The sequence below is a fragment of the Pleurodeles waltl genome, chromosome 6, assembly GCF_031143425.1.
Source record: "Pleurodeles waltl isolate 20211129_DDA chromosome 6, aPleWal1.hap1.20221129, whole genome shotgun sequence".
Taxonomy (NCBI): Eukaryota; Metazoa; Chordata; class Amphibia; order Caudata; family Salamandridae; genus Pleurodeles; species Pleurodeles waltl.
The window spans coordinates 1,551,895,851-1,551,967,939 of record NC_090445.1 but is presented as its reverse complement, the minus strand read 5'-3'; positions in this window follow the sequence as shown (position 1 = coordinate 1,551,967,939).

Sequence of the window (72,089 nt, the reverse complement as noted above, 5' to 3'; positions counted from 1 at the left end):
CTACTCCAGGAGGGAGAGGATCCCAGGCACCCACACTGAAAGGGTGCCTGCACCAAATGCTGCAAGGAAGGGCAGGGAGGCACCCCCAGCTGCTGCAAGGAAGGTCAAGGAGCAATCCCCGGCTGCTGCCAAAAGGAGAAAAGAGCCATCCCCAGCTGCTGGCAGGAAGGGAAAGGGGTCTGCACAAGCAGGCAGAAAGGACAAGAGGCCTGGTGCTGGGATGCAGTCGGAGCCCCCACCACCAACCATGGTGGTGCAGCCGTCCGAGGATGCAGGAGATGGCCTGGAGCCTCCCCCAACCACTGCCAGCACCTCCACCAGCACCACTGCCACCAGCAGCAGCAGCCCCAGTGGCCACCCATCCGAGCCTGTAGGGGAAGGGCTGGAGCATCCCCCCACCACTGCCAGCACCACTGCCAGCAGCAGCCCCAGTGGGCAGCCATCTGAGGCTGCAGGGGAAGAGCTGGAGACTCCCCCCACCACTGCCAGCACTGACACCAGCACCACTGCCAGCTGCAGCCCCAGTGGGCAGCCGTCTGAGGCTGCAGGGGAAGGGCTGGAGCCTCCCCCCACCACTGCAAGCACCTCCACCAGCGCCATTGCCAGCAGCAGCAGCCTCAGTGGGCAGTCATCCGAGGCTGCAGGGGAAGGGCTGGAGCCTCCCCCCACCACTGCCAACTCCACCATTAGCAGCACCACTGTCACCACTGAGCAGCTGTCACCGCTGGCAGACAGTGTGTGGTCCTGCGTCCATGGGCTGTTGTGCGGCCTGGCCCCTGCAAATCCTGTGGGTCTGACATCCAGGTGAGAGACTGTGACCTTGCACTCCCCAAGATCTGTATCACAGGGCACAATGCCCCCTCCAGAACCAGTGGAAAAGCCATCCACTCACCCCATCCTCCGCAGGATGAAGCTCACTGGACAGAATGCCCCCTCCAGAACCAGTGGAGAAGCCATCCACTCACCCCATCCTCCACAGGATGAAGCTCTCTGGGCACAAGGCCCCCTCCAGAACCAGTGGAGAAGCCATACACTCACCCCATCCTCCACAGGATGAAGCTCACTGGGCACAATGCCCCCTCCAGAACCAATGGAAGAAGTCACCCACTTGAGAGACTGTGGCCTTGCACTCCCCACCACCAAGCAGTGGTTAAATAACCCACTTGAAAGACTGTGGCCTTACACTCTCCAGGATCATGCACAGGGCATGTTGCCCCCTCCAGGACCAGTGGCGTTGTACCATCTTCCGGCTGAGGTGCCCCTCAATTCCCCATTCCCCTGAGGTGCCTGGCTATTTTAGACCTAAAGCCCCTGCAGTGTTCTCTCCGTGTTGTTGCAGGAGTAAGGTGGGGCCTTGAACTATGTGATGTGGCCCTGTGGGCCAAGGACATTGAGGACTGGGTGGTGTCCCAACATTTGTAACTATGTATATACTTTTTGATTTGGATGCACGTATTTATACTGTTTTATCTTATTCCACTCACTTTCATCAATTCCTTTTGTCTTTGCATTATTCCTGAGGGGTATGGGGTGAATATGTAATGTTACTGCATCTGTTTGTGTGTATGGTGTTGGGTGTGTGTGTATTGCGTGTGTGTCAGTCTCTTTTTCCTCCCTCCCTCCCTTGTGGGCTAGGCGGCAGTACTCGTCTTCGCCGGCGTTGGTGTTCGTAGTGGAGCAGAAGGTAGAAGAGCATGGGGAACACATGCAACTGGGGCTCTATGGTGGCGTGGTTGTTCCCTGAGTCTCCACAGGTGAGTCCTTTGACTTCTGAAATCTGTTTCCGCCAGGCTTTTGATGTCTTTGGTACCGCCCCGGTAAAGGTGGCGGATTGGTGTCTCACAATACAGTGGGCGGAACATTGTCTTCCGTCTGGCTGTAGGCGGTTACCGCTGTGGTGCCTGTTGGTTTCGCCCTGGCGGTCGGTGTGTTAAAGTGGTTGTCTGTATGAGTGGTTTCCACCGTGGTCATTATTTCATAATTATTACGGCTGGCCTGTTGGCGGTATTACCACCACTTTATCACCGACTGCCAGGGTAGTAATGAGGGCCGAAGTACTAAAAAAAGATAAAACAACAAATCAGAAGGCTGCAACAAACCAGCCTCAAAACAAACAGCAATCAAGACAATCCCTAGCTACCCAACCTAAACAAAATATACAAATTAACAACCAAAAACACTAAAAAAGATATTATTCACATAGAATTCAGAATGCTAAATCTGCAAATGAATAATTTTATAAAATTTGCACTGAATTTGGTAAACCTAAATGCACTGAAGAAACTCATCCCTTTACTCAAGAATTAACTGACAAACTGGCAAATCATTACACAACCAAAGCAGACACATTGGACTCCTATTTAAAACAAAGGAAAACCACCAGCACCAACCCATTTCCAAAAATCCCCTCCAAGAGTAAGCCAACCTAGCCTTTGTATTCCTTCAAACAAATATCACAAAGTAAATTCATGTATCTGGTCAAAGCAGACAGGCCTTACGGCTGCCCTGCTGATTCTTTTCTACTGCACGTTTTCAAAAACATTCTTTTATCTACCTCTGCTGCCACACCAGTACGAAGAATCAACAATAATTCTTATCTACAGGAATCTTTCCAGAACACCTAAAAAAGGCGTACGAATGATCATTATTATAGGAAACAAACTTGGACCCGCATGACCCCAACTACTACAAACCAATTACCAATAGGCCTTTACTGAGCCAACTAGTAGAAAAATCAGAATTCACCCAGATGTCACAATTCATTGAAGATAACTCCATACTTTCAGACTACCAAACTGGATTCCGCCCAGCAAGAGTCACATAATCTGCCCTCATCGCCATCTGGGATGACCTTAGAAACAGAGTAGACCGCATTGGAGTTGCTTCACTACTTCTCTTGGACCTCTCAGCTGCCTTTGACACAGCTGACACTGCCACCTCTATACAAAGACTCTACGAAGCCGGTATAGAGGGGACTGCTCTCGACTGGATCACATCCTACCTTTAAAACAGAACAAATGTCATCCATACTCCCCTTTTCTGATCCAAACCATACTCCACAAAAGCAGGGTCCCCCTCAAGCCTCATTCATCTCACCAATGCTTTTCAACATTTACATGAAGTCATAACCGGCAATGATCAATGAACTTCAGCTTTCATGTCACAACTATGCAGATAATACACAAATACTCTTTAAACTGAAAAGCCCCAAAGACACTGGAAACTCACAAATCTTCAGTTGCATCAGAGCCGTTGATCAGTGGATGACATGGAGCTATCTCAAACTGAATGCTTCCAAAATGGAAATACTCACATATGGCGATTGGAAAAATTATGACCTACTTTGCGCCTGGCTTGATGATCTGGGACCACTTCCTAAAGTATCTAAGGAAGTAAAAAACTTTGGAATTACCATGGACTCCAAGTTAACAATGAACGTTCTAGTGGACAAATTAACAAGATCAAGCTTCATCATCATGAAAACTCTTTGACGGATCCTCCCTCACCTGGGATTTCCACACAAGGTCCAAGCTACTGTCTCTTTTGTAATGTCTAAACTGGATTACGCTTATGACCTCTATGATGTATCATCTCTATCTACTACGTAAAAGCTACAATGGATTCAGAACTCTGCTGCCAGACTAGTCCTACATGCAAAGCCACAAGCCCACATCTCCCCTGCCTTGAGGGCCCTATGGTGGTTACTGGTTGCCAGAAGATCTACCTTCAAGGTGCTTTGTATCACCCTCAATGCATGGAGCAGGACTGCTTTTCATCAGGAATAAAATCACCATTTACGTTCAACAAAGGAACCTCCGCTCAAGATTGGCACCTCGCCTTAAAACCCCACTATACAAAAAAAAAGACAATAGGTGGTACATCCTTTTCTGTTCAGGCAGCCAAACTATGGGATTCATTACCCCCAAATATAACATCCATGGATAACTATCCTATCGTCATAAGATTACTCAAGTGTTGGCTCTTTCATACATAACCACCATGATCAAACCGCAATGTACAACATAACCCTGTGTATGTAAACATTTATAACGTCATTATATGTATATATCTAGATATGTGTATTTCTTTGTACAAATATGTATAATAATAACTATGCCTTTTCTTAAAATATATACATACTCTTGAGGCACACTTAACAAATGTATATATTACTTATGGTTTTATATATATATAAAATTCTATGTTCAACATGTTCATAGGTCATTGCATAGTTTCTATATAAGTCATTTGATTGGATGCTTATGAGTTTGTTTTATTTATCTATCACAATAGGTAAATATTTTCTTAACTATATACAAGCATTTTACTATTGAAATATTGAGGAAAAGATCAAATACAACAACAAAAATATAAATTAAAACAAAAATTGAGTCATTAAAGTACACAAATAAATTACCTTCAAATACTGCAACACTTGAAAGTTTGTGTTTATACAACTTTAAATCTCAATTTATTATCTTCCTTATACATATATTCTCTTTCAATGTCATCATGTATCTATATATTTATTACTTTAGTCCTACTGTACAAGAGAAAAAATCACTCTCCAATGCACTACTTTGTCTCACCCCTTGTTGCTCTGATTCTAGCCTCTGTCTCCACTCTTTGACTCATTCCAAACCTCATTCTACTACTGTGATCTCCAAAATAATGCTTCATAGACAGTTCCCTCCTGGTTCACCCCAAATCTCAGTTTACTACTTTGATCTCACAAACAACCCTACTAACTTCTCCATCATGTATTTCTCCTTTGACTCATCCCAAACCTAATTTTACTACTATGACCTCCCTAATCCATTTCTACAGATCGCCCAGTTAACACTTTCTAGATTCTTCCCTCTCCTCTCCCTCCATTATTCTTTTCAATCCAAGTAACAGATTTACATGTCCACTGTTCAAATTAACTCATATTTCCCTATGCTAATCCTCTATTAATCCTTTTGGGTTCTGGAGTAGTGTGCTACTTACCGAAAAACGCTTCAACACCTCGTCAGGGGTAGTAAGTGCTGTATAAATACAATTATGTTTACAATACTGTGCAGTTGTGGGGAGTTTAATACAGTCTATATGATAGTTTTTTTCCCTGGTGTTCACGGATGATACTTTATACAGTACATCATTTATGCTGTATAAGTATAAAGTCTGAGAACAGTAAGAAAGGGAAAATGAAATGTTGGTTTTTATCATAACGTAGCATTAGAGCTTGGGAAATGTGTAGTGATTTATTGCTTTTAGAAAGTTATACATTGCTAAAATTTCTAAGTTTCATTTATATTTTCATAAATTATAATAATAATACCTGATTGTTTTTTTCTTTTTTTACAGATGAATGGTACCATCTATTGAAGTAATGTGGTTTACAAATTATGGCCCTCATTACAACCCTGGCGGTAAGTGCCGCCTACCGCCAACATACCGTGACCACGGCAGTATACCGCTACAGGTATTATGACCCACACAGAGAAATCCGCCACTATACAGACACCCAAACAAGTCCGCCAGACCAAAGGTCAGTGATAAAATGGCAGTACCAAAATCCACACCGTTATGCCAACAGAAATACGCCCACAGCATCATGACCCACGAATCACCGTGGCGATCATTCACGCCGCCGCACTCAAAATACACACACACTAACAAAACTACACCACATTGGACAATTCAAAATACACACACCTGACACACATACACACATCACACCCACACACCCACACCAATATAAAACACACACCCACAATACCCACAACCCTTTACGACCCAAACATTTTGGCAAGTAAGAGAGAGACAAGCCAGGAGCACCCACTGAATCTGAGCCACAAAACACCATCACCCATGCACCATCCACGCACCTCACATCACACACCCCAACACATCACCCCACACACCCTCACACATACCACTCACACTACACCCAAGGCACCACAAAGATACCCCAGGTTCTCAGAGGAGGAGCTAAGGGGATTGGTGGAGAAATCATCCGGGTAGAGCCACAGCTATTCGGATCACAGGTGCACCAGACGTCCATTGCTAGGAAGCTGGAGCTATGGCGGAGAGTTGTGGACAGGGTCAACGCCGTGGGACAGCACCCAAGAACAAAGGATGACATCAGGAAGAGGTGGAGCGATCTACGGGGGAAGGTGCGTTCTGTGGTAGCAGGACACCGGGTAGCCGTACAGAGGGCTGGTGGTGGATCCCCACCTCCTCCCCCACATCTAACAACATGGGAGAAGCAAGTCCTGGTGATCATGCATCCTGAGGGGCTGGCAGGAGTAGCAGGAGGGCTGGACTCTGGTAAGTCAAATCTTTACTACTTTATCCCCCACCCTACCTGCATGCCATCACAAGCAACAACCCGTACCCTCACCCCCATCACACCACCACCACACATATACCCCACCCATCCTAATACCAAGTCCTGCATGCAACATCAATGCATGGACCCCCATCACAGACCTGCATAGACACCCACCAGAAAAGCATGCACACTAGTGACAATCACTTAGCCAAACCAAGCACAGCTCACACAAGCCAAAGCTGCCTTGTTAATAACAACCATAGAGGGAAACATATCCATGCTCAAGATGGCACATGCAGATATAATAACACTGCATTTACCTACCCACAGGACCCACACCCACCATCACTGGAGAGGAGGTGCCAGCCATATCCAGTCCCCCCCTGAAGAAGCCCACAGTGATGATAGCAGTTCTGCACGCCTGGATCACGATGACCAACCTGGCCCATCAGGGACCTCTGGACAGTCAGTTACCCAGCCACAGTCCCAACCCACCACAGAGCCTCCCCCCTCAGGAAACACCAGCACAGCACCCACCCAGTGGGACCATCCCTCTGTACCCAGGACACGTCAATCAGCAGTGTGTCCACCACTACAGGGACCCCAGGCAACCCCACAACCACAGGACGATCAGGGACCTGGGGTCAGTGGCAGTGGGCACACGGTTCAGAGGACAGAGGCACAGGACAACAGGGAAGCTGGGAGGACTGCTGTGTGACAGGGAGAGGACAGGCCCAGGAACCGATTCTCCACAAAGCACTCACCAGCATCCTGGGAGCATACCACGATTTCCAGGAGACCATGAGCCAGATACTGGCCAAGCTGCAGGAGACCCAGCAGCTGCAGGAGGGACTGTACCTGGGGATCAGGGAGGACCTGAGGGACATCCAGACCACCCTGGTCACCATTTTAGGGGTGCTGGCAGACATGGCCAACACCATGAGGGAGGCAGTGGCACACCAAAGGGTCCCTGACACTAGCCAAACTGAAGAACATCCCTCCGCCGGCGCTAGTGGACAGGAGGCCCTGCCACAGGAACAACAGGCCACCAGCACCCCACCCCCTGCAGAAGGAGAACCACCTTGCAAACGATCCCTGCGATCCAGACAGAAGCCAGAGAACATTGTCAAGTCCCCACCTGGAAATAAGACTCTCCTGATTGTCACCCTCTGTCCCACTCTGTCACCCTGTCCACCTTGAACTGCCATTGCTCCACTACCTATGCCCCCTTGGACAATGCACCTGGCATACAAATAGAATGGACTCTACCCTGGACTTTCCTCCATCAGCAACCCAGCCCATTTCAATACCCCCTACACTTATTAGCACATAAATAAACACCCTTGGAACAAATTCAAGTATTGAGTCTGTGAATTCTATGACAAATGTATTAGTTTCATAAACTGTAAACATTGCAAATCAAATGTACTGTAATATTTACATAGGTATGACCTGCAGTGGGCAGCAGTAAACACAGCAGGAGCCAGAGTAGATTTGAAAATAGAGATGCCAAAGGGTACAGCAAGTGGCCATAGATATAGGGAAATCAAGCTGCCATGTTCAATGTCAAACACAAAACTGCAATGGAAGGTGAAGTTACAGTGTCTTACCTGTGTGTCGCTGGAAGTACTGTTGAATCAGTGTACTTCTGTTGTCCACATCTTCTTCCTCTGCCTCCTCTTCGTCACTGTCCACAGGCTCCACTGCTGCCACAAGACCATCCCCAGGCTCATCCTCCTGCAGAAAAGGCACCTGGTGTCTCAAGGCCAGGTTGTGCAACATGCAACATGCAATGATGATCTGGCACACCTTCTTGGGTTAGTAGTACAGGGATCCACCTGTCAGTTGGAGGCACTGGAATCTGGCCTTCAGGAGGCCAAAGGTTCTCTCAATGATCCTCCTTGTTCGACCATGTGCCTCATTGTAACATTCCCCTGCTCTTGTCCTGGCATTCCTCACTGGGGTCAGTAGCCATGAGAGGTTTGGGTAACCAGAGTCACCTGCAAATATTCGAGGGATACCTGTTAGCCACACACTCACCCTTAGGGCCAAACCCACACCCATATACCTACATCAACTGGGTGGGGACCATGGGCTCACCTATTAGCCACACCCTGTGCCTCTGGAGTTGGGACATCACATATGGAATGCTGCTATTCCTCACAATAAAGGCGTGATGCACAGAGCCAGGGTACTTAGCATTCACATGGGAGATGTACTGATCTGCCAAACAGACCATCTGCACATTCAGAGAGTGAAAGCTTTTCCTATTTCTGAACACTTGTTCATTTCCCTGGGGGGGACAATGGCAATATGTGTACCGTCAAAGACACCAATGATGTTGGGGATATGTCCCAGTGCATAAACGTCAGCCTCCACTGTGGCCAAATCCTCCACCTGGGGGAATACGATGTGGCTGCGCATGTGTTTCAGCAGGGCAGACAACACTCTGGTCAGCACGTTTGAGAACATTGGCAGAGACATCCCTGATGCCACGGCCATTGTCGCTTGGAAGGAACCACTTGCCAGGAAATGGAGCACTGACAGGACCTGCACTAGAGGGGGGATACCTGTGGGGTGGAGGATAGCTGAAATCAGGTCTGGCTCCAATTGGGCACACAGTTCTTGGATTGTGGCCCTATCAAGTCTGTAGGTCAGGATAATGTGCCTGTCCTCCATTGTCGCCATGTCCACCAGGGGTCTGTACACGGGGGATGTCTCCATCTCCTATTCATTCTCAGCGGTTGAACTCTAGAGTGAAAAACGGTGAGCAGAAGGTCATATTCACACATATGTCAATATTAATATGCATTTCTTCATTTACAGAAACAGTATGTGAACTCGAGAGTTAGTGGATGTGCCAATGTCTGCTGTGACGCAGTTAGGTGCCATGGCCTGTGCCCCCCTGAAATGGCGGCTGCCTGACCTGTGAGGAGGGACAAGTGGAAATGAGATAATTCCGCTGGCATTGTGCACCGTTGCTGTCGGCAGTCGACGACCGCCACGCAACATCGCATTGGTTATCATTGGGCCCTATGGGTTCCAGGAGCCAATGGCGATGTACCCCGGCGGTGACGGTACGCACAGTCACAGACATGACTGCCATTTTCTATCTGTTCACTCACTTGCTACCTGACCTTCAACAGGAGAGGACCTACACTGCAAGTGCTTCTGTGACCTGTGTCTGGAAGCGACAATGGCTCGAGTGTCTGGGGTAAGGGCCTCCTGCTTTCACTTCGGAGGAGTTGGAGAGACTAATGGATGGGGTCCTACCCCAGTACACTTTACTCTATGGTCCTCCAGACAAACAGGCTAGTACACTTTGAACATGATGTGTTGTGCAAACATGTATGGATTGCTGTGTGTGTAAGCCTCGTGTAGGGGGGTCTGAGGGGTCCTGGGCAGAGTACTGCATGTATGGCGGGGAATGTATGTGCGTAAGAGGATGGGAGGGATATGGTGGGCCATGAGTATGACAGTCCGGACGGTATGACTGATACCTTTTCTGCTGTATTTTTTCTGCAGGTCAGTGCCCATCAGAAAAAGGGTATTTGGCGTGCCATCGCCAAGGAGGTGTGGACCCTGGGGGTCTTTGACAGGCCCACACCTCCTTGGCGATGGCACGCCAAATACCCTTTTTCTGATGGGCGCTGACCCACTGCTGCAAACGGTGGTAGGAACAGCACTGCTGGGCAAGGAAAACAGCGGAGGCCCAGCTGGGGATGGCCTCCCAACGAGGAAGGGGTGCCTTTCGTACCCTGACCCCCATGATGTTCTGCATCCTGGCGGTGGCCTATCCGAAGTTGGACTGGCGCTTTAAGGCATCACAGCAGCCACAAGGGGGTGAGGACAGAATCAGGATCATGACGTTGCGCGTGTTAAGGTTTTACCTGGGTGGGGGATGTGGGCTGTGGGTGCCCCTAGGCCAGGGCGAGCATGGCAGGGTATGTTCAATGATGGGAAAGGTCAGATGCACTCCAACCCCAATAGTGTTATTGGGCATCTACTACTGGGCAGGTTCCTGTGGGTTTCAGGTGTGCAGCTAATGGTGTTCGGCATTGTACCCCATGGCCTGGTGACTAGCATTGTAACTGGTAGTGCATGGCCTAGTGCATAGGGCTGCTCCCTGTGTGTTGTGTACGCCAATGGTAGTGTTGTTGCTGGCACTGACCAAGTGTATCCTCTGTCTCCCCCTCCCTTTTGGTTTTGTCACCCTGTCCTTGTGAGCATTAGCATCATCTAGCGGAGGAGCAGAGGTACCGGTGACGGAGGGAGCTGCATCCCACATGGGCCTGGGAACTGAGATCTGAAAGGGCTTTCATAGGAGTGGTCTCCCTGGTGGCCATGTGAGATCTTGCCCACAGGTGGAAGTGGCCAGAACCTCCCTCTCTGGCATAGTGGAGGAAGGGAGTGGACTGTATGTGAGCCAGAAGAACCCCATTTTTGAAGCCCGGGTGTGCCCTCAAAAGCATGAGAATGTGTAGGGTAGGAGGTGGGCGTACCATGGACTGTCGATGTGAATATGTCGCTGTTTATTAATGTGAATATTATGAACTATGGTCTGATGTGAATAACAATGTTGTTCCTTGATTGTTAGTGGATGCTGCTGTAAACTGGTAAATATAATAAAATTTGGTTATGAAAAAAAGCAAAGGTAAAGTAATGTTATAGTTAGGTGAATTTACCAGTGACAACATTAAGGTTTTGATCTAAAAAAACACAAATTCACCAGTCATAGTTAGCATAGTTAACTATAACTTGCACCCCCACCATGGCCTGCTTATTACCTCACATATTACATCACTGAATGCGCCTGTTCCATAAAGAATGCCTACTATGGACAGCTTTTATCTGTATCACACCCCTGACAGTCACCGAACCTACATTGAGAAATTAAGTTGATATGAGTAGATGAGTGGGTACTGTAAACAGTATTCACTGTATGGAGAGAGTTTACCCTGTACCAGATGGTTTGAAGATAATGAAACACTCCTGAGGAATACACTTGAGAATAATAAAAAGTTTCTACTAAGAACAGTGCACACTCTATGCAACACTTGGCAAAAAAAACACTATTTGCTTTAATTAAGCAATGGCTGAAAATTCTAAAGATTATACTACCTGCAGCCTTTATACTCTGGTGAAAACACTTGACTGAGCCCATCTCCGGAAGCAAAATAAGCACATGTACATAGCTTAATACCCGTTGGACACAATTTCTATGTTAGGTAGAAATTGTCATACTGAGATGACTCTAATAATTGAAGGATGCTTAAAATACTTAGGCCCATATTTATACTTTTTTAGCACCGCATTTGTGTCATTTTTTTATGTAAAATTGGCGCAAACTTGCAAAATACAATTGTATTTAGCAAGTGTGTGCTGTTTTTGCATCAAAAAGCGGCGCATATACGGCGCTAAAAACGTATAAACATGGGCCTTAGTATTTAGTATGTAAATTCTTTGCCCTGCTGGAAACTTTCTCTGCAGTACCAAAAAAATTGTGTGGGACATAATGAACACAAATAGTTAACTATCATCTGCACACAGTTTTACTCTTCCATAGAAAGCTGTATAACATGTTCAATACATTCAAAGAGAGGTGTATTATAGAACATACTTCTGGCCTCTCGGACTTATCAGGGCCGTTTCCCCGGAAATGTTGTCTCTTTTGGGGTATTTCAAAGCTTTGGCTTGCAGGCAATGCCAGAGCCCCCCCCACCCGCAATAGTTATTCAGTCATTTTGGAGTTTGGGACTAGGATCAAGCAGACACCATACAGGCCATCAGGGACAGCAAACTTCTACCCCCCTTACCCTGTGACATCAGCCTCAAATCTGCTTTAATTTGTTCTTAGTGGCTCACAACCATCCTGTGGGAGACAGGATTAGACGTTACCTCCACAAGTGGCAAAACATAATAGCTGACAGATGGGTCCTTCAGATCATTGAACGGGGCTATTCTGTGCCATTCCTTTTCAACCCGCCACATCTCCACCCCCCAACGTCAGAGTGTCTTCAAGGGGAGCACCTGGCCATTTTGTTCTAAGAAGTGCAGGCTCAGAATAGGAACTTGCTATTTCCTGATGCTGAAAAAGGATGAAGGTCTTTGTCCTACTTTAGATCTCTACCCTTTAAATGCCTTTCTGCAGGAGGAAAAGTTCAAGCTACTCACATTTGCCTGGGTTTTAGCTGCCCTGGATCCAGGTGTTTGGATGGTGGCTCTGTACTTGTAGAATGCCTCTTTTTGTGTGGCCGTCCTACAGTTCCACAGGCGTTATCTGGTGTTCATGGTTGCAAGAAACACTTTGTTTGCCATGCTCCCCTTTGGCATCTCCTCTGGTGATATTGCTTACTTGTGGTATGAAAATTCATAGCTTTGATATCTAGGTTTTTAAACACCTTTAATAGAATCTGTATATCATTGGCATACATAAAACAACGAATGGCCAAATGACTGGATAAAGTATGTCAGACGGGCAATATATGAATTAGAAAGAAGAAATGATGGAATGGATCCCCAGGGGAGAGTGCACTTCATAGGAATAAAGAAAAGGCAATGAGAAGATAGGCCACTTGCAGGTATCTGGAGGATAGGAACTTTTCAAACCAGACCAGTGTCCCCAAGTCTTGCGGTTAAGGCATGGTGATTAATGGTGTTGCATGCTACTGAGAGATTGCAGATATTTACTGCAGCATAGACGTCTGTTCACACCTTCACCAAACAATATTTCATTGATTTGGAAACTAAAACAGATTCATAAGGGGAAAGGTTGTCTCTAAGAACATGTTCCGTTTAATCATAATTTGACGTTATCCTTAGTGTCTCTTCATTTGTAGGGTAACTGTGTTGTGTTCTGTATAATATGAGAGGGATAACAGGACAGAGATGGCTAGGTTGCTCACATTTACCTGAGGTCCTTCATGAAAGCAAGCCTCATTTTGGTAACCAGATCTTTCAGCCTCTGCTAGATCAGAAAAGTCTAAGACTTTTCAAATGGGATAAGACTAAGAGTATCAAATATAACCTGGTCATCTGGTTGGAGTAGATTCCATATGTACTGTGTATCGCTGCTTGTTAAACAACAATTGTGAATGCTCTGTATTTTGTTAGTTTCCTTTTAAAATACAATTGAATAACATTTCTATTTTATAGATAATAATTAAGTCTTCTGTTGGATTATCAGGGAGGTCTGCAGTAATTAGGATTCCCATGATGAAGAGCAGTTAGAATCATTTTATTCTACATCTTAGGATCTCCATTGTTAGTTAGAAACACTAGAATCACTCCCTATTGCTTGCGTGGCCCCCAGCTCACTTCTGATAGATATATTGTCCATTAACACATCACACAAGGTGTCACTTTCCATCTGTCATCCTGATGAGCAGCACCCTGTAATAGCCTATCAGAGGTTAAGTTATTATTTTGCATTCCGTGAAAAACTTCTAATCATCCTAAAATAAATGTCAAGCCAGCAATGCAGCATCTAATATGCAGGAAGGTCTGACAATGTATGAAAGAGAAGTAAAAAAATTGCAGCATCTCTAGCTTTCATCGTAAGATGACAAAAAGCTTCCTGTCTCTTGAAGAGAGCAGGAACTTCCCCTACTCATGAAGCATGCTACTGACAGCTACCCTATAGAGCTTGTATGTTTTGTTCCAGCTTCTATGAGTAAGAGCTACAGAACACATGGGAGATTTCTTATTTATATTTTGAATAACATTTGACACCGTCCTGTTTGTACAGCTTGACTAGTACCTTTAACTTCTCTCTGCATATTGAAGTCATTTTTGCTGATTTCTGATAGAATTTCTCAACACAAATGTCCTTCTCTTTATAAGAAGTGCCCCTCATGGGATTAAAAAAAAAGGCAGTTTATGATCCCACAAGGTCTATGTAGCATGTCTGCTAACTCTTACTTGGTAAAGGGCTGTGACATCTGTAAATAGATGTCTGTAGGAAGTTGGCTCTGTATGCACTATTTCAAAGTAAGGAATAGTATGCACAGAGTCCAAGGGTTCCCCTTAGAGGTAAGATAGTGGCAAAAAGAGATAATTCTAATGCTCTATTTTGTGGTAGTGTGGTCCAGCAGTAGGCTTATCAGAGGAGTAGTGTTAAGCATTTGTTGTACACACACAGGCAATAAATGAGGAACGCACGCTCAGAGACAATTCCAGGCCAATAGGCTTTTGTATAGAAAAATATATTTTCTTAGTTTATTTTAAGAACCACAGGTTCAAGATTTACAAGTAATACTTCAAATGAAAGGTAATTCAGGTAGGTACTTTAGGAGCTTTGAATTAGCAAAATAGCATATACAGTTTTCACATAAATGACATATAGCTATATTAAAACTAGACACTGCAATTTTCAACAGTTCCTGGGGGAGGTAAGTGTTTGTTAGTTTTTGCAGGTAAGTAAACCACCTACGGGGTTCAAGTTTGGGTCCAGGGTAGCCCACCGTTGGGGGTTCAGAGAAACCCCAAAGTTACCACATCAGCAGCTCAGGGCCGGTCAGGTGCAGAGGTCAAGGTGGTGCCCAAAACGCATAGGCTTCAATGGAGAAGGGGGTGCCCCGGTTCCAGTCTGCCAGCAGGTAAGTACCCACATCTTCGAAGGGCAGACCAGGGGGGTTTTGTAGGGCACCGGGGGGACACCAGTCAGCACAGAAAGCACACCCTCAGCAGCACGGGGGTGGCCGGGTACAGTGTGCAAACAAGCGTTGGATTCGCAATAGGAATCAATGGGAGACCAAGGGGTCTCTTCAGCGATGCAAACAGGCAAGGGGGGGGGGGGGCTCCTCGGGGTATCCACCACCTGGGCAAGGGAGAGGGCCACCTGGGGGTCGCTCCTGCACTGGAGGTCGGATCCTTCAGGTCCTGGGGGCTGCGGGTGCAGAGTCTTTATCAGGCGTCGGGTCTTTGAAGCAGGCAGTCGCAGTCAGGGGGAGCCTCGGGATTCCCTCTGCAGGCGTCGCTGTGGGGGCTCAGGGGGGTCAACTCTGGCTACTCACGGTCTCGTAGTCGCCGGGGAGTCCTCCCTGTGGTGTTTGTTCTCCACAAGTCGAGCCGGGGGCGTCGGGTGCAGAGTGCAAAGTCTCACGCTTCCTGCGGGAAACGTGTGTTGTTTCAAAGTTGCTTCTTTGTTGCAAAGTTGCAGTCTTTGGTGAACAGAGCCGCTGTCCTCGGGAGTTCTTGGTCCTTCTAGATGCAGGGTAGTCCTCTGAGGCTTCAGAGGTTGCTGGACCCTGGGAACGCGTCGCTGGAGCAGTGTCTTTAGAAGTGGGGAGAGAGGCCGGTAGAGCTGGGGCCAAAGCAGTTGGTGTCTCCGTCTTCTCTGCAGGTTTTTCAGTTCAGCAGTCCTCTTCTTCTTAGGTTGCAGGAATCTGAGTTCCTAGGTTCTGGGGAGCCCCTAAATACTGAATTTAGGGGTGTGTTTAGGTCTGGGGGTTAGTAGCCAATGGCTACTAGCCCTGAGAGTGGCTACACCCTCTTTGTGCCTCCTCCCTGAGGGGAGGGGGGCACATTCCTATCCCTATTGGGGGAATCCTCCATCTGCAAGATGGAGGATTTCTAAAAGTCAGAGTCACCTCAGCTCAGGACACCTTAGGGGCTGTCTTGACTGGCCAGTGACTCCTCCTTGTTTTTCTCATTATCTCCTCCGGCCTTGCTGCCAAAAGTGGGGCCGTGGCCGGAGGGGGCGGGCAATTCCACTAGCTGGAGTGCCCTGGGGTGCTGTAACAAAGGGGGTGAGCCTTTCGTCAGGTGTTACAGTTCCTGCAGGGGGAGGTGTGAAGCACCTCCACCCAGTACAGGCTTTGTTACTAGCCACAGAGTGACAAAGGCACTCTCCCCATGTGGCCAGCAACATGTCTGGTGTGTGGCAGGCTGCTAAAACTAGTCAACCTACACGGATAGTCGGTTAAGGTTTCAGGGGGCAGCTCTAAGGTGCCCTCTGGGGTGTATGTTACAATAAAATGTACACTGGCATCAGTGTGCCTTTATTGTGCTGAGAAGTTTGATACCAAACTTCACAGTTTTCAGTATAGCCATTATGGTGCTGTGGAGTTCGTGCATGACAGACTCCCAGACTATATACTCTTATGGCTACCCTGCACTTACAATGTCTAAGGTTTTGCTTAGACACTGTAGGGGCATAGTGCTCATGCACTTATGCCCTCACCTATGGTATAGTGCACCCTGCCTTAGGGCTCTAAGGCCTGCTAGAGGGGTGACTTATTTATACTTCATAGGCAGTGTGAGGCTGGCATGGCACCCTGAGGGGAGTGCCATGTCGACTTAGTCTTTTTATCCCCACTAGCACACACAAGCTGGCAAGCAGTGTGTCTGTGCTGAGTGAGGGGTCCCCAGGGTGGCATAAGACATGCTGCAGCCCTTAGAGACCTTCCCTGGCATCAGGGCCCTTGGTACCAGGGGTACCAGTTACAAGGGACTTACCTGGATGTCAGGGTGTGCCAATTGTGGAAACAAAAGTACAGGTTAGGGAAAGAACACTGGTGCTAGGGCCTGGTTAGCAGGCCTCAGCATACTTTCAAATCAAAACTTAGCATCAGCAAAGGCAAAAAGTCAGGGGGTAACCATGCCAAGGAGGCATTTCCTTACACACCCCCCCCCCCAAACGAAAGAGGATGAGACTAACCTTTCCCAAGAGAGTCTTCATTTTCTAAGTGGAAGAACCTGGAAAGGCCATCTGCATTGGCATGGGCAGCCCCAGGTCTGTGTTCCACTATAAAGTCCATTCCCTGTAGGGAGATGGACCACCTCAACAGTTTTGGATTTTCACCTTTCATTTGCATCAGCCACCTGAGAGGTCTGTGGTCAGTTTGAACTACAAAGTGAGTACCAAAGAGGTATGGTCTCAGCTTCTTGAGGGACCAAACCACAGCAAAGGCCTCCCTCTCAATGGCACTCCAACGCTGCTCCCTGGGGAGTAACCTCCTGCTAATGAAAGCAACAGGCTGGTCAAGGCCATCATCATTTGTTTGGGACAAAACTGCCCCTATCCCATGTTCAGAGGCATCAGTCTGCACAATGAACTGCTTGGAGTAATCTGGAGCTTTAAGAACTGGTGCTGTGCACATTGCTTGTTTCAGGGTGTCAAAGGCCTGTTGGCATTCTACAGTCCAGTTTACCTTCTTGGGCATTTTCTTGGAGGTAAGTTCTGTGAGGGCTGTCACTATGGATCCATATCCCTTCACAAACCTCCTGTAGTACCCAGTCAAGCCAAGGAATGCCCTGACTTGAGTCTGGGTTTTTGGAGCTGCCCAGTCCAGAATAGTCTGGATCTTAGGCTGGAGTGGCTGAACTTGACCTCCACCTACAAGGTGTCCCAAGTAAACCACAGTTCCCTGCCCTATCTGGCATTTGGATGCCTTGATAGAGAGGCCTGCTGATTGCAGAGCCTTCAAAACCTTCTTCAGGTGGACCAGGTGATCCTGCCAGCTGGAGCTAAAGACAGCAATATCGTCAAGATAAGCTGCACTAAAGGACTCCAAGCCAGCAAGGACTTGATTCACCAACCTTTGGAAGGTGGCAGGGGCATTCTTTAAACCAAAGGGCATAACAGTAAACTGATAATGCCCATCAGGTGTGGAGAATGCTGTCTTTTCTTTTGCTTCTGGTGCCATTTTGATTTGCCAGTACCCTGCTGTCAAGTCAAAGGTACTTAAGTATTTGGCAGCACCTAATTTATCAATCAATTCATCTGCCCTTGGAATGGGATGGGCATCTGTCTTGGTGACAGAATTAAGTCCTCTGTAATCCAGACAAAACCTCATCTCTCTCTTTCCATCTTTGGTGTGAGGTTTGGGGACTAAGACCACTGGGCTAGCCCAGGGGCTGTCAGAGTGTTCAATGACTCCCAATTCCAGCATCTTGTGGACTTCCACCTTGATGCTTTCCTTAACTTGGTCAGACTGTCTGAATATTTTGTTTTTGACAGGCATGCTGTCTCCTGTGTCCACACCATGGGTACACAGGTGTGTCTGACCAGGGGTTAGGGAAAAGAGCTCAGCAAACTGTTGCAGAACCTTCCTACAGTCATATTGCTGTTGGCCAGAGAGGGTGTCTGAATAGATCACTCCATCAACTGAGCCATCTTTAGGGTCTGTGGAGAGGAGATCAGGGAGAGGTTCACTCTCAGCTTCCTGGTCCTCATCTGTTACCATCAACAGATTCACATCTGCCCTGTCATGGAAGAGCTTGAGGTGGTTCACATGGATCACCCTTTTGGGGGTCCTGCTAGTGCCTAGGTCTACCAGGTAGGTGACCTGACTCTTCTTTTCTAGCACTGGGTAAAGGCCACTCCATCTGTCCTGGAGTGCCATGGGAGCCACAGGCTCCAGAACCCAGACTTTCTGCCCTGGCTGAAATTCAACCATTGCAGCCTTTTGGTCATACCAAAATTTCTGGAGCTGTTGGCTGGCCTCAAGGTTTTTACTTGCCTTTTCCATATACTCTGCCATCCTTGAACGTAGGCCTCGTACATAGTCCACTATATCTTGCTTAGGCTCATGAAGAGGTCTCTCCCAGCCTTCTTTCACAAGAGCTAGTGGTCCCCTTACAGGATGGACAAACAGAAGTTCAAAGGGGGAAAACCCTACTCCCTTCTGAGGCACCTCTCTGTAGGCGAAAAACAGACATGGCAAGAGGACATCCCATCTCCTTTTGAGTTTTTCAGGGAGCCCCATGATCATGCCTTTCAATGTCTTGTTAAATCTTTCAACAAGACCATTGGTTTGTGGATGGTATGGTGAATTTGTAAGTCACCCCACACTCATTCCACATATGTTTCAGGTATGCTGACATAAAGTTGGTACCTCTGTCAGACACCACCTCCTTAGGAAATCCCACTCTGGTAAAAATACCAATGAGTGCTTTGGCTACTGCAGGGGCAGTAGTCGACCTAAGGGGAATTGCTTCAGGGTATCTAGTAGCATGATCCACTATTGGTTCCCTGAGGCTGTGGGAGGTTCAAGTGGACCCACTATGTCCACACCCACTCTTTCAAAGGGGACCCCCACCACTGGAAGTGGAATGAGGGGGGCCTTTGGGTGTTCACCTGTCTTACCACTGGCTTGACAGGTGGCACAGGAGACACAAAACTCCTTGACCTTCTGGGACATGTTGGGCCAACAGAAGTGGTTGACTAGTCTCTCCCACGTCTTGGTCTGTCCCAAATGCCCAGCAAGAGGAATGTCATGAGCTAAGGTTAGAATGAACTCCCTAAACTCCTGAGGCACTATCACTCTCCTAGTGGCACCAGGTTTGGGATCTCTTGCCTCAGTGTAAAGGAGTCCATCTTCCCAATAGACTCTATGGGGGTCATTCTGACTTTGGCGGGCGGCGGAGGCCGCCCGCCAAAGTCCCACCGGCAGAATACCGCTGCGCGGTCAAAAGACTGCCGCGGGTATTCTGGGTTTCCCGCTGGGCTGGCGGGCGACCGCCAGAAGGCCGCCCGCCAGCCCAGCGGGAAACACCATTCCATGAGGATGCCGGCTCCGAATGGAGCCGGCGGAGTGGAAGGGGTGCGACGGGTGCAGTTGCACCCGTCGCGATTTTCAGTGTCTGCATGGCAGACACTGAAAATCTTGGTGGGGCCCTGTTACGGGGGTCCCTGCAGTGCCCATGCCATTGCCAGTGCCCATTGCCATTGCCCAGGGGCCCCACGACACCCCATACCGCCATCCTGTGCCTGGCGGCCAAAACCGCCAGGAACAGGATGGCGGTATGGGGGTCGGAATCCCCATGGCGGCGCAGCAAGCTGCGCCGCCATGGAGGATTCCCCAGGGCAGCGGAGAACCGGCGGTACTCCGCCGGTTTTCGGTTTCTGACCGCGGCTGTACCGCCGCGGTCAGAATGCCCAAGGGAGCACCGCCAACCTGTTGGCGGTGCTCCCGCGGTCGTTGGCCCTGGCGGATTTTACCGCCAGGGTCAGAATGACCCCCTATGTGTTCCTGTTATTTATCATTTGGACTCTTCAGCAGCTTGCTGCCTAAGGCCTTCAAGACAGCGACAGGTTTCTTGCCCCTTACACAACTGCTCCCTTGAGGGTCCCCCTGGGCCTAGGAGCTCAACCTGATAAGGTTCTAACTCCAGAGGCTCAGTTCCCTCAGAGGGCACAACTTCTTCCTGGGAAGAGAGGTTCTCTTTCTCTTGTTGTGTTGAAGCTGGTTCCCCAGTCTTTTTTCCTTTTCTCTTGGAGGGTTAGGCCCTTTTTCCAGGCTCCAACACCACTTGTTCACCCTGAGCCGTGCACTGTGCCCTTGTCTTGACACACACCAGTTCAGGGATACCCAGCATGGCTGCATGGGTTTTCAGTTCTACCTCAGCCCATGCTGAGGACTCCAGGTCATTTCCAAGCAAACAGTCTACAGGGATATTTGAGGAGACCACCACCTGTTTCAGGCCACTGACCCCTCCCCATTCTAAAGTTACCATAGCCATGGGATGTACTTTAGTCTGATTGTCAGCGTTGGTGACTGGATAAGTTTGTCCAGCCAGGTATTGACCAGGGGAAACCAGTTTCTCTGTCACCATGGTGACACTGGCACCTGTATCCCTCAGGCCTTCTACACTTGTCCCATTAATTAAGAGTTGCTGCCTGTATTTTTGCATGTTAGGGGGCCAGGCAGCCAGTGTGGCTAAATCCACCCCACCCTCAGAGACTAATGTAGCTTCAGTGTGAACCCTGATTTGCTCTGTGCACACTGTTGATCCCACTTGGAGACTGGCCAATCCAGTGTTAGCTGGAGTAGAGTTAGAAGTGGAACCTTTCTTGGGACAGGCCTTGTCTCCAGTTTGGTGTCCAGGCTGATTACAGCTATGACACCAGGCCTTTTTGGGATCAAAGTTTTTACCCTTGTACCCAAAATTGGATTGTGAAGAGGCTCTGGGCCCACCCTCCTGAGCAGGTTTTTGGGGCCCTGTAGAAGACTCTTTACTATTTTTCCCTTTGGCTGTCTCACCACTCTTCCCCTGGGGAGGCTTTGTGACCCCTTTCTTTTGGTCACCCCCTGTGGAAGTCTTGGTCACCCTAGTCTTGACCCAATGGTCCGCCTTCTTTCCCAATTCTTTGGGAGAAATTGGTCTTAGGTCTACCAGATGCTGATGCAGTTTATCATCGAAACAATTACTTAACAGATGTTCTTTCACAAATAAATTGTACAGCCCATCATAACCATTTACACCACTGCCTTGAATCCAACCATCCAGTGTTTTCATTGAGTAGTCCACAAAATCAACCCAGGTCTGGCTCGAGGATTTTTGAGTCCCCCTGAACCTAATTCTATACTCCTCAGTGGAGAATCCAAAGCCCTCAATCAGGGTAGCCTTCATGAGGTCATAGCACTCTGCATCTTTTCCAGAGAGTGCGAGGAGTCTATCCCTACACTTTCCAGTGAACATTTCCCAAAGGAGAGCAACCCAGTGAGATCTGTTTACTTTTCTGGTTGCACAAGCCCTCTCAAAAGCTGTGAACCATTTGGTGATGTCATCACCATCTTCATATTTAGTCACAATCCCTTTAGGGATTTTCAACATGTCAGGATAATCCCTGACCCTATTTATGTTGCTGCCACCAAGGATGGGACCAAAACCCATCTCTGTCTTTCCTTTTCTATGGCTAGGAGCTGTCTCTCTAAAGCCAATCTTTTGACCATCCTGGCTAACAGTAGGTCATCTTCACTGAGGCTATCCTCAGTAATTCCAGAGGTGCTGGACCCTCCTGTGAGGGAAGCAGCATCTCTGACTATCACATTTGGAGTCAGGGTTTGAGGAGCCCTGATTTCCCTAACTAGGAGTGGGGGTGGGACTTACTCCACATCACTAGTTTCTTCCTCTGGGAGGTCATCCTCAGAGGGGTTGTTTTTAGCAAACTCTGCCAAGAGCTCCTGGAGCTGTAACTTGGTAGGGTTTGTCCCAGCTTTGATATTTTTTAACTTGCAGAGAGACCTTAACTCTCTCATCCTAAGATGGAGGTAAGGGGCGATGTCGAGTTCCACCACATTCTCTTCTGCATTAGACATTATGGGGGTCATTCCGACCCCGGCGGGCGGCGGGCGCCGCCCGCTGGGCGGAAACCTCCAAAAGACCGCACCGCGGTCAAATGACCGCGGGGGTCATCACAACTTTCCCGCTGGGCCGGCGGGCGATCTCCAAAAGATCGCCTGCCGGCCCAGCGGGAAAGCCCCTGCAAAGAGGAAGCCTGCTCCGAATGGAGGCAGCGGATTTGCAGGAGTGCGACGGGTGCAGTGGCACCCGTTGCGATTTTCAGTGTCTGCAAAGCAGACACTGAAAATCTTTGTGGGGCCCTGTTAGGGGGCCCCACGACACCCGTTCCCGCCAGCCTCACCGCCAGGAACAGGCTGGCGGGAAGGGGGTCGGAATCCCCATGGCGGCGCTGCAAGCAGCGCCGCCATGGAGGATTCCCTGGGCCAGGGGAAAACCGGCTGGAAACCGCTGGTTCCCCTTTTCTGACCGCGGCTTTACTGCTGCGGTCAGAATGGCCCGGGAAGCACCGCCAGCCTGTTGGCGGTGCTTCCTCTGCCCTCCACCCTGGCGGTTTGAAACCGCCAGGGTCGGAATGAGGGCCTATGTTTCTAAAAGTTGGAATACATTTGAAGAATCTAAAAACTATTTCTAGAACTTAATTCAAACTTTCACAAAACTTTTAAACTCTAAAAGAAATGCTAACAGGGACTAACACAAGGCCCTAACAGGACTTTTAAAAATTTAGAAAAATAGCTCAAATTTCAAAAATCTGTTTCTAATGACAATTTTTGGAATTTAGTCATGTGATCAGGTATTGGCTGAGTAGTCCAGCAAATGCAAAGTCTTGTACCCCACCGCTGATCCACCAATGAAGGAAGTTGGATCTGTATGCACTATTTTAAAGTAAGGAATAGTATGCACAGAGTCCAAGGGTTCCCCTTAGAGGTAAGATAGTGGCAAAAAGAAATAATTCTAATGCTCTATTTTGTGGTAGTGTGGTCGAGCAGTAGGCTTATCAGAGGAGTAGTGTTAAGCATTTGTTGTACACACACAGGCAATAAATGAGGAACACACACTCAGAGACAATTCCAGGCCAATAGGTTTTTGTACAGAAAAATATATTTTCTTAGTATATTTTAAGAACCACAGGTTCAAGATTTACAAGTAATACTTCAAATGAAAGGTATTTCAGGTAGGTACTTTAGGAACTTTGAATTAGCAAAATAGCATATACAGTTTTCACATAAATGACATATAGCGATTTTAAAACTAGACACAGTGCAATTTTCAACAGTTCCCGGGGGAGGTAAGTGTTTGTTAGTTTTTGCAGGTAAGTAAACCACCTACGGGGTTCAAGTTTGGGTCCAAGGTAGCCCACCGTTGGGGGTTCAGAGCAACCACAAAGTTACCACACCAGCAGCTCAGGGCCGGTCAGGTGCAGAGGTCAAGGTGGTGCCCAAAACGCATAGGCTTCAATAGAGAAGGGGGTGCCCCGGTTCCAGTTTGCCAGCAGGTAAGTACCCGCATCTTCGAAGGGCAGACCAGGGGGGTTTTGTAGGGCACCGGGGGGGACACCAGTCAGCACAGAAAGTACACCCTCAGCGGCACGGGGGCGGCCGGGTGCAGTGTGCAAACAAGCGTTGGGTTTGCAATAGGAATTAATGGGAGACCAAGGGGTCTCTTCAGCGATGCAGGCAGGCAAGGGGGGGGGGGGGCTCCTCGGGGTAGTCACCACCTGGACAAGGGAGAGGGCCACCTGGGGGTCGCTCCTGCACAGGAGGTCAGATCCTTCAGGTCCTGGGGGCTGCGGGTGCAGAGTCTTTACCAGGCGTCGGGTCTTTGAAGCAGGCAGTCGCGGTCAGGGGGAACCTCGGGATTCCCTCTGCAGGCGTCGCTGTAGGGGCTCAGGGGGGTCAACTCTGGCTACTCACGGTCTTGTAGTCGCCGGGGAGTCCTCCCTGTGGTGCTTGTTCTCCACAAGTCGAGCCGGGGGCGTCGGGTGCAGAGTGCAAAGTCTCACGCTTCCCACGGGAAACGTGTGTTGTTTCAAAGTTGCTTCTTTGTTGCAAAGTTGCAGTTTTTGGTGAACAGAGCCGCTGTCCTTGGGAGTTCTTGGCCCTTCTAGATGCAGGGTAGTCCTCTGAGGCTTCAGAGGTTGTTGGACCCTGGGAACGCGTCGCTGGAGCAGTGTCTTTAGAAGTGGGGAGACAGGCCGGTAGAGCTGGGGCCAAAGCAGTTGGTGTCTCCGTCTTCTCTGCAGGTTTTTCAGTTCAGCAGTCCTCTTCTTCTTAGGTTGCAGGAATCTGAGTTCCTAGGTTCTGGGGAGCCCCTAAATACTGAATTTAGGGGTGTGTTTAGGTCTGGGGGGTTAGTAGCCAATGGCTACTAGCCCTGAGGGTGGCTACACCCTCTTTGTGCCTCCTCCCTGAGGGGAGGGGGGCACATTCCTATCCCTATTGGGGGAATCCTCCATCTGCAAGATGGAGGATTTCTAAAAGTCAGAGTCACCTCAGCTCAGGACACCTTAGGGGCTGTCCTGACTGGCCAGTGACTCCTCCTTGTTTTTCTCATCATTTCCTCCGGCCTTGCCGCCAAAAGTGGGGCCGTGGCTGGAGGGGGCGGGCAACTCCACTAGCTGGAGTGCCCTGGGGTGCTGTAACAAAGGGGGTGAGCCGTTGAGGCTCACCGCCAGGTGTTACAGTTCCTGCAGGGGGAGGTGTGAAGCACCTCCACCCAGTACAGGCTTTGTTACTAGCCACAGAGTGACAAAGGCACTCTCCCCATGTGGCCAGCAACATGTCTGGTGTGTGGCAGGCTGCTAAAACTAGTCAGCCTACACGGATAGTCGGTTAAGGTTTCAGGGGGCACCTCTAAGGTGACCTCTGGGGTGTATGTTACAATAAAATGTACACTGGCATCAGTGTGCATTTATTGTGCTGAGAAGTTTGATACCAAACTTCACAGTTTTCAGTGTAGCCATTATGGTGCTGTGGAGTTTGTGCATGACAGACTCCCAGACTATATACTCTTATGGCTACCCTGCACTTACAATGTCTAAGGTTTTGCTTAGACACTGTAGGGGCATAGTGCTCATGCACTTATGCCCTCACCTATGGTATAGTGCACCCTGCCTTAGGGCTGTAAGGCCTGCTAGAGGGGTGACTTATCTATACTTCATAGGCAGTGTGAGGCTGGCATGGCACCCTGAGGGGAGTGCCATGTCGACTTAGTCTTTTTATCCCCACTAGCACACACAAGCTGGCAAGCAGTGTGTCTGTGCTGAGTGAGGGGTCCCCAGGGTGGCATAAGACATGCTGCAGCCCTTAGAGACCTTCCCTGGCATCAGGGCCCTTGGTACCAGGGGTACCAGTTACAAGGGACTTACCTGGATGCCAGGGTGTGCCAATTGTGGAAACAAAAGTACAGGTTAGGGAAAGAACACTGGTGCTGGGGCCTGGTTAGCAGGCCTCAGGACACTTTCAAATCAAAACTTAGCATCAGCAAAGGCAAAAAGTCAGGGGGTAACCATGCCAAGGAGGCATTTCCTTACAATGTCCAAAACAACTTTAAGGAATTGTGAAGGCTTCACTTAGAAGACTGATACAGGACGAGAGCGGAGGAGGAAAAGAAGAAAAAGAGGCCTGGAAGGATTATCCTCCCATGACTCCTTTAGAGACAGCCTTCCCCTGAAAAGATTCCCACCGAGGGAAATCTATAAAAAGAGGTCTACAGCAAAACAACAGTAACACCACTCTCAATGTCATTCCAAAAGGTATCTCTATCAACGTTGAGAGTATTGTCTCCCCCTTGCCCTCAGTGGCATGCCAGTTTACAGTCCTACTAATCAGTGTTGTGAAGATCATGCAAAACTCCCACCGACAGCATCGAAGAAAACTCACCATCCATCCTCAAAACATACCAAACACTGAACATTGATAACCTTTATGGCCCTAGCTGAAACAGTATCAACATTAATAAATCTGTCTATGACTTCGTAGATGGATGTTTGACTGCAGCTCCAAAAAAGAGATTACAGTGTTCATTCTAGCTTCCTTTCCTCCTCTAGATACATTGCAACAAATTACCCCTGATCGTCATCCTCTGCCGTTCAGTCTTGAGGACTGATTTCAGTTTCCTTTGCAACCTTTAGAATTATCTCCTTGAAGAATGGTTTCAAAATAAACTACGTCTCCACTGCAAAATGGGAAACCTTCTACAGCCTCTTCTTGTAGATCATCAACCTCTTATCGTTCTCCTGAGAAAAGAAGACTGGCCAGATCTCCTTCAAGATCCAGATCACCTGCCTGAGATGGCATTAACTCTCTGTATATGTCAACTTCACCAGCCACATCTCCGTCTTGCATCTCCTCTAATGATGGCCTCTCCACCCTTCTAGATAGGGGAGCTGCTAAGTGGAACATCCCTTCAGGACCTCCCCAACCAGCAGTGTCAGTGACTCTAGAAACACTACAAACAAGGGCGGCTCTGAAGCCTCTTCTTTTTAGCCTGCGTTGCTTGATATAGCAGAAGAAAAACGTTTTATAAAACAAACATGTAGATTCCACATGTTGAAAGGTATGCAGCATAGCAGCTACTCATTTAAAAATGCTAATACTGTGCTCTCTGTGGACATTCAAAAAGAAAAATATGCAAAGGCATGCATTCCTTCATTGATGATCTGCTAAAGCACTGGCAGCACGACTTCACCAGTATGTTACAAGAGCAATCCCTGTGGCTAATCAGATCATTAGTTCTGTTATTATTTCATTGAAGTTGGCAGTTACTGGATACTGCCATGGCTTTTCCATTCATAGTGCATCATGGCTGCGACTCACAATCCTAAAACCAGTGGCACAACTAATGATCATGAACCTTCCCTTTTCAGGGCTCTCACAGTTTGGTCAGCATACAGAGGAGAAGATGCTGAAAATGAAAAACGAGGCAGAGACTGTGAAGGCAGTGGGTCTTGAAGAAAGGAAAACGTTCTTCAGGCAACAGTACAAGGCTAGAGATTGCAGATGTTACCAGTGCAGAGTTCAACTCCTCACTGGCCTTTTTAACAACGGAAGCAGCAATTCTCTCAAGGTCGGAGATACCCTTACTATAGAAGATTGTCAAAACCAATTTCGACAAAGTCTCCCTCTTATAGAGGTAGGTGGTCCTCTATCACAAGACGGTGACAAACTACTATGCCTACCCTGTTTCTTACTCTAGTTAAGGGAGCCCTAACTTTGCATCTGGCAGAGTGACCTTTAATTACAAAGGACATTTTGGTACTAAATATTGTAGCATGTAAATGGTCTGTACTTTTCAAGTCCATTCTACCCCTAGTTCCACAAAACACATTGAAGCACCAATTATCCATCCTAAGAAAATAAACATTAGTCCTATAACAGGAGTGTCGATTTTTCTTTTAAGTTTACTTGTTCAATGAGCAAAATGCTACTGAAAGCTACTTGTCCTCTAAAGGTGCTCATTTGCCCTACTTACTTCATAATTAAACTCGCGGAGTTGCACAGCTCTGCTACTATATTTTTAATAGAAAGTGGCCAACAAAATGAATGGTTTACAATAATTAACCTAACTTAAATATTTCGAGTGCAAAAACAGGCACAGTTAGGAGACCTCATTTGGCCCTGAGTGCAGCATTGGTGCATTTTAGGATTAAATGGTCCATGTTTTTTTTCTTCCTTTTTTTTTAACCTCATCACCCTGCTGATATTGTGTTCTTGCAGCAAATGCACTGCATGGAAGGAGCTGTTTCATTAGGATTGGAACCTGTGAAATCAATGTTACATATACAGATCATTCTAGTAGGTGCATTAAATTAACCATCTCCTCTCAAGCCTCGAAAAATTATAAAAATGTTACTAGACTTGCAGGTTGAGTAACTTGAATAATCTACTCGACCTAACTGTAATGTACTTGAACCACAAATGGGGTCAAATTGTGTGATCCTAGGCAAATATTTTAGTTTACAGTCCCCTTTTTCTTCATTCTCACACAGGAGTCCACCTTCAAATATGTGAGCTTAGCATTCATGCTGTACAAGAAAAAACTCTTGTTTGATTAAATACATTAAGGCCCTCATTCCAACCCTGGCGGTCTCTGACCGCCAGGGCGGAGGGCAGCGGAAGCACCGCCAACAGGCTGGCGGTGCTTCCAGGGCTATTCTGACCGCGGCAGTAAAGCCGCGGTCAGAAAAGGGGAACCAGCGTTTTCCCGCCGGTTTTCCCCTGGCCCAGGGAATCCTCCATGGCGGCGCTGCTTGCAGCGCCGCCATGGTGATTCCGACCCCCTTCCCGCCAGCCTGTTTTAGGATGGCGGGAACGGGTGTCATGGGGCCCCTGGGGGCCCCTGCACTGCCCATGCCACTTGCATGGGCAGTGCAGGGGCCCCCTAACAGGGCCCCATACAGATTTTCACTGTCTGCTTTGCAGACAGTGAAAATCGCGACGGGTGCCACTGCACCCGTCGCACCCCTGCAACTCCGCCGGCTCCATTCGGAGCCGGCTTCCTCGTTGCAGGGGCTTTCCCGCTGGGCCGGCGGGCGGCCTTTTGGCGGTCGCCCGCCGGCCCAGTGGGAAAGCCAGAATGGCCGCCGCGGTCTCCTGACCGCGGAGCGGCCATTCGGCGGTAACCGCATGGCGGGCGGCGACCGCCGCCCGCCCCGGTCCGAATGACCGCCTAAATGTTTGCTCCATATAGAATAAGAATCTAGCCCACATATAGGGGACTATGATCCATGACTTGCCTCTTAGTTTACTAATAACATTGCCATCAGGGCAGGAGTGTTTCTCAGTTTATGTTTAAACACTCAGTTTTAATAAATATATTACTAAAGCATGATGTGGCCGCACACTGTGATTTGCACAGTACATTTCCAAGAAAGGTCCTGAAACCATTCCACTAACTTGCAGCTTTACTGATAATACTACATTGTGTATTAACAATAATCTGTGAAAATTGGGTTTCAAAAACATATTTACCATTTGCAAATCACCAAGCAAAGTGTTGTGATTTGTTTTCATCGTTTTAAAATATGTTTTCATCACACAGAAGTGCAAAACATGGGCTTTCACAAATACTGAAATATATTTTGGAACATTTGCACACTTAGCATTTAAATAACTCTTTGCACAGCAGGTCAGAGAGTTCACCTTACACTCTTAATGTGGCAGTCCTACCGCCACCGCGACCTTGGTGGTAATTGGACCGCCAGGTTCATAATAAGGCCCATATTGTCAATGGAGATACAGTTCACCTATCAAGGCTTCTTGGCGATAGAAGGTAGCAACCCCACTAGTCTTAGTATTCAATTGTGAGCCCTAGAGCAGCGGTTCCCAACCTGTTGTCCACGGGCCCCCACAGGTCTGTGGCACATTTCCATGGGGTCTGCAGGCCTGGGCTGGCAGGACGCTACTTCTCCAGCTGGGACCGATCGGTAGAAACATATGCATATTTTTATATTTATTACTTCATTTGTGCATCAGTTTTAAAAGCACTACAAAGTTTCTTATACATCCAGCAGCTTTGAAGCAAGCGTCAAGATAACTCTGGTGATTAATGTACCGCTGGAGAGAGATGGGTGATTTGTGTAGTGGCAGCTTTGACTCATCTAAGGTAGTGCAGATGGTTAATATGAAAGAACATTTATCATGCAAAGAACAGTATTTTATGTGCATAGCACAGTGGGTTACTGCTTTTGTCACAGAGATTCTTTTAATACTGTGCAGTTCATAAGTTACAATCGTGATCTGGCACAGTGAGCTATGAACTGCCATCAAAGAGCTGCATGCAAACTGCATGACACAAATTAGAAAGTTATGTTTTTTCTCATTCTTTCTTTATCTTTATTCTGCTAAAAAATGTTTGCTTGGGTAGAAATACATTCTTATTATTAAAGTCAACACTAGCCACTTCCCCAGTTCAAGCACTCTAGGAAAATGCCTACCAGTGTGGATGGCATGTTAATCTTACACCTTGTAGTCCCCTGTAAAGTGCTTTAGCACCATACAGTGGTACGAGAGGTACTATAAAACAAATGAATTATATGTAACAGAGAGGCTATGGAGAAATGAAAGGCCTTCCTTTCTTTCCTCCACCACATATTTATGTGAAAAAGCTTTCTCTGAACTTATGTACCTAAAAATAAAAACAGAATTTGCTTGGGAAATCTGACATGATGATTAAGCTTTCCTAAATAAAACCAAACATTGAAAAGTTAGTCGCTGAGATGCAGCGCCAATCTTGCTATTAAAATGTTTCGATTTTTTTCCATATTTTTTCAATATAAAATAATTATGGCTTTAGTAATTCGAGTATTTGCTTGATGTGTACTTGTTTGTCTATTTGTTGTGAATTATTGTTTTAATGTTTGAAATTTAAATCATACAAATTGCTTGGAGGTCCCCGGCTTCTATTAGTGATTCAATTGGGGTCCTCAGGAGTCGAAAGGTTGGGAACCACTTCCCTAGTGAAAACCTAGGCTTGTTATTGTCATTATTTTGCTGACACTTTTAGGGCCAGATGTATGAAAATATTTTGCACTCGCAAACGGTAAAATCGGCCGTTTGCGAGTGCAAAATAGTGGTCTGCAATGCATGAAAGGCATTCGCAGACCACAAAGTAGAAATCGCTAAAATTGCGATTTCTAGCGTTGCAACCTGGATTTTGCGAATCGCAATTTGCGATTCGCAAAATCCAGGTCGCAAGGCAATGCTGCAAAAAATCTCAAATTGCGATTTTTCGCAGAATGGCTTTTTGCACATGCAAAATACCATGATCTGCAACCAGGTGGTAACCTGGTGCAAAATTTAAAAATGCAGTAAAACTGCATTTTTAAATTGAACATGTAAAGCACACAAGCCCTTTTGGCATGTGTTTATCTTACATGTTAAAAAAAAAATTATGGGGTGCAGGAGAAGGGGCCTTAGGCCCTCAGTACACTGGCCTTTTGCATTTCCAAAATTGCGATTTCTGGTTCAGAAATCGCAATTTTGGAAATGCAAAAGATTCCCAGCTATGGGCCACCAGGCCCATAGCTGCGAATGGGGTCGGTACCGCAATTTGCGATTCAGTAATAGCATTTGCGATTTTTAAGACATCACTATTACCGATTCGCAAATGTGATACATGGCCGTTTGCGAGTCGGTAATAGCGATTTCTTAAAAATCGCTATTACGAATCGCAATGGGCCGTGATGGTACATCTGGCCCTTAGTCTTTATTTCCATGACTTTAATTTTCTTCTCTACCCTTCTTGCTTTGTCCTCTTCTCCACCCTCTTCTTTCTCATCTTTCCTGTAGCTCGAGGTCATAGAAGATCTCTATACATGGACCAGGAACATATACTCCACCACAACTCTCTTGCACACACACACTGTCAAAAGTCCTAATACAGACACTTTTTTACCTCACACTCACCTCCAGACTTACAGTGCTGTAGACACACAAATACACACTACAGTCTCCTACCCTACACAGACGCACCTACTGATAAGCCCACTCACCCCTAAAGGCACCCATCGTGCACAGATACACCTGCCGACACACACTGAAAAATGCACTTCTCCAGAGAAATACACCCCTGCAGACACACTCCATGCATCTTACACACACAAACTGATCAATAGGTACAAGCACACATTCCTAAAGAAATACACAACAGCCTGCAGATATACACAGACAGTCCTGTAGAGAAATACACCCTGCAGACAAAAATCTCTACGAAAACCAAGCAGATACACATATATTGCTGCAGACACTGACATTCAGCAAGCACACACTTGGAGGTTGCTGCCTGGTTGGATGATAGAAGTAGAGGACAGAGAGCAATGGCGAGCAAGATTGTCTTCACACTGCCCGTATTCTAAGAGGTGCCGGGGAACAGTGGATGCAGAGGCTTCCTTCATGAGTTCTGGGTTAGTGAAGGGGAGATCATGAATGGAGAGGGTTAAGCTGGTCAAGAAAGCTTGGTCTTCAAATGAGGTGAGGGGTATGTGTTGCAATACAGGATGGAACATTGAAACTCTGAAGGGTGTGTGTTTGGGTGGGGTTCAAGGTCTGGCAGATGAACGACCTAATGAATAGTTGCATAGAGAGTGCTGGAATGGCACTAAGACAGAGGTAGGGCTGAATTGCACATCTCTCCTTGTTGTAATAAATTTGAAGGTAATTATCTTAGTTTTCACACCTCCCTGTGCATTAGATGCCACAATGCAGCCTTGAAACTGTTACTTTAGATTCATCATATGTTTCAAGAAAAAAAATGGAGCTTCTGATTGACTTTTACAGGGTGTTGTTCATCAAGAAGACAAATGGACACTGACAACCTGTGTGACTTTTAAATGTACAATACATCTATGACAACTGCTTTAAGTTCCACACACACAACTGGGAATTATTCTAGTATTTATGTTTCAATGATGATTCCTATTATGCAGAACAAGGACTATAAGGTAGTAAACTTTTCAATAGTTGAGTAGGAACAATTTACAAGATTGTTCTTGTAAAGAATTCCTCCTTTCTTTTTACTCACACAATGGCCCTCCAGTAGCAGCTGCCTTCCCTCTCGGCCACCCCTCATTTCCAACTCTCCTGGCATCAAGGGCACAACAGGGTCCTCGTTGGCGGCCATGTTAGAGTCAGGGCATGACATATTACGATATTTTAGAAGAGGGGCTGATGATAAATAAGTTATCTGACAGATACTCCTAGCTGCAGATTCCTTACTTTAGAATATACCCCAGGCATCAGACTGGATCCGGAAACATCTGCATTCTGGTAGGAGGCTTCTTTTGGCTCTTTTGTGCATCGTTGATGTCCTCCTTTCGGCGCAGGAAGTGCAGATCCCAAGAAGGGCTACACCCAGTTTTGACTGACCCTTTTTTGTCCTTGTGTCGAAGATTGTTTGAGTCTTTGTCTCCTGGTGTGCAGGATATCCACAAGAAAGGCAGGTCTTAAGCCATGCATTGCCTGTCACAGACAGATTTCAGTGGAAAACCCACATTTGGTTAGTCTTTGATGTCTTGAGTGAGATCGCAATATCAACACATGCAAGGATTGTTGCGCCATGCACCCAAAGGTGTTGCGAGCACTCTCCATCAAGCTCATTGCCGCCAGATGTCAATCGACCTCATGACACTTCAGGTCTCAGTCCTGAGATCATTCGTGAAGTTGTACCCGGCGATTGTCATCCCATTCCAAGTCATCAGGGAAGTTGGGGAAGTCCCACAAAAAAAAAAAAAATCAAAGAGGTCTTAGACTTCATCTTGCAACTCTTTTGATGAGTTTCTGGGCTGTTGGCACTTGAGGCTTAGGTCTGTGGTGGAGCATGCGCTGTCTCCTCGCCTCCTTGAATTTCCAGGAGCCTGAGTGACCGCGCCAAACGTAAAGAATTTTACAAGCCTATGCACGTCAACTTTGAGTGATACAAACCCCTCTGAAGCCCCATGGCCCCCACGAGGGGCCCCTACTGATCTTCTGCTGTTGGGTTTGCCCTCAACACCTGTCGGGCCCCAGCAATCCATTGATAGACCCAGAGTGACGATGGTCAAGTGACCTTGACCTGCGCCAGCACCAGCTCCAGTGCAGTGCAACCGATGTCCAGTGGTAGCGCCACCCCATCACCATTCCTGACTCCGATATGGAGCCAGCCAGCCACTGTCCGACGCAGGCTCTGGCACTGGCCTAGAACGAATCCCCATATCAGAGCTAGTGCCTTATTCATATGACAGACCTGGATTGGGTGATGATTGAGAGGGGTCTCCAGACCCTTTCGGATATCAGACAGTGGAAGATCCCAAGGACAACTGGTAGAATCTGGCAGATGCCAGTAGACTAGACACCTCCCTAGACACTGGCATGGCATCTATCCCTACCATGGCTATGGAGGAGAATGCCTCATTCGCAGTGGTGTTGCAGAGGGTGATTGAGTTTCTGGACATTATGCTTCCCTCAGTGGCAGTCAAGACAAACGTCTTGACGGAGGTGCTTCAGCTGGGAGTTTTCCCCACCAAACCATTACTCTATTCAATGAAGCCATCACTGATGTCCTAATCTGGGCCTGGTCCAAGCCCTTCACCGGGGCTCCTGTGCATAGGGCAATAGCCCACCACCATTGCCCTGCCCCTGGGCACCCCAGTTTCCTCATGCTTCACCCCACCCCAGAAAACGTGGTGGTCCAGGCCTCCACTTCCAAAAACAACCCAGGTGCATTCCCTACTACTCCACCAGATAGGTAATCTAAAAGGCTGGATACCTTCAGGAAGAGGATGTTCTCTTCTGCCAGCCTGGCACTGTATTCAGTGAACACTGCACTCCTCTTGGGCTGATCCACCATGCAATCTGGGACTCGGTTGCACAAGTGCTGCAATGGTTTTGGAGGAGACCAGAGCCATGCTCTCTCCAGCAATTGCTGATAGGAGGGATGCAACCAGGTTCACTATAATATGTGGGCTGGATTGAACAGACTCACTGAGCAGAGCAATGTCATTGTCAGTGGCCCTTAGGCACCATACCTGGTTGAGGACCACTGGCTTTTCGGGGGATGCGCAGGTTTCACACATGGACATGCCCTTTGATCGTTCTCATTTTTTTAATTGAAAACTGACTCAGCCCTGGGGTGCTGTAAGGTCAACAAAGCTAAGACCAGGTCCTTGGGCCTTTCCATGGCCTGTTGCCAACTCCAGTCTGCCTTCTGTCCCTTTCATGGCCATATAAGGGGCTTTCAACATTGTCTCTAAACAGATCCAGCCACATGACTAATAAATTCAACAATCTCTTTGTGGCTGAGGATGCGGTTACCCCAGGTCACGTGGGTCAGGTAGCCATAAGCTGTGCCTGTCCACCCTTCTCCCCACAAGCAGACAGCTGCAGCTTCCAAATCCTTTTAGTTTGCCCTACATTCATCAAAGACATCCAGTGGGGAGCAGGATACACAATCATCTGCACCACTAGAGGTCAGTAACATCTGACTGTTGGGTTTTGCAACTCGTCCAAAGGGGCTACTTCCCCTCTTTTGTGACTTCCATCTACACACAACAAGCTGTCGGAGTGGCAGCTCTCCTTGCTCAGTCAGGAAGTGTTAGCTATCTTCACCAAGGGAGCTATAGAGATGGTGCCACCATCAGAAGTAGGTCGTGGTTGCTATTCCTCCTATTGTCTGGTGCCCAAGAAGGATGTAGGCCTTCGTCTTATTCTAGACCTGTGCCTTCTCAATCTTTTCCTGCAAAAGGAGAAATTCAGGATGCATGCGTAAGTCCTTTCTTCCTTAGACACATGAGACTGGGTGGTATCTGTGGCCTTTCAGGATGCTCATATTCACATTCCTATTCTGTCTGCCCACAGGCATTACCTGTGGCTCACAGTCAGGCAAGATTGCTTTCAGTGTGCCATGCTCCCCCTTTGGCCTTAACAGCTCCCCTCGGGTCTTCACAAAAGTGATATTGGTGGTTGCAGCTCATCTTCAAAGGTTAGAGGTTGCAGTCTTCCCTCACCTCAATGATTGGCTGTTGAAAGCAGACTCACCCCAGACAGTCATCTCCCACCTCCAGATTACGGTGGGGTTCACTATCAGCATGCTGAAGTCACACCTAACTTCCTCTCAGACGCTTCCTTTTATTGGAGCAATCCTCTCCAGCAGAGAGTCCAGGAAATTGAGGCTACAATACTGATGTTTCAGCCTCTATCCTAGATTTCAGTGAGACTGACTCTGTGGTTGCTGGGCCTGATGGCCTCCTGCATCCTTCTAGTGAGACATGCCCGTTTTCTTATGTGGGCTTTGCGATAGGACCTGAAGTTCCAATGGGCATAGCATCAGGTGAATCTCTCTGAGAAGGTCCAGATCTTAGAAGGGACTGCAAAAAACCTGCATTGGTAGCTAACAAACCAAGACTGGGCCAGTGGCAGACCCCCTTACCCAACCAGAGCTGACTGTAGTGACATCTGTCTCACTCCTGGGCTGGCACAGACATCTGAGAGAGGTGGAGATCACAGGACTCTGGTCTATGGTGGTATCTGGGTTCCACATCAGTCTGTTGAAACTTCAAGCAATGTAATTGGCACTGAAATCCTTTCTTCATTGGTCAGGGGAAGGCTGGTACAAGTGTTCACGAACAACACCACCATCATGAGATATTTCAACAAACAGGGCAGGATGGAGTTGTGGACTCTTTATAAAGAGACTTTGCTTCTATGTACTTGGCTGCAGCACCAAGACATATGCCTAGTGGTTCAATACCTGGCAGGCTCTCTGACTGCCAGAGTGGGCGAACTCAGCGGTCCATGCTTAGCAGATCATGAATGGCGTCTCTATCTGCAGGTGTCGCAGGATCTCTACCAAGAGTGGGGAGAGTGTTGGTTAGAATTGTTTGCCTGCGCCAAGGACGTGCAATGTCATCAGTTCTGTGTGCTGAAGTCTCCAAGGCTCTTGGAGACATTTTTCATTTTGAGTGGAGCTCCTGTCTCCTGTATGCCTTACCACCAATACCACTCCTGCCTAGTGTTCTCAAGAAGACCAGGAACCGGGCAAAGTCATTCTTGTGGCTCTGGATTAGGCATGGAGACTCTTGTATCCTGAGACGTTGAGCATGAACACTGATTCCCCCCGCCAATCATGTTGTCTCTTCAGTAGGATCTGTCGCTTCAGCGGGGCAGGGTTCTGCATCTGAACCTGAAAAAGCCTCACCTTCATGTGTGTAGATTGAGACAGTTGACAGCTTTTGACCTTCAGCCCAAAGTCTGCAATGTTATACTGCCAGCCTGTCGTCCCTCCAAGATGGTATACGCCTGAGGTTGGATCAAGGTTGTGCCTTGGTGTACAGATAAGCATGTTGAACCTCTGTCTGCATCCCTTTCCCAGGTTCTTGAGTTTATTCTCTCCTTGGCCCGGAAGGGCTCTGCTTTGGGCTTGTTAAAACATTATCTTTCTGCCATTCCAGCATTCCTGCGTTTGCCAGATCAGCCATCCCTTTTCAAACCCCTACTGTACATAGGTTCCTCAAAGGTCTGCAGCATATGTACCCACCAGCACCTTTCATTATGCCACACTAGGATTTCAACCTAATACTCACATTTTTGATGTGTGCTCCCCTTTAAGCCACTACACTACTGGGAGCAGGTCTCAGTACCAGCTCTCCCTGTGCTGCTGCATCGCTCTTGCTCCAGTCTTCTCCTTACTTTTTCCCGTTTTTTTGAGTACCTGCTTCTTGCATTTCCCTCATTCTCACTACTTTCTCCTTGCTTTTCCTCCTGTTTTTTGTGTGCCCTCTCCTTGCTTTTTCCTCATTTTCACTACTTTCTACTTTCTTTTTCTGCCCTCCCCTTGCTATTTCTTGTTTTTCACTTCCTTCTTGCTTTTTACCCCGTGTTTGAGTGCCTTGTCCTTGCCATTCCCTCGCTCTCACTGCTTTCCCCTTGCTTTTCCCTTGTGCTTTGTGTGCCTTCTCCTTGCTTTTCCCTAGATTTTACTGCTTTCTCACTGCTTTTACACCCATTTTGTGGGCCCTCTCCTTGCTTTTCCCTCATTTTCACTGATGTCTCCTTGCTTTTCCCCTGTTTTTTGTGTGCCTTCTCCTTGCTTTTCCCTCATTCTCACTGCCTTCTCCTTGCTTACCCTCCGTTTTTTGTGTGCCTTCTCCTTGCTTTACACTTGTTTTCACTTCTTTTTCCAGGACCTGTGTGTGCCTGGATACCCTGTTGGGTGATTAGCCACGCTTTAAAAATCTTGATTGAATCCTGATTGACTACAATACTGTCCATTCAGGCTTCTCGCAATCAAAACGGTCTTCCTAGTGGCAATAACATCTTCTTGGAGGGTCAGTGAATTACAGGCACTATTGGCACATCCTCCTTACCTTATCATGTATCCAGACCAGCTGGTCGTTCGGACTCAAGCTTTCTTTTTGATGAAGTTGGTAACTACCTTTCATGTAGACCATTCCATCGCTCTGACTACCTTCTGTGCTCCACCTCACCCCGTGAAAGAAGAGGATAGACTCCATCGGCTGGACCCAAAAAGAGAGTTGTCGTTCTACCTTGACTGCTTAAAAAATCTGGGTGGATGATCATCTTTTTGTGGGGTATGTCAGAGCAATGAAAGGAAAGGTGGTACAGCATAGGACCACTGCATGATGTATAGTGCTCTGCATCAAGATCTGCCATACATTGGCCAAAAAACATCCTCCTGAAGGCTTGCAATCTCATTCAGCCAAGGCCAATGCTGTGACCCCAACTTTAACTCACAGATTCCTTTCCAGGAAATCTGTCAGGCAGCGATGTGCACTTCCTTGCACACATTTCTGAAGCACTACTGCCTGGACAATCAGGTCCGGTGTGACGGTCATTTTACCCATTCGGTCTGACAGGACTTTTCAGCCTAATCTGTGATGAAACCCCACCTCTGGGACAGATGCTTTGGTGTCTATTCGAAGAAAAGGACTCTGAAGCTAGAAGTCTCTGTCAGCAGAACAAATGACTTATCTTTTTGTAACGCCATATCTGGTGGAGGCTCTATCTAGCCCAGATTCCTTACCAACCCTCCCATCCGCCCTGCTCTATGAACATTTTTTTAGAGTAAAGGGTTGTCCAGTTATATGAGGGCCCTAACTTAGTACACCAGTGGTCAGTGGTCCTCGTGGCTCCACCCTTCTGGCATGGAAAGTCAGGAATAGAAAGTGACATCAGTGTGCTGAGGTAGCACCTGTCTGTATAAGCACTGTGTATGTCAATTCAGGTGCAGACTATGCCGATGAGGCCATAAGAAGCCGAATAACGCCACTGCTCACAGACCATTTCCATATCCAGTCTGATGCCTTGGGAATATTCAAAGGTAAGGAATCTGTGGCTAGATGGTCTCAAACCAGATAAGGCATTATCGAAGGTAATTAGCTTGTTCATTCGAACTATCAAAGCACACTTATGAAAATAGATGTTATACATTTTATTTAGGTGATTAAGGTAATCATTTATGATTTCTTTTTTCTCCCCAATCCAAGATGATTGAACAATTTTTCTTTCAGTGATTGATATGCAATAAAAGGGTTCAATTTTGCTCACTGGACCTTGCGGACCCTGTGTTTTTTCAAGATTCTGTTTTCTACATTCTTTGTTGCCTCTCTGTTTGGCCTGATAAATTTGAAAGATTTTTCTGGCTTCCAGTTTTTTAACTTTCCTGCTGAATTATTTTCTGTAGCACTGCTAGACATCTTGTTCCAGTCTGGCACTGCCAATTGAGGTTAGGAGGCTCTATCTTTGAACCAAGAAAACACTACAAGTGTCGCCCCAAAGACCCACTCTTGACAGTTCTTGGGTAACAGTTTAATACTGTACCTGTACCTAGTTCCTGGAGATCTTTATGTCTTGATTCTTAATTATACACTTCTCTGTGATATTCATAAAGAGTAAACTATCTCTGAGGTCATGCAGATTTCCAGAACACTTTTTTAAAAAGTTTTTTTTTTCTATTGAAAATACATATAACTAGAAAATATGCTTAGAGTGGAACAACTTGAACAAAAAAACAATCTGTTAAATTAAGTATAATATATTGCATGAAATCAACATTGCAACATTATACATTTAAAAGGGAAGCCATGGAAAACAGTGGAAAACTGCTTCTGTAAAAACTTTAGCGATCATGCTGCTGCATCATGACCAGCAGAGAACTAGTTAGTCAGTTATGTTTTTCTGCCTAGTGATGAAAGGTTGTGAATACTGTATGCCAGCAACTTAGGCTGGTTTTTGCTGGAAATTCTCATTCTTTTTTTCTTTTCTTTTTTTGCATTTACTCTGTTTTAGGATGTCAGCTAGGTTTTTCGTCTTTCTCTCCTGAGGGAGTTCTTTCCGTTTTTCCAGTTAGGTGTTTGACTTTCATTTTTAGGGTCGAGCCTGCATCGCATGCGCTCGCGCATGCGTATCGCTAGCGAGACGCTTTAGGTATTAGAAAAGGGCTCGGAGCCCCATCAACATCACGTCAGTGTCTTTCATTGGCAAGTTGGCTTGCCTGTTAGAATCCACTTCTTTTGATTAGTGGAAGGCACGCATGTGTCATGCCTTTTCCGGTGGTTAGCCCTCCTCGAGCAAAGGGATCAAGTACAGAAAACATGCGAGGCTCGCTGGGTTTGTGGACAAATTTTTCTCTATTTTCGCAGCGTGATATCGCTGGGCAGAAGTTGAGCGCTTCGCGTACCATCGACCTTGTTACAAAGTTAATTGTACTTTTGCGGTTACGTTCACAATTGCACTTTTGCCGATAGGTATTATTACGTGTGAACTGTAGCAGCGCGATCGCGCTGTTTTTTTCTTTCATTTTCAAACATTTTTGTACTGTACTAGTGTCTGAATTTTGCCCTTGGACGAAAACAGGCAAGATAATTTTGAACGTTAATGAAATTCCAACCAAACAAAATCTGCATGGTGTTTTATGTAACATACGTAGGCCTGCAAGTACTGAAAACTCACGAAAATGGCCAAGGCTGGGCATATACTGTCTATCTTGCTCCCTTCCGCTGCACCTGGGCTTTTATTTTCGAATTCCGATGATTTAATTTTCAGCGTTTGATTAAGGTGGTTGTACATGCCCTCTTGGCCCCAATGTGCAACTGTCCGAACATGGCATTACTCTTCGACGCCGCGTGCCCTCCTTGCCAGTCCCATAATGCGTTAAATAGTTTTGTGGCATCGATTCAGGCGGTGTGGTGTCACCCGACCGTTAAGAGTGTATACCAGAGACAGCTTGAATCCAGGTTGTGCCTTCCTAATGATGCACTCAGCGTCTTAGCAGAGAACGTGTTTTTATTGTGTGGTGTGCTGGAAAGATAGCCCACTGTTGCTGCTCCGGGAGTTTTGTAGAGAACTTGAGGTTGGTGAAACATTGTAATATTTTTGTACGGGGTAAAGGCTCTCAGTGCTCGTTGTTAAGAATACACCTCACACATCTCTTTAGGCCCTTGTTTGGCGAGTCTGAGGCCCGTTGGAATGCACCAAAGGGGTGTCACTGCACCTGTTTTGATGGGTGATGTCAGTGGATTGGGCCGAGACATTCAACTTTGTTTGCAAAGATAACTGAAGAGGATGTTATGAGAAAGACTATGAGGCTCATCAGTGTTCACGTCGGTGATGATGCAGAAAAAGAAGGACCAACATATATTCATATATCATGTAACCAAAATCGTATAATGTAGTGTGATTTTAGTAAAGAAAATATTGTAAGAGGGAAATTGTGCCCTCGGAGTAGTTCGCCATTATTATAAACAAGCTTTATTAATCATGAAAAATTGAAAAATGTAGTAATCCGTCATAATTGCAAATATGTGCTATGATTTTTTGTTGAAACTGTTTTATGCTTAGCTTAAATTTAGTAGAGGCTTTGGCCTAGTTGCCTGGTCTCAAATTCTAACTGCGTGGTTTTTACTTGAATTAACAAAACGTATATTTTACTTTAAGGTTGTATTTTTCCAGTAGAGATGACTAATACACTTATCTCCAAGGTTTCGTGCTAGGCCGGTTTAATCCCCTTTGATACAAGGTCAGTCTCAGCAGGTGCGGACAATAAGAGTACTGATACCAAAATAATTGGCAAACTTTGTTGCAACTTGTGTTCCAAGGCTCCAAGGACAATGTATGCATAAATGAGTACTAGGAGAAAGACACTATTCATTGGTCAAATTGAAGCCACCCTATGAACCCTCCAATGGAAGACCCTGCAGAATTTGGAATGTTTCTTACTTAAACCCACCGGACAAAGAGAAGTCAGCCATTTTCCTTAATGCCATCTTTGAAGCCAAATGCCAGACGCCATCTTAGACAACATCTTGATGCCCTTTTCTCTATTCCAGAGAAAGAGACTTTAAGAATTCTCACCCTAGAGACTTTAACTTTAAACCTGCCCCGTCTTGCCCATGCAGTAACTTTGCCCCAAGCTAGAAGTTTTCTAAATTTGTGTTGACTAAATTCGTTTTGCATGAAGCCCCACATGCCAATGCTAATTAGAGGTTAGTTGAGGGTTTTTCATCTGATGCACCATGCTAAATTGAAATCTTGTTATGCTGATCGATGTATGCAATTAGTCAAATTCAGTTACTCATATTAGTGATTTGCATTGCTATAACCGAGTGCATAATAATACAGATTTTGCCTAGATTGCGTTTCTTCCGCCGTTATGGACAGCTAGTAATGTTCGTATAAATATATCATTTGGTTTTGAGACTTATATACATTGTGCTAGCTTTGTTAATATAGGGAAATAAACTCATTAACTTTTAATAAACTGGTGTGGTTATTCATGACTGAAAGGTCACGGTGCGTCGAAATACCAACTGTTATTGATTCCTAATGCATTATTTTGATCTATTAACTGAGTATTGGATATCAATTACCATAGTTATTGATTATTGATTTAAGTGATCCGACCATTCTAGGATGAGGAGAGCCCAACTTGGCTAAAAGGTTCACCGACCTCCAGTGTGTCCAGGTACAGGTAATTTATAAGGGCTGGACGCGTTATCAGTAGATGGTAGCAGAGATTGATGGTTTCGCCCTTTGGGACCCCATCCGAACAATAGACGGAGTTAAGTTAGAATTTTCTTTGATAAAACAAGTTGAAGAGATGATGATGCCCTAAGTCCCCAATGACTTTCCCGGAATCTCAGAGCTTGCGAATTGAGGACATGGAAGTGTGAGAATGTTTTCGGCGTTTCTAGTGACGGTATGAGTGAAGTTAGGGTTTTTGCGCTTGCATAGCTTGTTGCCGCAGATTAATTGTGAAGTTTGTGAGGATTTTAGGGGGGTTACGAACTCCAGTTTAAGTTTTAGAGGAGTGTTACTCCAAAGTGTGAGAGTAGGGAAGTCGTCGAACTTCACATGTGTGTAGCGCTTTGTGCAGGAAACATTGCCCACGTGGTTGTTGATGTTGAGATCGGCCCTGCGAGGTCAAGAGACTCCGGAGTATGTTGAAAAGTGTATGAGACACTTGATTGATGTTGTAATCTGTTCGGTTTAGTAGGTTGATCGGGCGTGGTCAACAAGTCGGTATGAATATTGAGGCATGAAAGACAATTTTCGACTTTGAGATTTGACGAATTCTAAGGTGCGCTAGAATAGTTCATTGATCAGTTGAGAGTAAAGTTTGCGGGTCAAATTTTGCTGGCGAAAGTGGGAAACCGAGAAAGATGGAATAAATGTTGAGGCTAGTGAAAAATCCCTAAGGTTTCTGAAGCGATTGTATTACCCTTCCTGTATAAACCGACAGATTTGTTTTCTTCTTTTGGTTAGTGCTCGCGATATATTGCAGAAATTAGTTTTGAGAGAAGCTGAATGAGGGAGGACAAGCCGCAGGACTTTGTCAGCCGCAGTGTGTGAGTGTGACGTCACTAGGAGCCACGCTGGGATAGGTTGGTTGGCGAGAAGGGTCGCGCACGGATTGGACGCAGTCCGTGAAGCGCAATTGGTGGGGAAAGGCAAGCGAAGAGTATTCCGGGAATTAAAGTCACTTATTGATTACATATTTTAGAAAAATAAAAGACGGAAAGATGAAATTTTTCAAAGCATTTAAGTGTGCCATGAGGGGAGATGTATATATTAAAGCAAATGTAGGAGAAGAAACACCGCCTGAGGGTACACCAGCTTACATCATGATTGAAGAAAAGGGTGTAGCACCATGTCTTTGGCTAAAGCAATGGTGCAAATTAACAGAAAAGCATGGAAGTGTAGCATTCCCTATCCATGGGTCGTTTAATCTAAGAGTCTTGGAGAATCTAAGATTCACGCTATACGACATGAAAGTACCTCCAAGACCAGCACAATTTGAGGCACTAGCAATATGGGAGCTAATAGCTAGAAACCAGCAACAAAAGAAATTTGAGACAAGAGTGAGAAAAGTAGAAAAGACACTAGCGGATGCTAGATGGGATAGCACACAAAAGGTTTGGAGCTCAGACGTACTACAGGGAATTAAATTGTTTCCAGCAATTACTGTTGAAGCAGAGACGGAAGGAAGGAAAGCTACCTATAAAACAAACAGGAGTCAGTCCAGAGATAGAGAAAACAACAGAAATTCGAAAAGGTCAGACGAGTCAGACGATGAGGAGTTCATTATACAATTGCTAAATGATCACCCACCACCATATGTGGAAAGCGAAAAAGGCTCAAGCATTAGTACTGCCCCTCCAGAACCAATAGAAGGTAATGTGACATCGAATTTGAGAATATCACAGAGGCAGAGCAGTTCCGATATGCCTTTCTCACCACAAATACCACAAATCCAGAGAATATATCCTGACGTGCCTAAATTGAAACCTGTCGATAATTATCAGCCGCAGGTTCAAAGGCACTGCTGTGATGAGCATAACTTGGGAATGACTTCTGATTTAGTGGCCCAGGGAGGACAAAATTACCAAAGACCGACATTGATTCAAGCCAAATCAACACAATTTTTTATGCCTCAAAAGCAGGCACAAGAAGTGCTGAGGTATACTCGAGTAACAGAGAGCCAGTTAGGTATGCCAGCAATGATGAACCACAATGTGGGGATTAACATGCCACAGAATTCTGGGAACAGACAGAATCCAGATGCAATATCTCTGCCTTTCACTGTGGGTCCGCCGGTGCCATTGTATATACAGGCAAACCCAAATGTATGCGATCAAGGGGTAATGATACAAAGTGAGACAGGGAGAAGATGCATTAAAAACACTCCAGAAACGACTCCGATAGCAACACGTCCAAATGGATCTGGGTCCTTGTCGGAATTTAGTCCAATTCCAATTTGTGCTCCGTCGACGGTGGTAAGGTCAAAACCATCACTAATAGTACCGTTAACTTCAAAGACTGAAACGTTACAGCAACCATCAGTAGCAGTTGATGTAAGTGCTACATTGATGGGACTGAATGCACAACAGCTAACACAATGGTTCAACAGTCTGAACTCCCCACAGAGTACATCCAGCGGGAAGGGAGAAGAATACCTGAATAAAATAAGATTGGGCATGGAAGCAGATGAACTAGTAGAGGGAACGATGGGTCTGAACAGGTTAGAATCATACACAGAAGAAGAGCTGAGATACATGTCCCCTAGGATTACAAGAGAAGTAAGCAGCATACATAAGAAGTTACAAGAAATTGCAGACAGAAACGAGATCGATATAGGTAAGACCAAACACTTGAGCAGAAGTTACAGGCTAGACTTTGAGACAAAAGACTTTGAACACATGAGATCTGCAGGGATGAAAACACACCTTAAGGAGATACTGCAGAGCGCGCAGGTCTGGAGATGTTTAGACAAGTGGGAAAGTAGATGGGTTAAGAAAAAGGACAAAAAGAAAGAAAGTACCCCAGATCGGAATGAAAAAGCACAACAGAATGACAACCTGATAACCATGTTGCCAATGAGAGAAACAGCAGGGGGACAACTTGTACATGTACCATGGCACAGGTGCGATATTCAATCCTTTACGGATGATTTCCCTAAATTAAGAGAGAAACCGATCGAATGGTATCAACAAACAGATAGATTTGTGAAACTCGCAAAATGTCTCTGGGAAGACCTGAATACCTTATTTGAAATTGTGGTTCCGGCGGATTTATGGGAAGATTGTAAAAGGGCTGTAGGTTGCCCGACGAGTGAACCAGAAAGAGATAGGGACACAGGTGCACCATCACCTACGGTAATGAGTTTATACCATAAGGTGATTGAGCACTTGAAAACCAAGGTTGCGTCGAAAAATGTGGATTGGCAGAGGATTGACAGAACAGCACAAGAGGTTAAAGAGTTGATACGTACGTACTATGAGAGATTGTTGAAAGCGTTTAAAAATTACAGTGGTACGGAAACGATTGAGGCAAAGGACATGCTCCATTTTGTGTTCAGATTTGTGGAAGGGTTGAGACCCGAGATTAGCCAGTTGATTAAAATGCATTTGATTTGTTGGCAGTCAAAATCGATCGACGAAGTGTTGAACTATGCAAAATACTGTAGTGATGAGATTGAGACAAAACAGAAAAGGTTGAAAGAGAAGGTGATGGTGATACAGCTTAGAGCAGCTCAGACAGGTTTGCAAGGTTTACAAGGTTTTCAACAACAGTTGCAGCAGCAACAACAGCAGGGAAATGCTATGTTTCAGCTGCAGATGAGAGGCAGAGGCCGAGGAGGTTTTGTGAATAATGGTCCTGATTTAAATACTGTTATGATTCCAAATGGTATACAGGCAATGAAGAAGGTGATGCCATGCCACACGTGCGGAATCGTCGGGCATTGGAAACGGGAGTGCCCAATGAAGGTGCAGGAAGGTGTAGGTCAGCAAAACAATGATGTCAATGCATTTCAGAATATGAGAGGACCGAAATTGAGAGGTCCAAATCCAAATTTTCAAAATAATGTAAATCAGATGCAGGGTTTACAACCCATACAACCGCAGCAGGTGCAAATGCCCCGTGCACAAATGGCACAGTTGCAGCCAATGCAACAGCAGTTTCCTATGGTACCTAATCAGCAAATGCAAATACCCTTAGCACCAATGAATCAGCAACAAGTAATGCTTCCTCAACAGGTCGCGGGTCAAGGAATGAACCAAAATGACACAGTACACCAATTCCCGTTACACAGTGAGAATGGAATAAACGATGTGTGGGAGAGTGAAAGTTCAGATGAGGAGGGAAATTGTATGCTTGCAGCATCTTTGGAAGTTGATCATTCTTGGTTGACACAGGAGCTACACGCTTTACAGTTAGAAGCATCGAAGTACCAAATTTGCCACTTTCAGGGAGAACAGTTCAAGTAGTGGGAGTAGCAAATAGGTACCTGACGAACCCAATCACAGATTCAGTGCAAGTCAGAATTGCTAACTATCAAGGGTCACATAAATTTGTGGTGTGTGACTCAAGCCCGATATCACTATTAGGGAGAGACTTATTGTGCAAATTGGGGTGTTTGATTATGTGTTCAAATGATGGAATTAAAATTCAGACAAACAGTGATGGGGAAGAAGAGGACAGTGTAGGAAGGGACGAAGTGGAAACTGTTGATGAAGAGTATCCCTTGATTACTCTTTATCCAATGCTCACTGAAGCAGATATTCCTGCTGAGTTACAGGAAACAGTCGGAAAGGAAGTGTGGGATATGACAGGGAAAGAAGTAGGATTGGTCAAAGAAGTAAAACCAGTGAAAGTGACTGTAAAACCCAATGTAACTTTTCCCCAGACACCACAATACCATATGGCACAAGACACCCACATGAAAGTCGCACAACTCATTGATGAGTTTGTAAAAAAGGGAGTACTGAAAGAAGTGTTAAGTAGTCCATGTAATTCAGCAATTATGGGACTGATAAAACCGAGTGGAAAGGTCCGGATTGTTCAGGATTTGAGGAAAATTAATGACATGATAGTCAAATGTTGTCCCGTAGTACCGAATCCAGCTGTGATGATGTTTCAAGTTCCCCGTGATGCTGAGTGGGTCTCAGTCATCGACTTGTCACAAGCATTCTTTTCTGTGCCTCTTCATGAGGACAGCCAATTTCTCCTTTGCGTCAAATTCCTAAACAGAGTCTACAGTTGGTGTTGAATTCCTCAAGGGTTTTTGGAGTCACCATCAATTTTCAATCAGATTCTAAAGAAAGATTTGGAATCGCTGGAATTACCATTTGAATCAACCTTGGTACAGTACATTGACGATTTGCTGATCGCATCTAAGACAGAAAATGACTGTACAGCTGACACCATTGCCCTATTGAACCATTTGGGAAGGAACGGACACAAAGTGTCCCCATCAAAATTACAATTCTGCCAGAAGAAAGTGAAATATTTGGGTCACCAGATAGGGAAAGGGTTGAGAAGAATTATGAAAGAGAGAATAACAAGCGTACTTCAAATGAGTCCACCAAAGACGAGGAAAGAGGTGAGAAAGTTTTTGGGAATGGTGAGTTACTGTCGCCAATGGATTCCCAATTTCTCAACTCTAGCAAAACCTTTACTGAAACTGACCCAGAAAGATGCGCTGGATGAAATAGAACTGAAAGTAGACGAGATGGATGCTTTTATTGAATTGAAGGAATGAATGTGCAGGGCTCCAGCTTTAGGTATGCCTGATTAAACCAAGCCTTTCACATTGTTTTGTCATGAACGTGATGCATGTTCCTTGTCTGTCTTGACTCAAGCCCATGGTGGCGTAAAGAGACCAGTAGCATATTTTTCAGCTACTTTGGATCCGGTCGCAGCAGCACTGCCAGGGTACTTGCGTGCCGTAACAGCAGTTGATATCAGCTTAAATCAGAGTGAAGGAATAATGATGGGACATCCTTTAATAGTCATGGTCCCTCACTCAGTCGAGATACTTTTGACATGTTCCCGAACACAGCACATGACTGGTGCTAGGCTTACAAGGTACGAGACTATAATTCTGGGATCACCTAATGTGCAGCTGAAACGGTGCATTACGTTGAATCCAGCAACCTTGTTTCCCAGTGAAAATGCCGAAATTGAGAACGCTGAAGACATCGAGCACGACTGTCTTCAGGTGACTGAATTTTGTACAAAACCAAGACCTGATATCAAAGACACCCGATTGGAAGAAAACGACCAAGTTATTTTTGTTGATGGGTCATGTTTAAGAGATGCACTAGGAATATTGAAAGCAGGATATGCTTCATGTACAAAAACAGGTGTTCTGGAAGCATCTTGGCTTCAAGGAGTTTACTCTGCACAAGTAGCAGAACTGGTAGCACTTACTAGAGCTCACCAACTTTCCGCATTAATGAAAGTCCCCATTTACACTGACAGTCAGTACGGATTTGGAATAGTGCATGACTTTGGACAGTTGTGGTCACAAAGAGGCTTCATGACCTCTTCAGGATCGCCAGTGAAAAATGGTGAAAGAATAAGAGAATTGTTACATGCCATCCAGTTACCAGGAGAAGTAGCAGTGGTAGAATGCAGTGCACACTCAAAATCACAAGACTATGTTTCTCTGGGAAATGGATATGCAGATCAAGTTGCAAGGTTTTGCGCATTGAACTGTATATTGCTCAGAGATGAATGGAACTTGATAAATGAGCCGGAACTTGAACCAAGTGAAGCTTTTGCTCTAAAGGTTGTAGATACAATGGATGAACTGAAGTCCTTACAGAACGATGTTAGTGAAGATGAGAAACTCTCATGGACCAAGTTGCAATGCGTAAAGAAAGTAGATGATTTATGGGTTTCAAGTGAAGAGAAATTGGTTCTGCCAAACATTCTTTTGACAAAGTTAGCCAGATTCTACCATGGACAAGCCCATCTTGGAAGGGACGCCATGGTTAGACTATTCAAAATTGATTGGTTTAACCCCAAATTCCGTTAAGTTGCTGAAGCAGTTTGCCATCATTGCGTCATTTGCCAACAAATGAACGCAGGGAAGGGAACAGTAGTAAATTTGAGCCACATTGGAAGAGCAGGTGGTCCCTTCAGCAGGATGCAAATGGACTTTATTGAGATGCCTGTGCATGGAGGCTTGAAGTATGTGTTGGTGGTTGTGTGTATTTTTAGTCACTGGATTGAAGCATACCCTACACGCAGAAATGACGGTCTCACAGTTGCAAAACTACTCTTGCGAGAGCTAATACCACGTTTCGGATTCCCGATCTCCTTAGAATCAGATAGGAGAAGTCACTTCAATAACGAAGTAATAAAATTACTTTGTGCAGCGCTGAACATTGAGAAAAAGTTGCATTGTAGCTACTGCCCTGAAGCATCAGGACTAGTGGAGCAAATGAATGGCACATTAAAATCGAGGATGGCGAAAATATGTGCATCAACAAACTTAAAATGGCCTGACGCATTGCCCTTGGTGTTAATGTCAATGGGAAACACCCCTGATAGAAAGACTGGACTGTCCCCGCACAAGATCCTCATGGGCAGAGCCATGAGACTTCCAGCAATTCCTGCAAATGCTCTTTTGAATATTAAAGATGATATGGTGTTAGACTACTGCAAAGGTCTAGTTGATGTGGTGCGCTCTTTTTCTCACCAGATGGAGGCAACCACCTTGCCACCGATCCAAGGTCCAGGCCACGCCCTGAAAGCAGGTGACTGGGTCGTGATAAAGAAGCACGTGAGGAAGTCATGTCTGGAACCCCATTGGAAAGGACCTTTCCAAGTGATTTTGACAACTACCACCGCTGTGAAGTGTGTGGGAGTTCCCAACTGGATTCACACCAGTCACACGAAAAGGATGACGTGTCCCACAGAAGAGGAAGTTGAAGCGCTGAAATCGGCAGTGTCTGTCAAGAGAGTACCAGGCACCGAGACAGAACAAAGAGAACCTGGAGGCGAACAGGCAGAAATAGAGGAAGGAGAGATATTTTCTGAGGAAGAAGCAACTGATTCATTTGAGGAGGACCAAGGAGAAGCCTCAGGAAGTGACGAAAGTCCTGAAGGTGACAAAGAGCCTGAGACAGGTGAAGGAGCAGGAGAGCCTGATCCGAGGAGGGCTTTCCCAGAAGCAGACGATACAGGAAAAGAAAAGGAAAACCTGATTGACCTCCTAGAGGGAGAAGACAAGACAGGACAGATTGAAACTGTTCAAACTCCTCCAGAAGCGGTTGCAGGTCCGTCAGGTGAAAACAGTGCAAAACGAAGACAAAGCATATTGCCAGTGAAGCTAAGGATTAGAGAAACATTAAACGAAAAGTGAAGGGCCAAAGTTGAAAGAGAAAAGAAAAGAAGTGTCTGTCGCAATAGCAACATCAAGTGAAGAGAAAGACCCGGCCAAGGAAGAAAGCACCAGCGAGAGAGAATCAAAAGGAGATGCAAAATTGAAAAGGAAAAGAATACCGAGCAGAAGATATTCTGGTCCGGAGTAGGCATACATAGCCACTAACGATTGGTCAAACGAATTCCTATCTCTCAGTCTTAAGAACGAAGAAGCAGACCGACACTTTGTTACCTGAAAAGTGAAATTCCATGAACATTACAGAATAAGACATTGATAACCTGATTGATTTTGAAACCGATCTTGAGACAAAGCTGCTAAACCGATAAGAGACTAAGGGGGTCATTCTGACTCCCGCCGGCCGCGGTAAACGCAGGGCCGGCGGGAGCCGCCAGAATACCGCTGCGCGGTCAGAAGACCGCCGCGGTTATTCTGGGTTTCCCGCTGGGCTGGCGGGCGACCGCCAGAAGGCCGCCCGCCAGCCCAGCGGGAAACACCCTTCCACGAGGATGCCGGCTCCGAATGGAGCCGGCGGAGTGGAAGGGGTGCGACGGGTGCAGTTGCACCCGTCGCGATTTTCAGTGTCTGCATTGCAGACACTGAAAATCTGTGTGGGGCCCTGTTAGGGGGCCCCTGCAGTGCCCATGCCATTGGCATGGGCACTGCAGGGGCCCCCAGGGGCCCTACTACACCCCATACCGCCATCCTGTTCAGGATGGCGGTTTGGGGGTCGGAATCCCGATGGCGGCGCAGTGGAGGATTCCCCAGGGCAGCGGAAAACCGGCGGTACACCGCCGGTTTTCCGTCACTGACCGCGGCTGTACCGCCGCGGTCAGAATGCCCATAGGAGCACCGCCAGCCTGTTGGCGGTGCTCCCGCGGTCCCCAACCCTGGCGGTCTCGGACCGCCAGGGTTGGAATGACCACCTAAGCTGCTAAAAAGAACCGTGTGAACATTGAACTCGTTCAGCTTTATATATATCTGCGAATCTGATTTGATAAAATGTCTTCAACTTTCTGATTCTATATAGATCATGACAGGCTACACTACACAGGGACATAAGATGAAGTGTTGTAAATACATGTGTATAGGTCTAATAACTGCATGTGTACTAATCATTGTAGCAATAGTTCTTGGAATGCATGGAAAGAATGAGAGAGAGACGAATGATGCTTCTACTTCTAAACCTACTACTGAACTAACTCCTTTGAAGAAACTCGAACGAGACGAAAGGCATTTGCATGATAAGAAGGAACTTTTGTCCAACGTTTTCTATCGCTTGTTGAGTGAGTATGTTGAGACAATGGATGCGAAAGATTGTTATGTGTGCACACAAATACCTACCTCAGTAATGGAAGGAGTGACATATCATAGCATGCCTCTTACGTATGGAATTTCATGTAGTTTAATAATGACCAGATTTTATGGTCAGGAGTATATTCACTACTTTTCTTCCAATCAGGATGTTGTATTTGCATATATCCCCATAATAGAGCACCTGAGTAAGATAGCAAGAGATTATTATATAAAGATAATGAGGGGTTTCTTTGAACCATTGTCACCTTTTCACACTGCTTACGCTCACAGAGAAAACCTTAGATGCTTGCTTTCACCGATGGAGAAAAGTTTTCTGGATCACCCTGACGATAGGAGGAAAGCAGGGAAGGAGAAATGTGGATAACTATGCTTTTGCCGTGATAAAGACACAAGGGAAAATAGCTTTAGATACATTACACGTAGGGAGGTTCTGTGTACATAGACATAATTCATATTATAACACAGTCTTTGTGGGAACGAGTGAATGTAAACATACGTTTTTGTTTCAACCTAAATGGACGTTCATGCTGAATGGACAAGACCCAGTTATTCCAGGGGTATATTATATTTGTGGACTTAACGCCTATTATCGTCTTCCTAAAGCATGGTATGGGAGATGTTATTTGGGAATAGTATTCCCAAAGGTTTATCAACTGGACGACTTAAAGAAATTCCCAAAGCTGTCACATCATGTTCAGAAGAGAGAGACAGCTTCTGGTGTGGTAGGAGATATATTTGGAGCAATGATTCCTTCAGTGGGAGTCATATTGAATTCAGTTAAAATACGAAAGTTGTCTACTATTGTGGATAACATGCTGACAAAATTCTCAGGAGCTATAATCCTGATGGATGCTGAACTTGCTACAGAAAGAGCTATGACTCTTCAAAATCGGCTTGCCTTAGATATTCTTTTAGCAAAGGATGGAGGCGTTTGCAAAATGCTTGGTACACGTCACTGTTGTACTTATATTCCGGACAACAGCGGGCAAATTAGAAAAATGCTTACAAATTTAACTAACGAAAGTACAGATTTGAAGGAATTGAAAGAACCAGGAGTATGGGAGAAGGTTGGAAAAGGATTTGCTTCTGTGGGAAATTGGCTCAGCAACGTTTGGAATGGATTGTTACTGAAAATAGTAAAAGGAATATTAATAATATTAATTTGTTTATTACGTATTTGGGGAATATGGAAAGCTATTAAAATATTGAAAACAAGAAACAAAAGGAAAAGAGAAGAGAAAGAACAAAATAAAATGATAGAAATATACAGAGAAAAATCAAAGGGAACAAAGAGAAAGAAGGAATTGACTGAAGTGCCAAATTACTAAAACAGAATTTTAACGAAATAAAATTTGTGGGAAGGTTTGATGTGATGACATAATTAGTCATCAGAGGAGGATTGATGACGCAGAAAAAGAAGGACCAACATATATTCATATATCATGTAACCAAAATCGCATAATGTAGTGTGATTTTAGTAAAGAAAATAATGTACGAGGGAAATTGTGCCCTCAGAGTAGTTCGCCATTATTATAAACAAGCTTTGTTAATCATGAAGAATTGAAAAATGTAGTAATCTGTCATAATTGCAAATATGTGCTATGATTTCTTGTTGAAACTGTTTTATGCTTAGCTTAACTTTAGTAGAGGCTTTGGCCTAGTTGCCTGGTCTCAAATTCTAACTGCGTGGCTTTTACTTGAATTAACAAAACGTATATTTTACTTTAAGGTTGTATTTTTCCAGTAGAGATGACTAATACACTTATCTCCAAGGTTTCATGCTAGGCCGGTTTCATCCCCTTTGATACAAGGTCAGTCTCGGCAGGTGCGGATAATAAAAGTACTGATACCAAAATAATTGGCAAACTTTGTTGCAACTTGTGTTCCAAGGCTCCAAGGACAATGTATGCATAAATGAATACTAGGAGAAAGACACTATCCATTGGTCAAATTGAAGCCACCCTATGAACCCTCCAATGGAAGACCCAGCAGAATTTGGAATGTTTCTTACTTAAACCCACCGGACATAGAGAAGTCAGCCATTTTCCTTAATGCCATCTTTGAAGCCAAATGCCAGACGCCATCTTAGACGACATCTTGATGCCCTTTTCTCTATTCCAGAGAAAGAGACTTTAAGAATTTTCACCCTAGAGACTTTAACTTTAAACCTGCCCCGTCTTGCCCATGCAGTAACTTTGCCCCATTCTCCTTGCTGCTGCAAGGAAACTTGTCCTTAACTTTTCCCCTTTTGAAATCTGCCCCATGCTGATCGAACCGGTACCTGAAGGACGAAGACTTTCTTGAATGCTGATTGTATTTGGTAATTATGAAAGGATAATTGTATTATGCATTGTGTTTTTTTTCCTTTTAGGTACCAACTGCTATTTTGATAGGGCCCAAGCTAGAAGTTTTCTAAATTTGTGTTGACTAAATTCGTTTTGCATGAAGCCACACATGCCAATGCTAATTAGAGGTTAGTTGAGGGTTTTTCATCTGATGCACCATGCTAAATTGAAATCTTGTTATGCTGATCGATGTATGCAATTAGTCAAATTCAGTTACTCATATTAGTGATTTGCATTGCTATAACCGAGTGCATAATAATACAGATTTTGCGGAGATTGCGTTTCTTCCGCCGTTATGGACAGCTAGTAATGTTCGTATACATATATCATTTGGTTTTGAGACTTATATACATTGTGCTAGCTTTGTTAATATAGGGAAATAAACTCATTAACTTTTAATGAACTGGTGTGGTTATTCATGACTGAAAGGTCATGGTGCGTCGAAATACCAACTGTTATTGATTCCTAATGCATTATTTTGATCTATTAACTGAGTATTGGAGATCAATTACCATAGTTATTGATTATTGATTTAAGTGATCCGACTATTCTAGGATGAGGAGAGCCCAACTCGGCTAAAAGGTTCACCGACCTCCAGCGTGTCCAGGTACAGGTAATTTATAAAGGCTGGACGCGTTATCAGTGGCACAGATGCCCTTTTACCCAAGTGGACTCCCACATCCTCGCATTAACTGCAGTTTACCGTCTGAGCTACGACCAGCTCAGGAACCTCCAAGAAAGGCCGGAGTACCCAACTTTGATGCGACCAGGGCAACAATACAACAGCCAGGGACTCGCTGCCAACACCAGCAACTAAGGCCAGTAGAATCCATGCAGCAGGCCAACATGCCAAAGAAACAGAGGACTTGTCAGCGTTCCAGTTAGATATGGTTCCAACAGGATCCCTAGAATCATTTAGAGCTGGATGGCTGATATGCCCTCTGCGGGCACTTTTGTTTTGATTGGTAGAACCCAAAGATGGAACAATGAGGTGTCCTTAGTGTAAGCTGTGTCTGTGAACAAGGCACCAACCGGATGTTGAACCCAAATGATGTTTAGAAAATAAAAAATGCCTGTTTTGTCTTTCAATCTCCGGATTTTATTTAAAAAAATCGAGACAAGACAACTTTGTTACGCCACATTCCTGTGATTTCAGGAACAAAAGCAATGGTCACGAAAGCGTGAAAGCTTTAAAAAATCTCAGGAATTAAGACGGAAAGAAATGCTTTACAGACTGAAGGGATGGCCGGCATGTGCTGCCGATGTCTAAGAAGGGATGTGATTGCAGGATGGAATGCGCTGTCTTGGCAAGCCTGAGGACTTGACCTGCATTGTCTGTGCACGGTCCCAAACTGATGATGCCACCTTTGGGACATGCATTCCCAGCAGCATCTAATCAGCGGGCCCCACCAGTTAAACCCACATTGTGCACTCGGACTGGAGGAGACCAGCCAACATGCCTCTGCATTATCTGTGGGTAACCCACTGCTCCAAGTAGGGAAACAACTATTAGTTTTTAAGGAAGCAGAGCTTCTAGTGGTTCAGGTGTGTTTATAAAGCAAGAAAAGCTTATCTGGAGTGGGAAGCTGTATTTAGTTCGTCCTTCCTGTTGATTGTAGGATGTCAGAGCTGTAGATTCTTTTGACTGGTTCTTTGCCTTTTATTCACGCTTGTGATCGAGTAGTTACTTTTCTTGTGTCAGTTTGAGCTGTTTGGAATGCAACCTAAGCCCTTCAGAGTTTTGCACCACTAATTAGCCTAAGGCTCCATTCATAAAGGGTTATTGCACAGCCCTGTTTTTCAGGGTCGAGCACACAAGCGCTCCATCCCTGTTGTAATCTCTCTCTTTAGGCTTTTAACCACGCCCATGTCACGCCTGTCACTTTCATTGGTTCGTGGGCTTGCCTTTTAAAATCCGCTTGATTTTATCAGTGAAAGGCATGCATACATCATGCCTTTCCTGGCGTATAGCCCTCCTCAAGCCCACAGGCCAACTACTGAAAACATAGGAGGCTCCATGTTTTCATCCCGGTTTCTGGACTACTTTATCTTATTTTCCACGTAGAGCGATCGTGCTGAGTTTTACATTGCACAATCGCGCTGGGTCTTTTGATTTTCAATTGCAGCGTGATCGTGCTGGGTTTTACATAGCGCAGTCGAGCTCAGTTTTTTTCCTTTCAATTTAGGTGGCAAGAAAAGGCCGGTTAGGAGTTTACAATGCTACTAATAGCTCCAACTCAGGCATATGCGAGACCCGTTGCATTGCAAATGCTTGTTTTCTTTAAACCGTCATGGCTCTATATTTTTATACATATCCAGACAATTCTGTGTTCAAAGATGTTTTGGAAAGATTAACATTTGCATGCTTTTTCTTCTTGATGTCCTACCATCAACACCTGACGTTTATGGAAATGTAGCTTTCAGAGGCTGAGAGATATGGAGGAAGTTTGCCTCAGGGCTAGAAGGGTTTGTTTCAGGGCTAAAATGTGAGATTGGGGAAAAGTAGTCATAGCGTCTGCTGTAACCAGTTTGACAAGAATGACAGTGGGCTGATTCCTTTCTCTCCTATCTCAGAGAAAAGCAGGTAAGCTCATCTAGGAGGTGAGTGCACAGTTTCTTATAGTCACTGCAGCCTTTTCTTGCTGTCGGTGTGTAGGAGTCCTGTGTCAAAGAGATCTTCACATCAACCACTTTGACATTTGACCGTTAATTATTGACATGCATCAGCATGAGGGTGTCCGAATACTTTGAATGTTGAGGCACCCTTGGCATCAGATGCTCTTTCGCTATTAGTGATTTCTCCGTCACTCAGGATTTTCCCATCAATATTATATCATATGCTTCCGGCCTGTCCGCAAAACCTAATAAAAAGGGTCTGAACCATTTCTTCATCTCTTATTTCGCTACCACCTTCAACCGAAAATGTGATCACAACTGAAGGTGTAGTCCCACAATTACAGACGCATTACCTCTTCCCACTATTCTAGTTATGAGACCTGCAGCCAGTGCAACAATCTCTCCCTTTGTCCAGAGATCCTGCGGAAAAGAGATGCCACCTCCCAAAACAATTCACAAAAGATGAATAATGCTGAAAGATAATCTGATAATTCTTTGTAAAGTAAAGATATGGGCAGCCTAGGGAAAAAGAGTGTTTTAAACGTTCTTTGTCAGAATCAACCACGGGAACCTTCTCCTACATTCCCAAGGACAGAAAAGTATCCCAAAGATATCACTCCTCAGCCATCTCCCATATGTAAACATTCAATCACAGACTCTGATTTTTCAAAAGATTGCTCTTTCTCAATGATCACCATACTGTACCCTTAGCAGTCTTGCACATTGATGACCAGGTAGCCTTCTGTGGAGTTTCCAGTAGAGCCGCAAGGAGAGTCAGTATTCGGATGATGGCATCGGCAGTACAGATTTCAGATATCTTGGAAACTATGTAGAAGAACAGCATTTTTAATGTCCTGTATCTGGACTTCTAGAATGGATTGCGGACACGTTTCTGACCACTTTTTTCAAAATGCAACTGAAGAAATGTCTTGAAAAGATATTAAAGCTGCAAAGTAAATGCAAACGTTTCTGCAGGAGAATTCCACACCTGCCTCTTATTGTGATGGTGGAAGAGAAAATAAGTTATGCGAGTTGCACCACTTCAACAAATATTCTTGAAAATGAAAATAGGAGACTGATTCCTTAAGCAAACAAACACTGGGAAAACCAGGAGGTCTGGCATTGGCTGCCAATCTTTTGACAATGCTTGTTTTATTTTGTTCTGGTTTTGGCAAACCTTATTGTTCGGGAAGCTTCTGGACCCTCATCAATCTAGGAAAAAGAAAAACATGCCTACATTTTTACCTGCACAACCAAAGGCAAGCGAGATCTTCGTCCAATCCATATGACACTGCTGGCTAGAAACACCCTGCTCTTAACTGTTCATTTTCCATATCTATAAAATACAAAAATGGTGGAGCAGAGCGAGCATATCCTTTAACTTTCCTTTTATCATTGTATCTAGATAAAATAAACTACAATAGATTTTTCTTCCTCCTAGGATGTGAGACGGCGGCGTGAATAGACATTGTAACCATTTGGAATTAAACATTCTTCAACATGAGGATACTTCCTTCGCATGACCTTTTATCAAATAATTTAAAGAATTTCATTTTTCAAAACCTCTTTTCAACTGTGCAAGGTAACTTTCTTCCTTGGAACATGGCCTGAGTCGATTTAGATCCTAGCGCAAAGACGTCACGCTACATCCTCGTTTTATCCTGATACTCCATCTAAACTCAAAAAGGTCTTTATCAACTTGTCACATGCCTCTAGTGTTCAGTTCTCACCAAATTTATACTCAGCACTTTCTGCGGACGTTTGCGTCTCTGGATCCCAAAGAAAGGTAGTTTCTGCCCCAATATTTTACAATCAGCTTTGAAGGTCGCTTAAGGTCCGCATGCATTCCCCTAGCCAGGAACCTTTTGCTGATATGTAGAATGCACCTTTTGCAGACTGCCTCCTGTACTATGTTGACACCAGCTATCTTCTAGAACAATCTCCAATAAGTTCTGATGCCTATTTCCTGTGAAAAAGCACTAGTCAACAACACCCTCTGCACCTGGGGGAAATGGTTATCTGTACCTGCTCACTTAGATTTTGGTCTCCAGAATATTTGCTGCTGTGTATGAGGGTGATACATTCTGTTTACATATTGCTTATACTTTTTCATTTGTTATCAGGAGACTTAGTTTAACATCAAGTTTAACATCAAGTTATTTCTCGAAATCCCTCATTCTTTCATACACAGCCCCTGGTACACCCACTAAGTGTGTTATTTGCTCAATCAGCTTGTCATGCTTACAAATCCTTGAAATTAACTGTCCATTGACAATGACCTTTTTGTAGGTTGTCTTTCAAGAAAGCAATTCAATCTTTCCTGGTAACATAAAAGCGACTGCACTATTTCTATAGGAATCCCCCTGTTCCTGTCCAGATAGCTCTGTTTTAGCTCAGCTTCAAGAAGCCACTTTGGTAGTCTGAGTTGTACTTTATAAATAAATCCAGCTCCAAGCGCTGAAGGCCATTTTCCCCAGCAATCATGCAGCTTGTCGTGTGCGTGAGATAAAGGTGCTTTCTATCTTCTCAGATAAGCTGATATGCCGGACAAAAGAGGCATTCCTACCAAGCTTTCTTTGCCCCAAATTACCCATCTAAAGAGAAGGAAATACATCATCGCCTTGATCCCAAGAGAGCCGTGAATTTCTACAACAGTCACACCAAGGACCATTGGGTGGACGATCTGCTCTTTTTGGGCTTCTCTGTGCGAGAAAGAGTAGAGCTGAGCAGAAGAAATCCACCTCCAGATCGATTGTTTTATGTACTAGGATCTATTATGGGTTGGCCAATAAACAGCCTCCAGAAGGTCTTCACTCTTCCAGAGAAAAGGCTGGTACTACTGCACTGGCATACAGTGTTCCAGTCTTGAACATCTGCCAGTCAGCTACATGGGGATCGGTTCACATGTTAACAAAATACTGCTGCCTGAATAGTCAGGTTCGGTGGGAGGGGCATTTTGCCTGATCTGTCCTGCATGATTTCATGGTCTGTCATTCCACAGACCCACCACCTGGGGAGGTACTGCTTGTGTATCTATTCACAAAGCAAGGAATTTGCAATTAAAAATATCCATCAGAAGAAAAAGTTTCTTCCCTTTGGTAGTACTCTTTCTGGTGAATGTTCTATTTAGCTGCAGATTCCTTACTGACCCCCAAATCCTCCTCACCATTCAACGGTATGAAACCATTCAGTCCATGTTAATAAGATTCCAAATTTAGAGATAAACACACCGGTACAATCTGATTTCCAGTGACTCAGCATCCAGCGCAGTCAGAGATCAGAAAGACAGTCATGTCTGCGTGTAGAGCTGACTGTTATGTAGAGGCCTCGACTTCACATCCAGGGTGGGACAGACATTTCACCGAGCCACATGACGCCTCATAATGATGCGCAAGGGAATTGCTGGGAAAATTCTTCTGAACCAGTCTGGCACTTGGGGCTATTCACATTGTGAGAGATCTGCAGTTGGAAAGAGTATCCAACAGAAGGAGCGTTACCAAAGGTAGTAGCCTGTCTGTTTAACAAACAACTGCTAGCCTCCCCTGGTGCATCAAGGGCCACAGTTGCCCTGGTAAGGCATATTCTAATACCAGTCATTTGTAGACCTGCCATGATTTGCTCAATCTATTTGGTTGCTAACCCTTACTAATTGTATTGTATCTCTACAGCAGTAATCGATTGGTTTAGGCTTCCCTACTCAACTTGTTAGGAGTGCCTTCTTTGTTTTTCCTGAACACCTCTAACAGGGTCGGAGTGAGACAGAAAATAGGCGTGGGTACCACACTAAATGTGGCCCACATTAGTAGTGAAGCAGACAACCAAAAGAGTGGCTTACACATGCAAACCAGAGCAGTGTTGAACTGGTAAAAGTGTGCGGTGTAGATGCTTTACAAAGTATGAGAGACTGCATGCATTTCTGATTTCTGCTTGAAATGTTTGTGGTATTAGGGTAAATCAACTTAAAAAAAAGAACAGGCCACTAGACCATAAACCGTCCCTCAAACAGCCCACAAAACGGCCCTTGTAAGATGATCACCTCGAGGAATTGCCAGTTTTGCCCTCTCAGTCTGTCGGACACTGGCTTCTAAGGCTATCTTTAGCTCGCTATTCTAGTTTGCCTCCATGAAACACTTAATTCTGACTCTTCCTCGTAAATATATATTTTTTAATTCATAGAAGCCCAAACTACTTTTGAGTGTTTGAGGAGCACAGTTCAAGTCAGGGCTTTCTTAATTAATCTTTCCAGTCGTTCATGAATGACCTGCCTCACTGCTGGACAAGATGGGATAGCGCAATCTCCAGGGTTCTTAAAAGGACAGGGACAGTTTTCCGTTAGTTTTGGTTTTTGGACTGTCCTCTATTTTTCGTTCAAAGGCATAGCATGGCAGTTTTGGCTTCAGGCAAGTGCATTGTACTATACTTAATTTAGCTGATTGAATATATATTCAAAAGAAAACATTTCTTCTATGGCACGTTTTCTAATCAAATATTTTAAAATATAAAATAATATATCTTAACCAATGTTCCTGGATCCCCGTACTTGTACTTTGGTATTTTACCTTTTATGAATTCTGAAGTTGCTGCAGGTCTAGATCCAAGTCCTGTTATTTTTAATTTAGAAGAATTTAATTCAAAGGAATTTTCTCTGTTTCTGATATATTCTATCTCCTATTCTAAGATGCAGATAAAAAAGAGAAGCTTGAGCTAAATGGGCTTTCATTATGCATTTGCTAAAGGACTTTTAGCGGAGCGCTAGAATCAAGGGCAAATTTTATTTTGCATTTAACAGAAAATTGACCCCCTGAACCCTAAGACGTATCTTCAAAACTTAGAACTTTCCCACTGCGATGGTCGCCTTTAAAGCTACACAAGTTATCCATCACTCATTGTATGTACTCCCTGTTTCAACGTGAAAAGTTCCTAATATAACCTGCAAAATAAAGTCCTTTGTTTCCCTAAATGTAGCACCACTGACAAAGATGTGTTCTTTTTTCAGATCTTTATCCATGCTGTGCTAATTGGAATGGTGGTTACAGTGAAAAGCCCACTGTGACTTTTACCCATGTGCTTTTAACTGTAAGTGATTACCAACATTACCAGAGGTTTTCTCACTGCTGTTTAAACCACATTAGATAAACAGTGAAAGTAATGCATTGCCCAACATCTCACTCTCTCATTAGCATTAGCATTCCTGTGGTTTCCATTTTGTTCACTCTGATTGTTTTAATGCAGTAATTATTAGCCTGTGTGAAAACAGTATTTCCGTGCTATAACACCTTAAAGGCAATTATAAGTCTATCTGTAAAATTATTTTTTGCATGCAAGAATGTTATGATTGCGATGAACAACATTTTCGCGGTACAAATGGCAAACAAACCATTTCTGCTTTAAGAGGTTATCAGGGGCACCCACGTTGGTAGATACCTCTAGTGATGGATTGATGTGCAGAGGAGAAGCTAATAACCAGTGGCCTTCATCAATGCCCTTTGGTTTTTTACCCAAATAACACACTGGCCTATTTTCTTTCACATATAACAATGGTGGCAAAGGGTCATTTTACCCTATTGGACTAATATCCCTGCTGAATTCTATGCCCATGCAGCATGTATGATCTCCTCTACACGACTGTGTATGCATACCATAAGCCCAGCTCACTCAAACACAATCTGGATGCTATACGTATGGCTCTATTCTTGCTTAAAACATAATATATAGCTTTTTTGCACATTGAAAGAGCTAGACAGTGAACAGAGGAACCCTTGCAGAATGCTGTACTACAGTTTTTGTGTTGCACATCACTTGCTTACCTGTCACCTTTGCGCTTTTGGGTATCTGTATCCAGACTGTTGTCCTCTAGTTTTTGTGAATATGGTAGTGGGGTTGGCTCTTGCAACCTACCAACAAACCTGTGCAAGCGTGATTAGAAGATCTTATGTTGCAATTATGGCAACACTTGTCAGTATTCCCTGTGTTTCAGTGTGAGTCCATTTCTCTATATTTTAAAATAGCTGAATGTATTAATTAAGGAGCTTTGTAGAGCACTGCATTATGTTGTGTAATTACTGTGTTCAGACCAGTAAGAAATCACATGCATTGGAGTGAGGAGTGGTAATGTAATCATCATGGGGAGGCCCCAGTCAGATCGCTACTCCTTGCAAGTTAAGTTCATTTATAGGTGAGTGTTAGACCTATCAGCCTTAGGATGGGCTTCCTCCAAAACGTCATACCTTACTCATTTGTGCTGAACATGTTTTTGTTGGCATTAGGACCCTGTGCACTTTACCACAGTTAACCAATGCTAAGGTTTGTGTGCTTACCCTCTAAAACATGGTAACATTGGTTTAAGCCCAATATGCCCTTTAATTTACTTTTAAGTCGCTAGTAGAGTGGTACTACATGGACACAGGCCTGTAAGTGAAATGCTACTAGGACCCTGTAGCACTTACTGTGACATCCTCTTTAGTAGTCCTTTAAACATGTCTCAGGTCTGCCAGTGCAGACTGTGTGTGATGTTTTAAATTACCATTTTGACCTGGCAAGATAAACCTCTTGCAAAGCCTAAACCTTCCTTTTTAATACATAGCACCCTTAGGGTGGGCCGTGAACAGCCCACCGGGCACTGTGCAGTGTATTTAAAAGATTGGACGTGTAAAAGGACTTTTACATGTCCTAGTAGTGAAACACTCATAAATTCGTGTTTCACACGTGCAAGGCCTACCTTTCCCATAGGATACATTGGTTACCTTACCATATTTAATAAGAGGTAACTGTCAATTGGGATCAGGTCAGAATGTCAAGTTTCGTGTCTAAAGAATTGTAATTTAAAACTCTCTTTAATGAAGTTGGGATTTCCTTGTCCCAACCATTTGGTGCCTGCAGCCTGTGTCCTGGGTCACTTGACTAGGTGTAGCTGGCAGTTGGTCTTTGTGTATTGCTTCTAGGGGGGAAGGATGGGCCATCTTTGACTTGATAGGGGAAGGCGCTGGCACCTACCCCACTTGCACATCACAAAGTGGTTGACTCTAGTCGGTTGTACCCCCAGACAAGCTGTGCCAGGGCAGAGAGGCAGGAAATTCCAAACACCTTTGGGCAGTAAAAAACCTCCAGAAACGTCTCCTCCTTCAAAGCTGGCACCAAGTATGTTACTCCAGTACTGGAACTTTCATAGATTTACATGCTTGAATACTTTCCCGTTGTCGAGATGGGGGGTCCCCGGTGTAATATAAAAGCTTTGCTTAAATGTATATATATATATATATATATATATATATATATATATATATATATATATATATATAATAAAATAAATCTATATACAGGATATGTATTAGGACCTTGGCTTAGTAGCATTTCGCAGTCCTTATGCATAAAAAAGACCAAACTCAGAGTAACCAATCAAAACACACCACCCTCTGGAACCCTCCGGTGAGGAGCTGCCTTCCCTCAGATTTTCCACCACACGCCGTGCTTAAGAGTCTCCCCTGAGCTCTGTTCAGTTTTTTCTCTCAGAGAGTTTTTAAGAGGATTTTGGATTCATCTCTTCAATATATTTCTTCAGCTCGGTGTTCAAACTGACAACCATGTCAGAGACACCAAAGAAGGGGCTTTTCAGATCCTGTAATACATGTATGAAAAAGAGATTACATGTAGACGACCCCCATGAGGACTGCATATACTGTCTCTACCCTAACCACAAAACTAGAGACTGCAAGATATGTAGAAAATGTTCTACTAAGACATTAAAGGACAGAGAAGGTTGTCTCCTGTTCTACCTACAAAAGTTGAAGACCAGGGACAATCCGGTCTCGGATGAGGACAGTGCCTCATCTTCTATGTCTGTCACCAAAATGCCTGTAAAAAGACATAGTTAGGCATCGACGTCCAAACAACCTCCAAAAAAGGTTGCTAAAAAGTAATCTGAGGGCTCTGTAAAAAATCGTAGCCCTTTCAGGAAACATTGGGTGCAGGTTGACAAACCGGAAGGGTCAGGTTCCCTCTTAAAATCTAAGAAGAAAACCTTCTCTGAGCCCCCAACGCTGCCTCTGCGCATCAAACATGCATTAAAAAAAACAGGATCTGCTCCGTCGACTGCACCATCATTGATGGTATCCTCGTCGACGGCTCTGGTATCAACAGTAACTTCAACAGTACTCACTATTTCTATGTCAACCGCAGCCTCAACTGAGTCCTTGTCGATGATGCTGTCATCTTCGTCGGCGGTGCATCCCATATTGTCACCACAACTTAATTCTTCGCCGACTGAGCTCCTGTCGATGATTTTATCTATGGAGCTCCCGTCAATGGCCCCATTGTTCCCGGTGCCACCAGCGACGATGTCTCCGTCGACGGGGTTGCCAATAACGACTCTTCCATCGACGATTGCTCTGTCGACGCCTCTGCGGGCAAAGACAACAATCTAGCTCTCGTCGACGACCATACCAATACAAAGACCCTCGATGTTACCTCTTTACTCGTCTACAGACCACATATCTTTTAAAAAGATATCAAAACATCATTTTACCCCATCCATTACATCCCCAAGTAAGGTATCCCGGTTATTGCCATCACACCTTTTGGATGAGGGTGATTCAGAGGAAGATGGGATGTTTGGAGCGGCTAGAAGCCCCTCTGAGTTACGAGTGAAATGTCAAGAATACTCTGATAACGATTCTTATTATGACCACAATTATGAACAGCTGCCTCATAAGCAGCAACAGGACCTAGTGTCCTTGCCTTCCGGTCTAGTATCGGATCTCCAAGCTATGTTGGCAGACTATAGACAACGTTTTCTGCCAATGCCTGCAAATGTTCCAAAACCGGTGTTTCCCATCATTCCGCCTGCTCCTTCTCAACCTCATAAACCAGAGGTGCTGCTTAGCCCTCAAACATAGGGCTCCCCTCAGGTACATCCACAAACTTCTTCAGATGATGGGGTTGAAGACGGTGAGATTCGTTCACTGCAAGATGAGTGAATGTGAGGGGCTGCCTTCCCTCAGATTTTCCAAGCACTAGTGCTGTAATGCGGATACTACTGAGGGAATGAAGGTAAGCTCCCCAAGGGAGGTGGGTGGGTCACATGTGAAACTATGAAACCTTCCAATACTGGAGAATCATAGTTACAGGTAAGTAACTTATTTCTTACACCTCTGGACCTGTGGAAGACTCAGGACTGCTGTGCTACTCCACTGCAGAAGGACTGCTACTCTGCTCTCCTACTGCCTGAGTGAAAAGAACTGGATCTGCACCTTGAACCCAGGACCTCCAGAGTGACTCCAGGGATTTAGTTTCTGCCTCATGATCAGAGGCTCACGGATAAAAAATGCTTCAACTACCTTAAACCCAGCACCTGGCACCTGGCACCTGGAACCTGTCTGCTGCGAGTCTTGCACCCCAAGTGGTGCCATCTCAGTTCTGGACCCTTATGAATCCCTGACGCAGGACAGCAACAACTCTTCGTAACCGCCACTATGCAACACCTCCTCGACGCAGGAGCTCGCGTCATCTCCCTGCAACACCTCACAACTGCTGCTGCACGACACATCCTCGATGCAGGACCTCACATCGCAGCTCTCCATAATTGCTGCTACGTGATGCATTCTTGACACAGGAACTTGCATGGTAGTCCATAGGAACTGCCCCTTCACGACACTGGTAAGGTGCCACCCCCAAGATGGGGCCGCCATAGCCCAAACCCTCCGCACTATTTGTGCGTCGGGCTGGCCAAGGTACTTCTGCCATCACGCCTCGTGAGGTGTGGGGGCAGAAGTTAATTGCGAGTACGCGAGGGTGACGTTTGTTCCGGCTCCAACTCGCGCACTCCAGTTGGGGGGGCTATTTAAGCACCCCCTCAAAAAAGGCTCGGCCTTTTCTGGTGCAGCGGCATTGGAGTTCTGGGAGCCAGCATTAGGTCATGGGGAACCTCTAGCAAAGACGGACATTGAATCCACTTTCAGGCTTCTTCCAGTTCACCCTGATGACTACCATTTATTAGGGTTCCAATTTAGTGGGTCATACTTCCATGATAAATGCATGCCTATGGGGTGTAGTGTGTCCTGCAGTTATTTTGAACAATTTAGCACCTTGTTGCAATGGATCTTTACCAGGCGCACCGGACACAAAGAAGTGATACATTATTTGGATGATTTCTTGGTACTGGGTCCTCTGGGGTCGGCGAGGTGTTTGTGGGCCCTCCAGGCTTTGACTGCTATGTTTAAAGAATTTGGGGACCCATTGGCCCCAGACAAAACATAAGGCTCCGGTACCTGCATCACATATCTAGGGATTGAGATTGATTCCTTAGCTGGTGAGTGTCGGCTAATACCACGATAAATTACTGGTTTTTAAGGATTCCATTAGTTCTGTATTGTCACAAAAGAAAGTCACTCTGCCCCAGCTTCAGGTCCTAGTAGGTCAACTGAATCTCGCCTTACGGACTATCCCCATGGCTCGCCCCTTTTCCAGGTCCATCACTAGGTCGATGGTTGGCCTGACCGAGAAACATCACCACACGAGGCTGTCGCTTGAAGTAAAGGAGGATTTAAGGGTATGGGATGCCTTTTTACAGGACTTAAATGGGGCGGTTATTTGGCCTCACCTTCCAGTTCCTAGTCATACCCTGGGTCTATTCACTGATGCAGCTGACAGTGTAGGTTTTGGCGCCATTCTGGGCACCTCTTGGTGCAGAGCCAACTGGCCAGTTGACTGGATTGACCAGGGGATTACAAAGAATGTAGCATTTTTAGAACTGTTCCCCATTATCGTCGCCGTCACCATCTGGGACACGACATTTAAGGATAGGTCAGTGTTTTTTTTGGTCAGACAACATGGTGGTGGTAGAGGCGATTCATAGACAAAAGGCAGCATGCAGAATGGTTCTCCGTCTCCTGCAACACTTGGTTCTAATCTGCTTGAAACTCAACATTACCTTTAATGCGAAACATGTGCCTGGGATCCATAACAAAGCTGCTGATGCTCTATCTCGCTCATTGATGCAGGACTTTCTGAGGTTCCACCCCCAGGCGGCAGAGAAGATGACGGAGTTCCCAGCATATCTGTGGAAGACTGGAGCCCGCCCTCCCCTCCTTAGTAGCAGCATCCCTAGCAGCCCGCACCAGGGGGACTTATGAGAAATAATTCCAGCAATACAGACATTTCCTCAATTCGCAATAAATTTCAGAATTAGTTTCTATACAGGCCATTTGTGGTTTTCTACGTCACTTGAAAGAAAGGGGCAGACCTGTTTCTTGCGCTAAGGCTCACCTGTCTGCTATTCGCTTCCTTGCAAGACTCCAGAATCAGGAGTCCCACTTGAACACCTTTGTCATTAAGAGAGCGGTGGCTGGTTGGGCTCGACTAAAGGGTTCTAAGAAGGACACTAGGGGCCCCATAACTGCTCCCTTACTAGGGAGGCTCTTGGACAGAATGCCCAATGTGTGTTCTACGCCTTTTGAGGCGACTTTATTTGCTGCAGTATTCACTACAGCTTTCTATGGGGCTTTTCGCGTTAGCAAATTAGTGGGGTCTTCCAAGGTTGACCACTCAGACGGCCTTCAGTGGGCTGATGTGCGTATCATTCCGGAGTTGGTGACAATTCAACTGCGTAAGTCCATGACGGATCAATTGAGTAAGGGCTCGCGCATTGAACTTAGAGCTGTGCCAGGGTCTCCATTATGCCCGGTGGGTCGCTTGGGGTCTTACCTGTTGGCCCGCCCATCGTCAGGGTCATCGGCCCTTTTTCTACATGCAAACAGGGATTGCCTATCATGCTACCAATTTTTAGCAGTATTAAAGGTGAGTCTTAGGGCCGCGGTGTGGACCCACAGGGGTACTCTTCACATTCATTCAGGATTGGTGCAGCTACTTTAGAGGCCGGCGCAGGGATGTCATTAGCAGATGTAAAATCCATAGGGAGATGGTCACCTAATTGTTATAAGCAATACATTAGACCTGAATTGCAATGATGGGTGCTCTCTCATTCATAGTTTGTAAAATGCGTTTTGGTTTCTCATACAATTTTCTTTCTTTACAGTACAATGGCACCACACGTGGTTTGGGTCTTAGGACATTCATTCGTTTGACGGGCGGCCTACAGGTTGCAACTGCTCCGTAAGCCTAAGCCGGCGGCGATCCAGGATTTTACTTTCCAATGGTGTGGGGTTGGTGGAATAGGAATCACGCAGCTGCAGCAACTCGTCAAATTAGCAAGGAGATGCGAGGGACTCCAGTTCCCGGATCTCATTATTATACATATTGGAGGCAAAGACTTGGTGTGCATGGGACTGAAGGCACTCAGGGAAGCGATTTTTGCTGAAATCACCAAGTTATCTAAAGAATTCCCAAACACAGCCATCGCATGGTCGCATATGGTACCTCGCCACAATTGGGGTCCAAACATTAAATGAAGAACAATCAATGTGTCGGTTCGGAGGCTCAACGCCGAAATGGCAAGATTATGTCCGGGTCCCGGCCGTTTATGGAACATTCCGCATAAACTTTTAAAGGGTCCAGCTATGTTCCACAGAGATATGGTACATTTTTCTGATGCGGGACGGACCAATTTATTTTGGATATGTGGTTTTTCTCTCACAGCTTGTTTGCAGGTGGGGAGGGCTAAGGACCTTTGGGCCCCTGGTCACCCTCGTGGCGGGAGAAGTACTAAAGGAACCATAACCAACAGAGGGGGCCCCAAAGCTGGGGCCCCGGGATAACACCAGAGGTAGGATCCTGAAGTTCTGAACCAACCTGCGGATGTGCACACCAGCTTAGGGGGTAGGGAGCCCAGATCGCTGGGGTGGCCATGGGGCTCCCGCTCCTGGCCGCCCCGTTACACCCCCTTGGCAGATTGGTGTTTGGGGAGGGGGCGGAACCCTGAGCATGAGGACAAGGAATGGTGAATTCGGGGGAGCCGCCCCTTTAGGGATACAGGTGAGGTACGGTTCACCCGTATGGTCCAAGGGAGGTTCAGGACAGGAAGGGATCCTGTCACATTGATTTATGGTTATTGAATAAATCTTACTGAAATGGATTTTGATAAATGATTGTAAATATGTTTTGAAGATCCTTTTGACAGTGTTTTATGAATTAATGGTTAAAAATGATGAATAAAAATTCTTCCAACAAATAAGTTTGTCAGTCTGTGTGTAGCAGGTGTTGGGGTGAGGGCTTTCTGGTGGTCTCCGAGTTCTAATCCTCTTTGTGGGATCACACATCCCTCCCCAGGCAGGATTTAAGGTACTTTGTTCAGCTGGCCTACCTTGATCCCTGTAACTGGCCCATCCGCTCTATTGCAGTTGGCCTGTACTTGTGATTTTGCCCTGGTCTGGCAGGAGCAGACAATCACTGTTGCCACATTGTGCTTTTAAACACTGATCATTAAAATCAATTTTTTAAATATTATATTAGTTTTGTAGAACAACAACACAAATGCAGTGCTCACAGACATTCACCAACCTTCATTGACATTGTTTAGCCCATCACATTGCTCTCCGTGCATTTAAATCTTTGAAATTGCATATCTCTGGTTCTACTAATTGGATTTTATTGTTTTAGTCTTAAATACTTTGTTAAGGTCTACTCTATATTTCTAAATCATTGTGGGATTTTTCTTGTGTTGTGTTTTCACTTTAAGTGTTGCATTAATACTTTAGGATCCGGAGGCCTCCAGGAAGCCCACGCTCCCCCCACCAGCAATACACAGACCGACAAACTTCATTTGTTGGAAGAGGTTTTTATTTAAACACCAATTAATTCTTTAAAACAAACACAGTCATAAATCAAGCATAAAAGATCCTTGCACAAATATTCACAATAATTACAAATCCAGTAAATTAGTGACCATCAATCTTTCTTTGACAGGATCCCTTCCTGTCCTGAACCACCATTGGACCACACAGGTGACCCATATCTCACCTGTATCCCTAGGAGGGGCGGTTACCCTGACTATGCAGTTCCTTGTCCTCATGCCCTGGGTTCCGCCCCCCCTCCAAACACCAATCAAACTCGGGGTGTACCGGGGCGGCCAAGAGCTGGGCGCCCCATGGCCCCCCCAAGCGATCTGAACTCCCTTACCTCTTGATCTGGTGTGTACGTCCGCCGGTTGGCTCAGAACTTCAGGATCCTATCCCTGGTGTCCTCCTGGGGCCCCAACCATGGGGACCCCCCCTGTTATTTCTAGTCACATTTATTCCTCAACTTCCCCTACAGGACATAAATATTCCAACTTAACCAAGGAGAGGGTGGGGCTCCTTGCGAACCCGGCCGCCGCAGACGAAGAAGAAGGACAAGCCTTCTTGGGGGGGGGGGGCTCTGTAATAGACCCCCACCAGTCTGCGGCGGCCGGATCCAGCCGGCCGCCAACGTCGCCGCAACGATTCCTCCCCAAGTACTTCCGCCCCCCACACCTTGCGAGGTGTGGGGGCGGAAGTCCCGGCCAGTCCTGCGCACCACCGGTGCGTAAGGGGAGCGTCGGCCTCGGAGGCTCCGTCCCCTAACGGGCCGTGCCCCCCCACTTTGGGGGGACACTTTACCCTACACATTGCCTCTATATTGGCTGCTTTGTGCCACGCTACAAGAGGGTTAAGCACAGGTTAGTTTGTGGTTTGCTTGTGATTTCTCCATGACAGGAATTTTGGTTGCTGCTCGATTAAGGTTTCACCCCCAATAACCCAATTTCCTACAGTTTGTCTTAAAAGTTAATTTTCAGCTACTTCTTCTGGTACTTAAAATTTTGTTCTGCTCCCACGCTTGATTTCAAAGTATTCCACAAACTTGGGACCTAGAACCAAAGGCTCTTTCCTCTATTTTAG